Here is a 71,849-nt window from a genome sequence, read left to right as displayed (position 1 = left end):
TCTGTAGACTGACTTGGCTTCTGGGGCATAGAACAGTTTGAAAAACCACCTTCTCAGGGAGTCTTAACTTCTTGGTGGCCGTTTAACCCTATTCTGGGGATAACACCCATGATGGGCTTCTTCGGCTTTCCTTCAAGTCAAGGGTGAAAATTTAGGAGGCTTAATTCCCCAATCAATCTCTCTCTCATTCCTCATTGCACCCAGTTATAAGAGCCTCTTAACCCAGGCAACCAACAGGGCACCAATCGCCTTGCCTTTCTTGGAAAGGCGTGACTACCAGTGGAGATTATTTTAGTTATGTCGACTTGGTAAAGAAAAGAACCAACGAATCCAACTGGAGTTCCACCTTTGCCTTGTCTTTAACTTGCTTTCTTAAGAGATGGTCTATGGATTGTTTTCATATGTTTGGTCCCTAAAAGAACCCTGCTACTTTCACCTAATTCTTTGCAATCTCTTTGCAAGCAGTGCCCAGTTCCATAAAGCAACCACCTATTGTCTAAATTGTGGTAGGCACCTTCCCTTTGCACTTGCGTGGGAAATTTCAAGGTTTAGTTACTGAAGGTTTAGTTGGCTGAAGTGAAAACATTTTTTGTTGTGACTCAGGCCTAAATCAGTGCGTCTTAGAGAATGCGTTGGAAATATTGGTCAGAGGAGTTCCCTGGTGGGCCAGTGGTTAAAGATCTGGCATTGTCACTGCTGTGGCTCTGGTTACAGTGGTGACATGGGTTCAATCCCCGGCCTGGGAATTTACACATGCCACAGGTGCAGCCGTCCCCTCCCCCCAAATTGGTCAGAATGCATTCATGTGGGTGACAGGGAAGTCTTCCAAATCTCCTTATTTCCTGAACTCCATAGCTTTCTAGTCGCTTGTAGAATATCCCTAAACCACTATGTTTAAGTGTCATGGAGATCTCTCAAAATCCTACCCATTCTGCCATTTCTAATTCTTAATAGATTTATAACTGGTTTCTGCACTATAATTAGAGTATTATACTTCTAAATCAGAAACACTCATCAATTTTCACGTCCTTGTACCAGAATGCCTACATCTAATAGAATTGCTTAGAAACCCCCAGATCTACGCTAATCTCATTAGTCAATTCTTCCTTGGTACCCTATCTAAATATGGCAACAACATGTGCTTCAAATTTTGGCCACTCCAAAGTCATTTCTTACAGAAGAAGGAGAGCATTGCACATGACTAAATGATGAGCATGTGTTAGCAGACAGACACACACATGAACGTACTCTGACTCAAAGTCTGCTGTTGGGACCGCAACCCATCTGGCCCATGAAAGTTATAGATGTACATGTGAGGACTGCCTGTACTAAGTCACAGAATTAATAAAGCTTATGCAAAATGGCAAGCTCGCACTGCTGTCTTTACTCACAGGTATCTCTCTCTTAACGAATGGAGTCATTTGCTGCTCCTCAATTCAAGCTGTGGCTCTCTGTCCCTTGGAAGTTTTCTATCTGAATCACTGGCCTTTGTGATCACCATGCCCTTGCATTCTGCAGCCGGCCTGTGCCCTGTCACGATCTCTCTGAAGGATTGAGGACATCCTAGCAGAAAATATTTACTTTCAAAGAATTTTTTTCATTCTTTTGGACATTTGCTAAATCTGACCACCTCTTGTACAATGTAGACATTTTGATTGTATTCTGCTCTTAAAAAATAGGAAATATGAAAAAGGGAGTGTAACCAGGAGTTAGGAATCAGTATCATTCTTAAGCGAAATTAGGTTAACAAATAGTTATTTGGCAGACTATATGGCCCTGGTCTACAGTTTTACCGGGAAGAAGGGATATTCGTGCTTGGCCTAGGATGATTTAAAAGCTTAATGAAGAGCAGGCTTATACCACAACTGCTCATCCTGGAACCCAGTGAAGTCTGCTTCTTGCTGAAATTCACATTAGTAACATCACTTTGGATGACCAACAACCACCATGGTAACAAAGACCTCTGCTAGAGAACCGTGCCCTGTGACTAGGTGTAGTGGATTGAATTATGGCCTCTAAGCAGATATATCCGCGTCCTAATCCCAGAAGCCTATGAACCTGACCTTATTTGGAAGAAGGATCTTTGTCAATTGAATCAAGCAAGGACCCTGAGATGAGTTCATCCTGGGTGGGTCCTAAATCCAATGACAAGAGTCCTTTTAAGAGAAAGGCAGAGGGAGACTTAAGAGAGAATCCAGCAATCCCACTCCGAGGCAGATGCAGTTGTTCTTGCCATTCCAGAATGGAGCGGGGAGTCGTCGTGAGGACCCCCCTCCGAGAGAGAGAGGCCCACTCCTCAGAAGAGGGGTCTGGGCAGCCAAGAGGAGGTTGAACCCAAGGGCATGAGCAGGGAAGCACTGGGTTTTAGTTCCAGTTAAGTCAGAGAAGGAAGGCGCTCTTTCAGGAATGAACTAGGGCGTCTTCATGGTCAAGACAACAGACAACTGGCTTTACAGTGGAAACAGAATAACAGGCTGTGGGGCAAGCTCTCTGATGACGTAAACGGTGGGTGGGTTTACAGCAAGAAACACAGAACTATTTCTCCCAGCCAGAGAAAACCATAATTTGAAAAGATACATGCACCCTAATGTTCACTGCAGGACAATTTACAATATCCAAGATTTGGAGACAACGCAAATGTCCATTGACAGAGGAATAGATAAAGATGACACAGTACATATATACAATGGAAGACTACTCAGCCATGAAAAAGAATGAAATGATGCCATTTGCAGCAATACGGATGGACCTAAAGATGATCATACTAAGGGAAATAAAACAGACAGTGAAAGACAAACAAATGATATCACTCATGAGTGAAATTAAAAAAAAAGGATACAAATGAACTTATTTGCAAAACAGAAACAGATTCATGGGCCTTAAAAAACTTCTGGTTATCAAAGGGGACAGGTAAGGGGGGGACAGGGGTTTTGGGACTGGCATATGCACACGGAGGTATATGGAATCACTGGCCAGGGGGCACCTGTTGTATGGCACAGGGAACTCTACTCAGTGTTCTGTGATAATCTATATGGGAGAAGAATCTGAAAGAGAATGAGTATGTGTCTATATATAACTGAATCACTTTGTTATACAGTAGAAATTACAAAAAGCATAAGAGAGAATACACAGACATAGGGCAAAAGGCCATGTGAAGACAGGGCCAAAGTTTGGAATGATGCCCCAGAAACCAAAGGAATATCTGAAGCCACCAGAAGCTGCCAGAGACAGGAAGCATTCAATTCTTGAGTCTTCGGAGGGAGCCCAGCCCTGTTGACCCCTTGACATTGGACATGACATCTGGCCTCCAGAATCATGGGAAAATACATTTCTTATAAGTCACCAAGTTTCTGGTAAGTTGTTACAGCAACTCTAGGAAGTAGAATGTACCACGACTGGCTATCCCTCTGAACCAACAGATAAAATAGGTCATTGAGTGTCCATAAATATTACCTTTCATTGTGGGAGGGAAAAAGCAAAGCCTGGGTATAGGACTGAGACGGACAAGTGGAGAGTTTTGTTGAACGATAGAGAATGGATGGTATGATAGGCTGTTCCGTTTCAAAATAGCAATGACATGTGGATGCCTGGAGAGAAAAGCTAAAGAAAGAGAACTGCCTTGGAAGGAAATTTAACATAATAAGTCAGACATAAGCAATCATTGGGTCAGAATAATTTTTAATAGATGGGTTGTAATAAAAAACAAAGTGCTGTAAAGAGAAAATTCTTATAAAACCTCCAGATGCAAGACTGAAGGACGTATGTCCTCAATAGGGTTTCCTTAGCTGTCGATTGCTTGGTCCCTTTTACACCTGCTCACAGACGGCATGCCTGGTGGTCTGCCAACGTCAGCACTGGACTCCAAACTCACCGTGTATTCTACTGCTTGTATGGGTCCTGTTAATTTGGGGAAATACTGATTTTAAGTTCCAGTTGTTTTATTTGGGGTTGCGTCCTGTTATTTCTCATTAGCTGTGAAACAGGTCAGGTATTCTCTCGACTGCACTAGCCTGTGAGAACTCACCACTCCAGGTCTAAGAGCATCAGTTTCCCTTTGAATTGGCTGTGCGCTCTCCAGGCTCAACCTGGGGCATCACTCTCCAGGGATGAGCTGTGTTTCCATCCTGCAGCTGTTTTCAAGACGATGCTCTGGTCTCTCACGAGGAGGTCATGGCCGGTCACCTCTTGACACCTGGAGCTTGGACTCCTTCAAAATGGTGTTGTTTCTTTTCCGTGTGGCTTTGTTTTGTGTTTGAGCCCAGACCCTGCCTCGGTTCCTCAGGGTGAGAGTGAAGACTGGGCTCCAGCCTCTCAGAAACGACCGGAATTTGAGGAAAGTTGAAAGGAAGAAAGGCTTGATCAACGTCTTATGACTATGACCGGGGGCTCCTGGGCCAGTAAAGGGACATCACTGGCTCTCTTGCAGATTTCCATCGTCTTGAATAGGCTAGGTCCCTCCCCGCAGGGAATTTCTCCTGAACTCTGGTCTCAAAACCCAGGCTCTAGGAAGTCCCTGGTGGCTCAGCAGGTGAAGGGACTTGGCATTGTCACTGCTGTGGCTTGGGTCACTGCAGTGACTTGGGTTTGATCCCTGGCCCTGGAACTTATGCATGCCACAGGTATGGTCGGGGTGGCGGGGGGGAAGGCAAAAAAAAACCCAACAAGCCAGGCTCCCCTGCAAAAAAAAAAGAATGAAGAATGATACCTCAATCAAGCTCTCTTAGTCTTTTCTGCCCCAGCCTCTTGAGAAACAGAATAGGAAAAAAATGTTAAAGGAAAAACAAGGTTGCGTTCAAGTGAATCTCATGCTGTGGCAACCTCTCCCTCTTACCAGGTCATCAAGCCAGAAATTCTGGAACCTTCTCTGAATTCCTCCTTTCTCCCAGAGCCTGCATCCAATGCCTCCATGAATCTTGTTAGTTCTGCTTTCAGTCTATCTTCAGAACCGGAGCTCTTCTCACAACCTCCACTGTGATCCTTGGCCCCAAGCACCCATTATCTTCTGCCCAGATTAAGGAAGGAGGCTCTTGCCATTGTTTTGATGCCTGCTTTCCCGTCCCTAACAGCACAGCCTCCACTCCATCGTTTAAAGGGACTCTGTTGCCGTTTGGGTCCTGCTCTTTCACCACGCTGCTCAGAACCCTCCAAGCCTTCCCGGGGACCTGTGTTAGAGCCTGCACCCTGGAGCCCACATTTTCAAGCCCCATCCAGTTCTGACTGACAGCTGTCTTAGGGGCCCAAAGAAAGGTGACCTCACAGAGCTTCCCCGCTCCCCTCCTCCTCTCCTGCCTCCATCCTCACTGCAGACTGAGTATCCTGAAGAGGAAATCTCTGACCAAATAGCCCCAGATCATTTCTCCAGCCATCAGCTCTAGGATTAAGTGTGCAGGACCCATGCGTACCTCTAAGCCTGAGGGATGGCCAGGAGGTGGGGTCCAGGGTGTGCCTTCGGACTTTCATTTATCCTCTTGCCCTGGCCCCAGAACTGTTAGAAGCTGGCCTGTGCATCTCAAGTGACTCAGAGAAAAGTCAAAGTCTTCGGAAATCCTCCAAGGTTATAGGACACCTGCCTCCCCCCTTACCTCTCCAAGTTCATCTGATCCAGGCCCTTGAGTGTTAGCTGGGACCCACAGAGGGGCTTGTACCTCTGGGCCTTTGTACTGGTGGTTGCCTTTGTCTGGAATTCTCCTCCCTCTGTCTCTTTGCTTGAATTATTTTTCTTCATAGCAACAGCTCACCTTACACTATTCCACGTTATATCCGACCATAGTATTTCATACAGATACATATACAGATTACGCTAATGCATAATTTTCAAAAAGGTAAAATCCAAACTCTCATGCAAATATAAAATGACAACAAGTCAAAGATCTTATTTAATTCATTAGCTAGGGAAGCAATCAGTAAGATTTTTAAAACTGATTCACTGAGAATTCTTCTTGCAGAGATTAATGTTCTTTACGTATCAAAATTCATTTGCCTTGGCATGCACAGAAAGAATTGCCATTGCTATGGGTAGGAAACTTAGAGTTGCACTGGTTTCCACAACTTGAATTCTATGCCTATAGAATTGTAAAATAGTCTAGTCAATCAAAGACACGCAAGATGCATACTTTATAGATTCAAATCCCTGGAGGGTCTCGGAGACAAGATCCTCCACTGAAAGGACACCCAGCTATCTACCTATGCCCCTTTTCAAGTCTTGAGCGTGTTCAATCCTGCCAGTAACTATACTCATAGTCTATACTGATATAACTCATATGCTCCGTCTTCATATATGATGATCTTCCTTCCATGGTGGAGAGTCATTTCCCTGAGGGCAAAGATTTTTAGCTTTTCTTTCAAGGCTGTTATCTCTTGGTGTCTAGAATAGTGGTGAATACGTAATAAGCATTCCATGAATGAGTAAATCCTGAGCTCCACCGCAATATGCAATAACGATATAGGTGTAGAGGAGTCTAAATCTACGTAGAGAAAAATAATAGTTATCCCATAAGCATTACATTCTAAAGGAAGCTCATTCACAGGAAATTGGCTCTCAGTTTCTAGAATCAAGTAGAATGCTTAAGGCAATCTTCAGCCTTCTTTGAGAGTCCTTCAATTGATCCCCAAAACAAGGAGTAGAGTCTTACATTACATTTGCTTAATAAATATACACTAGTGTTGCTTTAAAAGATCTGTGTACCCTGGAGTTCCCATCGTGGCTCAGTGGTTAACGAATCCAACTAGGAACCATGAGGTTGTAGGTTTGATCCCTGCCCTTGCTCAGTGGGTTAAGGATCCGGCGTTGCCGTGAGCTGTGGTGTAGATTGCAGACGCGGCTCGGATCCCACGCTGCTGTGGCTCTGGCGTAGGCTGGTGGCTACAGCTCCGATTGGACCCCTAGCCTGGGAACCTCCATATGCCACAGGAGCAGCCCCAGAAAAGGCAAAAAGACATTAAAAAAAAAAATCCGTGTACCCTAGAGGTAAATTGAAATTTTCACCCATTGGAAGCAAGAATTGATGGCTTTTTTTTTTTTCTTTTTTCCACATCTTTAAAAATCTTGGATTCTAGAAGGTTGGGGTGCCTTCTAGATATATGCTTGTTATAAACCTCAGTGGATATTTTGGGACATGAAACATTTTCCATAAAGGTACTTTTTATTTTGATTTTCAGCTATCCCTGTCTTACTATGTTGTTGGCTATTCCAGAGATAGGACACGTCCTTTTCCTCTCTAACAGAATATGAAAAAAAGTAACCATTATAGCCCATGACACATTTTGTTTCTTACCAGAAGGCCTCTTGAGTTCAGCTCCATGGATTTCAGGTCAGATTGTCAGTGGATCTATTTTGCCCATTCTTGAATCTTCTCTAGGATAAACTAGCAGTCTTCACAAATTTTGTTAATAAGGATTTTTTTTAGAAGAAAGCAACAAACTAGATGAACCCTCTTTCCAAAAGCTCGTCAATGCTCTAGAAACCTCAAAAATGAGGTTAAAGACACTCTTGCAGGCAGTGGTCACCACCAATCCTTCCGTCGGCCAAATGGCTCATCTAGTTAAAATCCCACTTCGTAAGGAAGAAGGCCATGCTTTGTAAAATTCCACCACAATAAGATTTGGCATATTGAGTTCAGCCCAAGAAAGATATCCTGGAGGAAATATGTGGGAGGAAAGAAAGTGAACATGTTTATTGAGTGTTTATTACAACTTACAGTGTGCTCGCAATTCTCCAACACCGCTCTGTTTAACGTCCTCAGCGTCCTAGGAAGCAGTTATCTCCTCTTCAACCTCATCAGCATCTTGTAGATAAGGAAACTGAGTCCCCGTGAGGTCAATGTCAGGACCAAGGTCACAGAGTCAGGGAGGGACAAAGGCAGAATTCAGAACCAGGTATCACAGGCTCCTCCGGTCCTTCCCCACCCACCTCCCTCCTCTGCCAGGCAAGCTACAGCCCCAGTTCTTTAACCCTCTCCTGCTTTAATCTGTGCTTTTGTCAATTAATAATGAGGCATAAAGTAGAGCAGGGAAGAGAATGACAGAAAGAACAGCTTTTAATCCCATTCATCGTCAATATCCTCCTTTTTCAAGGATTTTACAAGGATTCACTGTGGATGTGGACAGATTGTACCCAGTGAATGTCAAATGAGGGCTACAAGGGTTAATTTCTTAATCCCTCTTGTTCAACTGAAAAGGAATTTGCCAGTACAGTTTGTGATCCTATGGAATTTAGCCACTATCTCTACGGTCTAAAGAAGGTTCTCGGCTTAGCTCTAAACAAAATACAGCAGAGTTTTAGGCAGAGCTTTTCTGTATAGGTAAGATTTTGCTTCAGTCACAGGGGAAGGATCATAATTCTGTTACCTAGAAGCACCAGGCAGTTGAAAGGATGCAGTGAAGTGGGAGAAGAGAAAATGTTTTCAACTGCCTGATAATGAATTTCTTGAATGAAAGCACCGTAAGAAGTGACAGAACACACAAACCAGGGTTTTGAATTTGTCCTTCTCATCAATAGACTCGCTTTGTCAGGAAGTCCCCTATTGTTTATGCTGCAACGACAGTAGTCAAAATTGTGCAGAGGAGTTCCCGTGTGGTGCAGCGGGTTAAGGATCCTGAATGTCACTGCAGAGGCTTGGGTCGCTGATGTGGTGTGGGTGTGATCCACGGCCCGGGGAACTCGATCACGTTGTTGCTTCAGCCAAAAAGCAAAGTGTGCCGAGAGCTTCCTTAATTAATTCTCACAAAACCACAGAACCCAATATCATTCTAATTTTTTTTAAGTTTTTGAGAAGCTTTACGTATTTTATTTTATTTTATCATACAACATTTTTTTTCATTGCAGCTGATTTACAGTGTTCTGTCAATTTTCTATACAGCATATGGTGATCCAGTTACTAATTCGTGTGTGTGTGTGTGTGTGTGTGTGTGTGTGTGAAAGAGAGAGAGCGAGAGAGAGAGAACTAAAACCCAGAAATTTCACATAAATTTATCAAGGTCATTTACATGAGACTCAATCTTGTATTACCTAACTCAGAACTGTGTACTTATTTTCCTGGAGATTATGCTGGCTTATTCCATACATCTATGCATAGAAATCCTCATTTAAGTGATAGGGTGGGGTTCTGGCTGTGGCACAGTGGAAACGAATCTGACTAGTATCCATGCGGATGCAGGTTCAATCCCCAGCCTCGCTCAGTGGGTGAGGGATCCAGCATTGCCATAACCTGTGGTGCAGGCTGATAGCTGGAGCTATGATTCCACACCCTAGCTTGGGAACATCCATATGCCACAGGTGTGGCCCTAAAAAGCAAAAATAAATCAATAAATAGTAGTGTTGGGCAGAGCCCAGACTCCAGGACCCCCCTTCACCACAGTCACGCCTCAAAGGTGGAGTGTTTGAAGGTCCTGGAAAAGAAACTCCTTTCTTTTGGAAGAAACAGCACTATAGCTCCCTAAACATCTTAGCTGCTTTGGCTCATCTTTAGGCTCTTGACTGGTTTGCCTCATTAGCTTGTTGCTTCCTACTGACTCAAAGCGGAAAGAAAAAAAAAAAAAAAAAGAAGTGGGACATTTAGGTTTTAGTTTTAGTTTTTTTTCTAACTCAGTAAGGAGTTAGAAAGGCCAGAATGTCCAATAAGCTCTGAACCTCACCCAAGCCCTTCTGTTAACCCAAGAGCCTACATTCACTCCAGAAGCTTATCATTTCATGATTGTGACGGATGAATTTCTAGGAAGCTCAGTGGAGGAAGAAGACTGCATTGGACACTTCGCTGAGAATCACTTAGCACAGACTTTGAAGAAAGTTTGAGAATTTGGTTTGGATAAAATCAGCCTCAAGGACCACTTTCCTTTATTTTAACAAATGAATCACATGACTTGACGAGGCACAAATGTCTCTAGTCATAATGGGTATGATAAAGTGCGATAAGACGAAAGAAAAGATACTTTGAGGTGAGAGGGAGAAAACAAAGTAAAAACAAAGGGAAATGAAGGAAAAACAGTGGGGCCATTTGGGGGGCCCGTTTTGTCCATAATGGCTGTGTGTGTAGAACCGTATTTTAAAGTAAACCTGCACAGTTACCCAGGTCTAAATTTAGGTCCTTTATTATTTGTTCTGTCTGTCTTTACCATGATTTAAGCTTCATATTTCATGGTGTGGAAGGAGTATGTGGCAGGCTAATGGTCTGAATACCTACGTCTCATTTTATAAATATTTATTGCCCGCTGATGTGTTCCTATCTTTGAAGTCACATGCGAGGCTCACTGGGAGCCTGCAGTTCCCGCCTCTCCTTGTGGTTAATAATTACCCCGCACTCTTGTTTACACGAGGATCGCTTCGACACGGAGTTCATTTTTTTCATCCACACCTTCTCACATCACTCATCTTTGCTTTGTTATATTCTCGTCCCTCCTTCACCTCACATTTCATGCAGCAAAGGCCAGAAGTAATAAACCAAACAACACGCTCTGTGCCGCCGTGGTGCAGGCTGAGCGGATCATTCGTAACCTGCCTGGGGTTGCCGCGGGGGACATACCAGGTCCAGGGCAGAGAAATAAACAAAACTCAGAAGAGAAACTCCGAATAAAAGAAGGGAGCGTGGAGGACCTTGAACCTCCAACCAAAAGATCTGAACGCGATTTGGACGGGCAATAGAGTCATCGAAGGTCTGGAAACAGGAGAACTAAGTTAAGAAAGAGTGCTTCAGGAGAATTCCGCAGGCACTTTACCTGAAGGATTGCCAAAGACTGGAGGAGAGACCAGCTATTATAACTGCAATAATCTAGGTGATATATTACAATATAATACAGTACTATAGAAGGGATGAAGACCTAGACCTAAACACAGTTCCTCTGCAACTTAGGCATTGGATGATGACAGAGGAAATAAATAGGAAGGTGCCTGTGGAAGAGGTGTCAGCACTACAGAATTGATACAATTTGAAAATTTGGACATGGGGCAAACTCGAGTAGAAAATGTGAAAATTTTAACTGTAGATAATAGGAAAAGGAGGGACACATGAACTAAAATTCAATAAGGAAGAGAAGCATGATTAGAAAAAAGACGATATGAATTGTCCATTTTTGCACGTTATAAATTTTAAGTGTTACTGGAGCCTGAATAAAGAGATATCCACAGAAGTAATGAGTGAGCAAGGCCAGCGTGAACTAAGTATCTGGATGACTAAGACACGGCAGGTGAGGAAAAGAAAGGCATGGAGGAATGGTTTCTCTTTTCTGGCTTGGATAGCCATGTGGTGATAGTGATAAGGATGGAGCTATTTTGAAGGAGGGATATTGAGCAACAGGGGAAGGAGCCCATATATTCATGCTGAATTTAGGTTTGTCATGGGATCTCCAAGTGAAACCGTTCAGAAAGGTGAATTCACCTGCTAGAGCTCAGAGGATGGGTCTAGTGGAGCAATCTAGATTTAGGAGTACTAAGAAGAATTTAAAACACTGTTCAGGAGAGCAGAGTTCCATATCTGAACATATCTTTCCTTCTTCCTACCATTAAGTAGAGCTAAAACCCTGTAACTATAATAGAAAAAAAATAAAAATCATAAAATAAAAAACCCTGTATCTTTTTAATAAAACAAACCTAGAAAGATTTTTAGAGGTAGAAAGAAGGCAGACCTATCAGGACCTTAGGATGAGAGGAACAATATGGTGGGCAGTTCCCAGGGTTTTCTTGTTCTCATATATCTCATGATGTCTCATATATCTCACATAGCTCAGACTTGGAGCTAAAGAATCTGGCAACCTGGAAACAGCATCAGACACAGACAAAAGAACCAACACACCTTGCTGTTTCCAACCAAAGAACCAGGGAAGGGGCAGCCTAGCAAGTCAGAAAGCTTTTAGACAATGACTTCTCTATTCCATCCAGTAAAGCACCACAGAAAAAAACTATAGCCCTACTCCAACCCATGCCAGCTACAGCCAAGTGGGGAGCCTAAGATTTTGGCTTAATGAGACCTAAAAATTTACCTTAAAACCTTTGACAGGATGGGATTAGAGAGGCCCAAGTAGGGAGCTAGGACTTTCATCCCAACCAATTAACAACGAGCTCCATTCAGCCCAGTTGTATCGGTGGACACCACCTGGGGATCTTGGACATCCAACCTCCCCTGGAAGTAATGAGGCAACCCTTCTCCTCCCTGCTGCAGTGTGGTGTCACAGGAAGCCTAGTAGGAAGTGAGGACTGTCCCTGTCACCCAGGAGAAGGCCACTCTACCGTGGCATTCATTGGAGATGATATGCCAAGTTGGAGTTGTCAGTCTACTCAGCAATAACAAGGAATTTCCACCTTGGATATCAGCCTGGGTGGAGAATCTGGATTCACACATCCTCCCTGGCAGTGACAGGGTAGCCTTCTTCTCCTTCAGAATGAGTGTCAGTGGGAGCCAGCAAAAGCTTAAGGTTTAATATCCAGAGACTTAAAATACAATCTAAAGAGTCCACATTTCAACTGAAAACCACTCGTCAAACAACTAAGGACCAGAAAAATTTCAAACTAAATTTAAAAAGACAATCAATTAATGCCAACAACAAGTTGGTAGAGATAACAGAATTATCTGAAATTGATTTTAAAAACGCTATGTCAAATAAGCATCTGACAAAATTTGATGCTTATAATGATAAAAAGTCTCTGAAAATATAGGAATAGAGCAGCCTTCCTTAACTTGATGAAGCATATCTAAAAAAAAAAAAATACCATATAGTTAACACTATAATTTTAATGGTGATTGAATACTTTCCCCTAAGATTAGTAACAAGAATGTCTGCTTTTCTTTGACTCTAATTCATCATATAGCTGGAAGTTCTAGCCAGTGCAATAAGGCAAGAAAAGGAAATAACAAGCACATATAACATGAAAGAAAAAAAAATGCCCCATTTGCAGATGACATAACTCTATTTGTATAAAATTCTAAGGAATCTAGCAAAAAATTCTTAGACTAAAATGTATGTTCATCAAGGTCACAGGATATAAAATAAATATTTAAAAATCAAGTAGGTTTCTAGGTAGTAGCAATGTATATGTGGACAATGAAGTTAAAAGTGTAAAACCATTTACAGTTACTCAAAAAATGAAATGCTTGGTTATAAATCTAACGAAACCTGCACAGGACTTGTATGTTGAAAGAAATCAAAGAAAATCTAAATAAACGGAGAGACGTTTGTGTTCATGTATTGGCAGACTCTTCATAGGAAAGATGCCAATTGTCCACAGATAGATTTACAAGCCTAATGCTATACTTAAAAAATCCAGGCAAGATTTTTTTTGTAGACATAAATAAGATTTTTTGTAGATATAAATAAGAGTATTCTAAAACTTATATGAGAGACAAAGGAACTAGAATTTCTAAAAGAGTTTTAAAGAGGATAAAGTGGGAAGACTCAGACAACTCAATTTTAAGACTTACTATATAGCTACAGTAACCAAGGCTGTGAGGTATTTGCAGAAAGAAAGACACATAGATCAATGGAACATAACAGAGAACCCAGAAATAGTCCTATGAAAATATGCCCAACTGATTTTGTAATTCAATGGAGCATAGCCTTTTCAACAAATGGTGCTGGGACTCAATCACAGGTACTGTTCAACCTAAGTATGACACCTTACATGATTAATTCAAAATGGATAGGGGAATTAAATGTAAATGCAAATTTAGAAGAAATTTTCCAAAAAAAAAAAAAAATGTAAGAGAAAATCTTCAGGAGCTAGGGCTAATGTTTAGACTTGATACTTAACTTTGTCATCCATAAAAGGAAAATTTGATATCTTGGGGTCGATCTAAATTAAAAGCTTTTGTTCCCTGCAAGACAGTGTTAAGAGGATGAAAAGACAAGTTGCAGATTTGGAGAAAATACTTGCAAATCATGTATCTGGCAAAGGACCCTCAAACGCAATATGAAAAAGCTAATGATAATCCAATTAGACATGGGCAAAAGACAAGTCATCAAAATGGGTATGTACTTGACAAATAAGCACATTTAAAGATATTCAACATCCTTAGCCATCAAGAAAACGCAAATTAAAACAAGGAGATAGCACTACAAATCTATCAGAATGGCAAAAATGAAAAGTAATGACAATACCAAATGCTAGGGTGGACGGAGGGAACCTGGATCTCCAATATGTTTCTCGTTGTGTATAAAATGGTGCAGTTTGGCAATTTCTTAAAAGCTAAACATGCAGTTACCATACGACTTAGCAATTGTTCTCTTGAGCATTTATTCCAGGGCCATGAAGACTTATCTTTCCACAAAATGAACATTCATTCCAACTTTATTCATAATAGCCAAAATCTAGCAACCATTCAAATGTGTTTCAGGAGGTGAATAATTAAACAAATCATGGTACATCCATGCAATCAACTAGTCCTCAGCAATAAAAAAGAATGAATGATTGGAGTTCCCATTGTGGTTCAGCAGTAAGGAGCCCAGTTAGTAACCATGAGGGTGTAGGTTCCATCCGTGGCCTCGCTCGGTGGGTTAAGGATCTTGTGTTGCTGTGAGCTGTGGTGTAGGCTAGCAGTTGCAGCTCCAATTCAGCCCCTAGCCTGGGAACTTCTCTGTGCCACACGTGTAGCCATCAAAAGAAAAAAAGAAAAAAAAAAAAAAAGAAGGAACTCTTGATATAGACAACAACCTGCATGTAACTTCTGAGAGTAATGCTAAATGAAAAAAAAGCAATTTCAAAAGGTTACGTCCTGTGTGATTCCATTCATATAACACTTCAAATAACAAGACTACAGAAATAGGGAACGGGCTGATGGTTGGCCAAGCTGAAGGAGGGCTAGGATTGGAAGGGAAGTGGGTGGACTCTAGAAGAACAGCAGGAGGGGTCTTTTTGCAAGAGAAGTGTTCTGCGTCTTGACTGGATGCCTGTCCACACCCTGATCATATTGATGCACACAGTTGTGCATCCCCTTGGGAGAATCTGGGTAAAGCATACGTGAGATTTCTGTACTATTTCTACAACAGCATGTAAATCTATAAGTATCTCAAATATAAATCTTTCATTTAAAAAGTACTCTGCAGGTCCAGTAAAACACTGGGTTACCTGCATAGAGCCTACAGAGTGATGATTTATAAGTCTGGTAAGGCGTATAAAAGAGAAATCAGGAGTTCCCACTGAGGCACAGCAGGTTAAGGACTTGACGTTGCTACAGCTGTAGCATAGGTGGCAGCTGCCACTCAGATTCAGTTCCTGGCCCAGGAACTTCCATATGCCCTGGGAGCAGCCAAAAAGAATCAAGACAAAACAAAAAGCAAACTCAGGACTAGTTGGTGTTCCTAGTTAATATTTTTATAAGAGTAAAATGTTCACACCATTAAAAAATCAGGCTGAGCATATGTATATAACACAAATATCACTTCTCTGTTTAACCCCCTCCCCACCAATATTTACAGTCCCACTGTCCAAAGAAGCGCTTTTCAATGTGTCAACTTTCTTTGGGGCATAGTTACTCCAAAGTAACCAATAGACATGTGCATGATTTGTGGTTAACTTTCGACCTTGTCTTTCTGCTCTGGGGGAGGATTTCGCACTCTTATTCCCGTAACCCAGCAGCTGCTCCCCCCAGCCACGCACGTGCCCATAGCTCCACTGTTTCATCCTTCCAGTAGATCATAAAAGCCTTCTTGCCTGACGTGGAGTTGGTCAGTTAACAGAAGAAGTTGGTTAAGGAGGGTAATTACACAAAAGGATATGTACTTTTAACATTTGGTTTTAACTTCAAGTACGTCATTGTACATTCATTCCCCAAGCTTTTGGTACACAGCCAAGGTCTTTTCCTTGTGAGTGGACCTGCTGAGTGGACGTTGCCATCACTTTCTCGCAGAGACTGCCTTTCTAACCCATATTCTACACTTTGCAGTTTGAGAGGCTTAAGGTCACACAAGACCTTAAAAGTCCCTGCAAAATCTGACGAAATCTTTTCTCATTTTGTCATTTTTCTTCCCTCTTTCGCAGTTGTCTCTCCCATGGCTAAGTCAGCCACAAAACGTTTTTGGTGATTTTCTTTTAACCGTATAAAAACAGTTCATTTGATTGTTAGCCTGTTTTTCTTGGCTTTTGCTTTTCTCGGATTTCAAGTTTTTACGTAATACAGTCACAACTACAACTGACATAAACAGGTTTGGGAACAAACACCACTGAGCCTTAGTAAGCTTACAACTCAACCAGAGAGAGGAAAATGGCACAGGTCTTACACAGCAAGACCCACTAGCTATATATTCAATGTTGTGAGGGTATCAGATAATGTATTTAATGCAGGAAATGGGACCATCCATCCATGCCAGAGTCGGTTAAGTGGGATCCATGATGAGAGGTGTTATTTCTCCTTCCAGCCAGGTCAAGTTGGGAAGGGACGGTCATCCGACACAAGAACTTCCATGGTCGGCACTGCAGTAACCAACCGAGGAGACAAAGTGTTCAGAAGAGCAGCCATAAAATGCAAAGAGAAGCAGGGACCAGTTAGCTGAAGAGCAAACCCATCTGCCCACCTGAATAGTAGCTGTCAGGGGTTTCTCTGGATAATAACCCCTATATGATCATACGGAAAAAAAGAGAGGCTAAATTCTGATCAGTGTGTCCGTTTCACGACGTGGAAAGTGGGAACTTCGCATAAAGACTGCCATCGAGAACACGGAAATAAAAGTTTGGCGCTTGCGGTGTTTAAGATTCTACCATTCTTTATAAGCAACCCCACATACCCAGCAGCGATGCAATTTGGGGAACTGACACTTTCTCAGAAAGTTGTTTCGGCTTTGTCTTAATCAGAGTCTCCTGTCTTGTGATTGGGCTGGGCCCACGTGAACCAGAAAGTCACCAAGAATGACAAACTCACTTAGTGCAATTAACGTGAAGTTTCTTCAGTGCCTTTAAAACAAAGCCATGGGAAGCATTCTATGGTGAATGTAAATGAAGATGAATAATGCCCAGGTTTTTGCTAAGGGCTTTAGACCGTGAGCCTGATGACAAAGTCAAAATCCTGATGAGGGAAGTGATTAGAGAATTATGACGAAACAGAACTGTGCTGACGCCCTGCCCGAGACCTTGGTTCCAAGTTACACGAGCAACAAATGTCTTTATTATTTAAACTTCTTTGGTCAAATGTCTACTTCTTAGGTCCAAACATACACTAATTTCTTTTGCAATATTTAAAAGATTCTTCCTCGATTATGAAAAACATTTTTTATTGGTGGTCCTTCTGTTTCTATAAATTCAACGAAATTGTGTTACTTTAATTTATACATTGAACAAATAGAATTTGTTACCTCAAGAGGTAGACTGAGCTGAAATAAGAGTATTAAAGAGAGGGAGTTCCTTGTGGTTGAGTGGATTAAGGATCCAGTGTTGTCACTGCCGTGGCTCTGGTTACAGCTGTGGCGCAGGTTCAATCCCTGGCCTGGGGAATTTCCATGTGCCATAGGCTCAGCCACACACACAAACACACACATGCAGAAAAAAAAGAGAGAGAGAGAGAGAGACACTTTTGGTCCAAAATAATAACCCTTTATGATTGACGTCTTGGAGAGCAAGCAACAACATCAACTCCCAAAATATTCTGGGGGGCGGGAGGCAGTGTCAGAATGAAAGTTCTAGAATGCCCAGGCTGAGGGTCTGGCTAACGGAGGTGCTTCTGATCATTCTTGGAGGGTGGAGCCATAAAAAATATAACGAGGTGTTTCTAGCGGGGGTCGATGGCAAACTTACCACGCCAGATGCCGAACTCCGGCATTTGTTTAGATGTCTTTCTACTTGAAAATATCTACCTGGTATTATTTTTATCCTGAGTGTAGAGGAGAAAGGCATGTTCTTGCATTTAAATGACTTGCCCAGTGTCACAGTGCCCCTAAAGAGCTGACCTAAAACGTCTGTTACCTAATCTCGAAGCTATTCTCTCCACTACTACGCTGTGCATTTAATTGAATTAATTTCTTTAACGCACGGGCTAAAAAAAGAAAGCAAACAGCTTGGAAGCCAAGTAGTACAGGGTGCGCCTATAACTATAATGATTCGAAACATCTCCCGACACCTTCCTCTACTGACAGTTAACTCAGCTTCACTGTTCTAACAGCATATGTAGCCTCTCAATGGGCCAGAGGGGCCCCTGTGCCCTTTGAAAGAGGAGAGTTTTCTGCCGCGGGTCTCTGGAAATCAGCAGCCTACAGTCAATGCATTTCCAGTGACTTTACATTGGAGTGAGCTGGTGAATGCATAGCACACCAGTCCTAAGAGATTTTAGATGGACTCCACTATTTTATAGAGGAATGATTTCCCAAGTTTATAAAAGGACTATCGAAAATCCAACTTGATAGAAAAAAATTAAAAAAAAAAATCCAGCTTGACGAAGGCTGGGTTTCGTGGTCACCACCACTCTTTAAAAACTACATTTGGAAGGAATGTGCTTTTTCATCCACTCATCAGTGGCTTCACCTGCAGAGATGGAAATTCCCGGGGATCAACCTGAGTCTCAGCAGTAACCGGAGCCAGAGCAGTGACAACACTGGACCCTTAACTGGCTGAGCCACCAGGGAGCTCCTAACGGGGTTAATGAAACCCAAAGACGTAAATGGGACCAAACATTGGCAGAGGTCTGGGGTGACAGAGGCAGACTAAAGCTTGGATTTCCAGACTCCTGGCCCAGCGTTCTTTTCTCCTCACTGTGATGCCGATGCCTCTGCTCTGCAGGCTGTCAGCTGAAAACGTGGTTTTATCAGCTGTACATACACAATCCATCTGCAGAAGTAGAACAAGGCAGTTGTGTGGTATCAGCAGAACCACGGGGTGAGAACAACCATGCTTTTGGTGGAGAAGCAATAGACCATATGGCTGAGGGTGCGGGGTGGGGGGGGTGCAAGGTGTCCCTGAGTTGAACCCCACCTCCATCACATGCCAGGTGATGGGTGCTTTATTCTGTGCCCCAGTTTTCTCACCTGTGAAGTGGTGACTATGACCCATCTTTGAAAAGGAAGCCCCGCCTCCCAGAGGTCTCCCAAGGAATCAAGCATCCAGAACAATGTCCAGCACACAACACCTTTATTGGAATTTGGCAAGTAATTATGTGGTTTACTCGTACCCATTGTAAGTGGGTCCTCTCAGCCACCCGTATCCAGGAAGGATGTTTTCAAGTCTGCCTCTTGCTTTTTCCGAGTTCTTCTTTCCAGTACTTCATAGATATTATTTCCTACACCTCATTTCTTATTCAAAATCTCTCTCAGAGAGTTCCCGTTGTGGTTCAGTGGGTTAAGAACCCAATACAATGTCTGTGAAGAGGCAGGTTTGATCCCCGGCCTCACTTCTTGGGTTACAGATCCAGCTTTGCCACAAGCTGCAGTGAAGGTTGCAGATGCTGCTCAGTCTGGCGTTGCTGTGTCTGTGATGTAGGCCAGTAGCTGAAGCTCCAGTTAGACCCCTAGCCTGGGAACTTCCACATGCAGCAGGTGCAGACCTAAGAAGGAAGAAAAAATATCTCCCTCAGATTGTCAAAAATTAAGTTGCTTTTAAGGATGTTCATTGACAAGGCACATCTTTTTGTGATTTGTTTGAATTTGGGTTCAGAAAATATTTCCTGAGGACCCACCACACTTTTCCGTGTTGCCATATGGAAGGTCAACCGAGTTGCTTCAACCCCGTGGCCTCCACCCTTACCCATCAGTAAAAGCAGAGATGGTGGCATTAAATAAAATAGGCTGAACTTCATAAGCTCTTGCCCCATCTTCTCAAAGGGGAGCTAAGTCCAGTCCATAGGCCATGCCTCAATTTTATCCAGTTACACCTGGGAAATCTCAGGTGTTTCACACGTGCCCCTAAACTGCCCCGTTAGCTTCCGTGCCTGCCACACCTCTCGCAGGCTCTTCCACACCGCCGGGGAGGCTCCGTTGCAAGGCCACTGCTTCCGGAGGCCACCCCGATGATGCCAAGATCTGGGGAAGGTCCTGCCTCTCACAACTCTCGAAGCTGTCAGCCCATCGTTCACGCGGCACCCAAGGGGGCACTTTCAATGCCTCCTCGGGGAGAAAGGCCCTCTTTCCCCTAGAGCACCCCGATTTGTTACTTGCCCCCTTCTCACAGAGTCGTTGATGTCAAGGCTTCTTCCGTTTCCACCTGCAGCCTCCTCTCTCCCCTAGTCTAGACCCTGTCCCACAAGTCTCGACAGGTGAAGGGTGTACAGGTTTCTATCCGCCCCCCCCTTTCTCCGGGCACCGACTTCTCCTTTAGCAAAGTGGCGAAAGAAACCTCAGCAGTCTGATGATTCCTAGAGGCCGGCACGCGCGTGTACCACATCGCTCTTGTCAAGGCTCAGTCACAGCCGACCTCGACTTCACCACCCCGGGGCTTCATCTCCTTTCCCCCTCATTTTTTTTTTTTTTTTTTTTTAGGGCCTCACCCAGGGCACATGGAGATTCCCAGGCCAGGGGTGGAATCGAAGCTGTCGCTGCTGGCCTACCCCACAGCCACAGCAACGTGGGATCTGAGCTGCGTCTGCAACCTACACCACAGCTCACGGCAATGCCAGATCCTTAACCCACTGAGCGAGGCCAGGGATGGAACCTGCAACCTCATGGATACTAGTTGTGCCACGATGGGAACTCCTCCCCCTCAGTTTTGATCATGGGAAAGGGCTTTGTTTGTTTGTTTGTTTTTTCCTCAGTGATTCTTTTCTATAGAATGTACTTGCAGTGCTTAATCTGTGTTCTCCCAATTCTGGGTCCACTCCTTTGAATATCAGTTTTCCAAAATGGGAGGATCTAATCAGACTCCTAATGGGGCCCTGGGTTACTATAAAATGGGCCAAGATCACGTCTCCTGTCTCGTGAAGTGGTTAAAGCCCAAAGAGAAAAGCTTTATGATACTTGGTTGTGGGAATGAGCTGGAGGGCCCCAGGTCCTGGGTAAGAACAGGCTCTCTTAGAAAAAGACAGGCAGGTTATTTTGATTCTCCATAGCCTGTTGACCCTGAGCTTCCCGGGACATTGACAGGACCATCTAGCATTGGCTTTCAAGGAATCCCAGGGTCATCCTTCCTAGAAGGCAGCCTTGGTTTTGGAGAAAACTCTTCTGAGGCCTCTGACCAGACTGCTTTCGTATAGTGGCTAAACGAAAGGTTAAATGAACCCAATTAGCTAGAGTTTCCAATGTAATTGTGTCTTAGTTTCGCAGGTCCAAAATGAAGGACAAACATTTGCTTGCTCCATGTTTGTTTTGTGTGTGTGCGTCTTTTGCCTTTTTTCTTTTTAGGGCCGCATCTGCGGCATATGGAGGTTCCCAGGCTAGGGGTCGCTGCCGGCCTACGCCACAGCCACAGCAACGTGGGATCCGAGCCACATCTGTGTCCTACACCATAGCTCATGGCAACGCCGGATCCTCAACCTACTGAGTGAGGCCAGGGATCAAACACTTGTCCTCTTGAAGACTAGTCAGCCTGTTAACCACTGAGCCACGACGGGAGCTCCTTGCTTCATGTTTTTCATCTGAGGCTGTTAGCAGTGACTTCAGGCAACGTGGGTCAGTCCATGACCTCATGGAGACTGGTGAAAATTCACCATTTTGAGAACATACGTGTTCATTGATTTCAGGAGCGTGAGCCCCCACAGTCAGTTGGCATAATAACAGCTACCGAATGTATTACTGGGAGAGCAGTTCAAGCCATTTCATCTCGTTGGCAATTGATCGTATTTAGGACATTACTCAGATGGAAAATTGGTTTTATCTTTTAAAATGTCCTATTTAATGGCAATTTTACTAAGAGTCTCTGAGGGATTTAAAGAAAAAAACATTGACCATGAAACACAAACATTTGTCGTGGAGATCAATGGTGAGAAAGCTCCCTGGTTCCATTTAGAAGGGTTTGATGCTTGTCTTCAAAGTGCTTGCAAGTTCTAGCACAATAAACACTTTGAAGCCGAATGCTTTGTCATCCCCCTGCCTCAGGCTTGCCGCTTCTGGCATCGATTAGCCGGGTTGGTCTCTTTCTTTCTTCCCTTTTCACAATGGAAGCGTTTCCCCATAACGACGGTCTTTTTCCCATCTGAGCACCAAGCTCTCAGACCGCTTAGGCCGTGATAGCGACCTGTGTAGGACAACGTCCTTAATGCAAGGTGTCCCCCACGGGATCCCTGCGGCCTCGGGACAGTGTTTGTCTTGGGACCCCAGGTGCCCCTGGGACAATGAGGCAGGCACCACCACCACTGCGACAGTCAGCATGACAGCAGCAAGCCACCTCTGGCCCCGGGTGGCTTTTCCGAGGCTCTTTTCTGGCAGTGACCGGACCTCCTCTCAACACTTCGTCTGACTGCTTCCCAAGCAGAAGGCCGTTTTTTAAAAAGGAAGCTGCCTCGCCCTTTTTATCCAATCGGTTGCCCTAACATTTCCCCACACCACTGTCAGGTTTTAGATGCCAAATTCTCCGCAAGAGACGTACTTCCCTGGTATCCCTCTAGGGAAGGGGAGGCGCGTGGGACTCCCAGGATGACCGGCTCTTCTCGAAAGTGGACGTGGTCAAATGGGGCGATTGTCTGAGAAGTCTTGAAACATGTGTCTGATTCTTTGCTTGTGGGTAACACTATGTCCTCTTTATTTTGTCTTACTGGAGGCACCGATGGCCTGACAGTGACACCCTGGAAAGGAGTAATGGGGAACGTCTATGGAGCCTGCTTTTTTATGAACCAGGGAAGAAAAAGACATTTGGATCAATGCAGAAGCACCGAGATTCTTTCAAAGGAGCTGACGTTTGATTCGGCGCAGGAAGGAATTTTTGCGCCACTCTTTCCCTTGTTTGGATGACTCTTCAGACAACTTTTTTCTGAGAAAGTGTTGAAGCTCCATATGAAACGGATTTCGATGTTTCCTTTAAATAATGACACATTTTCTCTCGCTCTCTTTCTCCATGCTCCATATACATGTATGTATGCCTCACGTGTGTCGGATGTGTACTATATATTACATATATATAAATATCTGTATATAACACAACTACAACTGACTTTTTTGTTTTGCCTTACTTGTGATAACAGCCATGTCAGTTAAATAACAAGGTTACTCATTTGTCATTCAGTGGCGGTGGGGTTTTACTTATAGCTGCTAATATGCATTCGTTATTAAACTTGGCAGGAAATGAAGGCTAACGCATGTGCTCCCATGCCCCCCCCAACATGCACAAATATCCCTGAGCCCATAAAGTAAAATATTCCAGGCAAAGGGTTTCCTTTAGCAAAATATAATTAGCGAAAATTTAATAAATATAAAGCAACACTATTACAATTCTCATTTTCTAATTTAAAAAAATTGAAGCGTCCCTACCTAGGACCAATTAGAAGGGTTTCGTATCAATTTACACAAACTGGGCCTTTCACTTGGAGATATGTAAACAGATGTTTAGAAAGTATCTATGTTGGAGTTCCCGTCATGGCACAGTGGTTAATGAATCCGACTAGGAACCATGAGGTTGCGGGTTCGATCCCTGCCCTTGCTCAGTGGGTTAACGATCCGGTGTTGCCGTGAGCTGTGGTGTAGGTTGCAGATGCGGCTCGGATCCCACGTTGCTGTGGCTCTGGTGTAGGCCGGTGGCTGCAGCTCCGATTCGACCCCTCGCCTGGGAACCTCCATGTGCCGTGGGAGCGGCCCAAGAAATGGCAAAAAAAAAAAAAAAAAAAAAAAAAAAAATCTATGTTAAAAAGGTAGAAGTGTGTTCCACACTCAACCCCCACCTTCACCACATTTTTTCCCCCTTGGAACATAAGGAAACTAGCCAAAATAAATAAATAAATAAATAAATAAATAAATAAATAAATAAATAAATAAACGGAAATATGGAACAGCAAAAAAAAAAAAAAAATTTACCCGGAGACTTGAGTGCAGACCTAGGTTGGGATCCATTAATTAATGTTACCCAACCACACTTCAGATTCATCCGGAAAAGCAGGGTTGTGATTGGGAACGGCAGATAAGATGACACCTGGGGACATGTTTGTCACCCTCACAGTTCCAGAAGCTGGTTCCCCCAAACAACCTCTAGGATGGGCACAGACACTAAAAAACACCTATGGGGGGGCCACACAATCAGTTCCTTCCTGACTATACTCGTGTGACCCGCCTGGACTTGCCTTCCCTGTGTGTGCAGTTCTCAAGCCCTGGTTGCCCCACTCGATGCCAGTTTTTTTTTTTTTAATCCAGAAAGAAAAGGAGGAAGGAAGAAAAGATGGCAGGAAAGAGAGAAGGCAGGAGGGAGAGATGGAGGGACGGTCTCTGTATTTCATGTGGTTTGCCACCACGCTAATTTTCCCATTGAGAAGTGGGCAATTAACAAAATGAATAAACTAGAAATACGGCTGGTCCGAGTACCTGCAGCTCGTTACCAACCTCTGCCACAGGAATATAGATGCTTTTTCCGTATAAGCTCTCTCAATGCCAGCTTTTGCCTTCTCTCTTCCCTGCAATCTGTGTCACACTCCTCCAGATAATTACAATAGAAAAGAAACGACTACCCCGCCAGGTGGGTATGGGTGCAAGGTGGATCTTGGAAGAACCAATAAGACAAAAATAAATAAATAAAAATAATAAATCCCAAACAGGTCTTTTTATTTAACATAAGGCCAAAGAAGCTATCAGGCGTTGCTGAATACTGTCCACTAACTGTACAAAATATTGACTGCATGCCTCGCAAACACCAAAATATCCGCTGGAATGCCATAGAAATAAATAACTTCTGCTATAAACACATGAAAACATATCAAACTGTTATCTCTTTAAACATATTGTAAATAAAAAAATTACCAGTACTTCTACACAATAAATATTAAGAAACCATTGACATAGTTGAAATGCACTCATATAAATTAACAACTTTAATTACATTAGCCAAACAGACATTGGTTAAAGAACTCCATGTAGTATATGCCAAAAAAAAAAAAAAACCCCAACGAAATAAAAATCAAAATCAAACAAACAAACAAACAAACAACATCAACCACAGAACATAAAAAGTTTTCAAACAAAACAGGCTTCAGATTATCTTGGCTTTCATAATTATATTTTTCTTTTAAAGAAAAATATCAACCCATTGTCAATGCACTGTTTTTCAAAGCATTTAAATAGAGGGTAAAACCCATTGGAAATTAATACAGAAGAAATGATTCACGTTATGCATAAAAAATAAATAATAATATAGCTGAGACATGTGGTTTGCTTCTGCTCTTGAAGATGTGAACAGCTTCTAAGCATTTATTTTCTCTGACCCATACAACAGCTTCTCAGGGATAAAGGGTTTAATTTAAACATACACGGTGTCCACCCCCAAGCCTCCTGCCCACATCTACAAGTTCCATTTATTGTGTAGGTTTTCAGGGTGACTAAGTTTTTCTCTGCGTTGGAAAGGGAAGTTGCCAAAGGCCCACAGGAAATCATTTTTTTCAAGTGAACATGATACGTTGACTCTAAGCTTAATGCACCTGAGGCAACGGCAGTCTCTCTGTTTTTTCAGAGTCACCTTGACGTCCAACCCCATGAGGGTGGAAAAAGTTCACTTGCTCTAAGAGGAGAATCCAGGCACCCTGCTTGAAATCGGAGTGTGGAATCAATCTTAAATAAGTATGAAATTGGCTGGTCTTCAGGGACAAGAAAATCCTAACTCGGTGGTCTGGAATTTGCCTTACTTTTTGGAAAAAAAAAGAAAAGAAAAGAAAACAGCAATCCAATCTACAACATATTTATCGTTCTTAAAAAACATCTGGAGACAAATGCTTTAAGATTGGTGTAGGTAGATTTTTCGGAGCCTAGAGATTAGCCCTACAGAAGGACTGGAGAGAGGCAATCAGCTGAAGCCACACTTGTTTTAGGAAGTGAAGACCCAGTCTGGTAGAATTTGAAAGCTTTTTCTTTTGACCTGGTGTGGCTCCATGAAACCTGTGGTTGTTCATAAGGCTGCATAACTTCCAAGATTATTAAGGATAATAGAAACTTATAACTTGTATAAACTTAGTAACACACTGTGGTTAAAGATTGGGGAGGCGTCATTTAATTTAAATGAAATCATCCCATTAAAATATTGTCATAGGGAATTCCTTTTCGCTCTGCTCCTAACTGCTGTGGTCGCTCATCAAATCCCATTTTGCCCTCCATACACCCAGGGCTTTAAGGCTTTAATAGACGGGGACGTGCTTCAGATGAACGTGAGCCACAGATGGGGACCAGCTCTGTTTTTCAATCTCTTCTCACTACGTCCGTCACTCTGGCCATCACTGCCATCACGCAGGGAACTAGGACTTGGCTTCCCGTGCTATTTTCATAGGTTCCACCATTAGTCCCAGTGCCAAACAAGAGGCCGTTCAAAAGGTCCTTGATGTCTCTTATAAAAATGTGTAAAGTCGAACATGGCCACATACTTCCCGCCTCAAAACTTTCCTCATCACACCCATCTTCCCCCTCTGCGTGATTTCCTGGTCAATGGATGAGGAAGTAAGTACCAATTTTGTATGCTCTTCCTCTCAGACCTAATTAGCATCCTCTCTCCTGCTCTACCTGAGAGATGGGCTGCATAACAAAGGATGGACCTCTAGGCTGGAGTTAAATCTATCTGCCAAGTCATGACATTAAATCTGCCTACATACGGCCTCGTGTTAGCATCCCTGTTCTGGTCTATTTCTCAAGAAGCGATAAACCACCTTTTGTAATATTTGGTTTCTCATTGATATTTTATTTTCCTACTAGTATTTTTTTTTAAATCTATGAATTAACATAGAGCTGAAAGGTTCAATATTTTACAAACTACTAAAGAAGGTAATTTTCTCCATTAGACCTTTTTTTTTTTTTTTTCAGTTTTCACCAACTTCAAACAAGTCAGTACAAATAAGGCTCTGTATTTTAAAAAGCACATACATGAATAACTATGGCCTGTTCTAGACAAGCTAAATACTGCAGAATAAATTAGTAAAAATTTAGCTTTAAGCATGTACTTTGATATTTATAAAACAAAGTGTTTTTTTTTTTCTTTTTGCATTAACATCAATACACACCAACTTATACATCAAGAGTTTTTGGCTGTAAAAGGGATTTTTACTATTCCCCCCATTCCTGCTTCCTCTTCTCTTTCTTACTCCCACCCTCTTAAACACCTTCCCTTGAATTATTCCTCTTTTATCTAGTGACACCAACATGATTCAGCCTAGCTGTACAGGTCATATTTCTCACAACCAGACTTTAGTTATAAAAACAAAACAAAAATGCAACCACCTCTTTTATCTTGGTTTCAAGGTTAATTTTTTTTTTCTGAAAAAGCTTCTGATTTAAGATTGATTCCAACAGATAATAAGAATATTATCCCTCCCTCCCCCCCAAAAAAAAATCAGCCTAGAGCTTTGATGACCATGAGTTTCCTGTTTTGTTTTCCCTGCAGGGAGTACCTTGTAGGATGAGGGTGGAGGACAAGAAAAAAGAGGGAATTGGATCATTCAAAGAGGGTCTTACTGAAGAGTCACTGGAATTTCCAGGCTTCCTCCTGTCCAAATTTCTGAAATGTGCCCACCTAGTTCAGAGTAAAAGCAAAAACTATAGCCTATCCTTCTTAAAAATACTGTGTTTTGCACACAAACATTCATTGCTTTAAGAACATTACAAAATGACAGCCTGAAGTGCTTAAAATGTGTATGGACACGATGCAACACATGTATACATACACACAGACATGCATGTGCCCAAGCACTGGATATATACACAGACAAGCATGGAGCGTCCCATGAATCTGGTTGAACTTGATACCGAACAGTGTACAACTACTGTACATCCAGTATGAAATGTCCTGCTTCATGGATGTAAAAGGAGTCAAAACCCCGAACTTCTCAGGTCTTTTCAGCCTGAACACAATCCACCCCCTCCACCTTGAATCCCGACCCCTGACTCACTGAAGGTGAATGATACCAACCACAGACAGACTGTTTAAAGGCTCACACAAATGTCTTTGGTGTATGTGTCTATTTTTTTAAGGTACAAAATAATAATAATAATTATAATTATAATAATAAAAATAGCTATTTTGTGTGCTGTAGCAGTTCTTTTATAGCTCACATTAAGTGCAGCTCTGAACCCCCCCCGCCCCCACCCAAAGAAAATACTTGTTAAATAAGGATTAGACAGGTCAGACACCATCGTAGTGCAAATAGTAAACGATAAAAAAAAAACAACATTTACAAAATATAGAAATGTTTGGATCCAACAGATGGACAAACATATTCCTTTCAAGTATCTCTCCTTGAAGAAAATAAAAATTAATCAGGTTACTTCCAATACAAAAAAGTCTCTCTTTTTGTTCTCTCTCAGGTAAACAGTTTCAAACCTATTAGGTTGCATAGTTCTAAGATCATAAGCACCTTAACGAAATGTAACTTGGTATTCTTTTTTCCTTGATCTTTCATGCTTCCCGTTCTTGTTCTCAATGTTTTTTTTTTAAATGTTGGTTTTTGTTTTGTTGCGGAAGTGGTGCAGAAAAAGAAGGTGTGACCCCCGCACACTCGTGTTCTCTTACCAGAAGGTTGTGTGGTGTGCAAATGCTTCTGTGTGTGTCTGGTGTATGTCTGTGTGCATGTGTGTGTGGGTGGGTGGGTGTCCATGAGTGTGTGTGTGCGGCGGGGTGCATATGGGGGGGGGGTGTCTGGGCGCAATGTGTGTGTGTGTGTGTGTGTGTGTGTGTGTGTGTGTGTCTTTGTAGGTGTGTGCATGGGCTGATATACACAGAGAGAGGGTCACACAGACATACCTTACGACCTGGGTTACTGGGTGGGAAAGTGCCTATAACTGGCCCTTTCAAACTCATGGCTTTCTAGACGCTATTTGGGTTGTGCCAGCCCACATGGCTGCAGACCAGACAAGCTGACTTCGAGGCTCACACTGACAGGGAACTGAAAAGGAGAGGACAATATTCCCGTTGGAGCAACTGCTGTCCCCACTCCGATGCTGGAGGAAGAAAGGAAGGGTCGTCCCCCCCCGCCCCGCCCCCCACGTTCTGCCTCTCCCTCCCCCCCGAGTCCCGTCTCCTTCACGGTGTCATCGCCGAGCCCTGGCTACGGAATTTTTCCACGTCTTCCTTCATCTGTTTCAGGTTTTGTTTTTAGTTTATGGTTATTTTTGTTCATTTCCATGTTTGCGGTCGCCTAGGTCAGAGGCCGTAAACGTGTCTTCGCGTGGCCGCCGTCGTCCCCGGGCCCCGGGCCCCGGGCCCCGGCCGGCGCTCTAGGAGCACCCGCACTCCTCCACGATCATGTTCTGGATGTCCTTCTTGATGATGTTCTGCCCGTCGTCGTAGTACAGCATGGACATGGGCCTCAGCTTGGTGGGGACGCAGCACGACTTGAGGTTGGCGAAGGGGCTGTGGCCGCGCATGCGGTAGTGGTTGATGACCGTCGAGTGGAACGAGAGCGAGGAGCCCGACGTGCCCGCTATGTGGCTGGGGCACTCGCCCTCGCAGTAGTTGGCGTGGTAGCCGGACGGAGCGATGATCCAGTCGTTCCAGCCGATGTCCTTGAAACTGACAAAGAACTGCTTCTTACAGCAGATGTTGACCTTGCCGTCGCACTCCAGGCCCCGCCGGCGGCGGCGGTGGGGGTGCTCTTCGGACTGGCGGGCCTGCAGCATGAGGAAAGGTCTGTGCGACTGCTCCTTCTCCTCGTCCACGCCCGCCCCCTCTCCGTCCCTCTTCCTCCCCTCCGCCTCCTCCTCCTTCTTCTTCTTCTTGCCCAGCAGCACCAGGCTGGCGCCGGTCTCGTGGCACTGCTCGCAGGCAGTCCGGATGTCCAGGGCGCTCTTGCCCTGGTCCAGCAAGCGCTGGATGCTGCTGGAGACGGGGAAGATGTGCCAGGTGCTCTTCCGGGCATCCACCACCTTCTCCGAAATCAGCACTTCGCTCTTCTCCTCCGGGAAGCCCACGTCCTCCGCCTCCTCCCCTGCGTCCGCGCTGCCTTGCGGGCGCCTCTGCTGTTGAAAGAGACGGATGGAGACTTTGGTCCTGGTCCGGTTGGCCTTGGGGACTTTCAGGAAGAGCCAGATTTCGGCGCGCTCCACCACGGACAGGTCACTGCCCTCTTTGGAGATCTCAAAGCGCAGCGTCTTCCTGGCGGTGCCTGGGGAGGAAACACAGCGGCAGAGAGAGCGGGACACGGTTAGTGCTGCGGGTCGGGCCCCTCCCTCACGGAGGTCCGCGTGGGGGCCCCTGATAAAGAGCAGCTGGAACCCGGCTTCGCAGAGGAAGGTCCCCGATGTTCAGAACGGTTTCTGACTTTTTCACATGATCGAAGAAGCACAGGATGCCGTGACATGTGAAAATGCTCTGACAATTAAACTTCAGCGCCCCCCAAGTTTTACTGGACCACAGCTGGGCCCATTTCCTTACGGGTTGTCTAGGGCTGCGCTGGCATATTCCAACGTGGACTTGAGTAACGCTGACAGCGTCTGTCTGGCCCACAGAGCTTAAGGTCTTTACTCTCTGGCCCTTTCCAGAGGACGTTTGTCTAGAAAGAAGAGCGTGTGGATCTGAGCCTGTTGAGTCAATGCTTAGCCTCAGTTTCCTGGTCTGTACAATGGGAATGACATGATAACATCTGACCCATTATCCCATAGGTTCGGAAGGACCAGACGGGATCACACAGATGAAGACACACCATCAGCTCTAGCGAATTGTGGAAATACTCATATCCCCAACACACATATGCAGACACCACCACTGTGTGTCTGAGTGGTGTGTGCCCCCAGGGCTAGACTCCTGCTCCACGGCCACTCGCTGCTTCCTGCCCTATCTTCCCTTTCCCGGGTCACTGCAGCAGCCTTTTCTTGTGGGTACAAGCTGCCAGGCCAGCATGGTGCCAGGTCCCTCTCCCATTATTTCTCCATTAAGCAGTGAAGGGATGGTTCCGCACAGCGCATCTGTTCCTGTCACGTGTTCTTTCCCATCCTTGACTGAGTTTCTGTGCCCTCAGTATGAAACAGAAACTGCTCCCAAACCCTGGGCTCTGCCTGAACTGCTGTCACTTTCAACTCCAGCTCTCTCCCGCCACTGTCCCATCGTCCCAGCATAAGCATCCTGTCACCTCCAGGCAGAGACCCGTTGTCCTTTCTGCTTAGAAGATCCTTGCTTCCAACACCCCATCCTCCATGGCTGCCATTAATAAGGGTTTGGTTTTTTGATGAGCTGACCCCAATTCCTCTAGCCAGCCCTGAAGATCTGCAACCCCACTCTCCTGCCAGCCTAGTTTAGGATGCCCCAGGTCTGAGGTCACTGCCATGGCCCGGGACTTAGGAGAACGCAGTCCATGACTTGCTTCCTTATTAACAAATGGAGGCATCCGTAGCATCGAGTCAGATTGAGGCCCACCTCCTTCCCCTGCCTCCCCCAGTTTGACCTCCTTCCTTTTTGAATGCAGCTTAATGAGCCTGGTCCAGCAAGGGCTTAATAAGGAGAGGAAACCCTTCCATGGGCGGGACGCTTAGCTGCGGGGACCACTCAGTTCTTGCCTGACCCTACGTTTACCACACCCCCCATTTTCCTTCTCTTGCCTCAAGCACCTGTATTCATGCAACAACGTTTACTGTCAGGAGCAGGGGTCCAGACTAGAATCTTTGACTGAGCAAATGTCTTCCCCTCACTTCCACTTCTGTCCCTGGGAGGTAGATGAAATGCGCCCTCTTTTCACGCCTGCTGCACCTGCAGGTACCCACTTCCCAATGTCCAGAGTTCCTGCCTTCCCTGGTACACATCTGAGAACAAGCTGAAAGTTCGTCTTAGAACTTGCACCTCCCGAGGGTGGGGGAAGGGGGGGGTCTCCCTGCCTGGATTTCTATAGCTAACGGAAATCCAGCCATACTTATCACTCTCAGCCCTGGGATGTTTACAGTACTATCAATTTTAGGCACGGTTTCAAGTTCTCTGCAGCAGAAAGCAGGCTATTCTGTGCATGTGAGCTGTGGATTCTGTTCTTAATTTAACACGCTCTGCATGCTGTGATTGTGATAGTGGCGAATTCACAGAGGCCAGGGCCCAGGAGGGCTGCGTTGGGAAAGGAAAGGTTCTCTGGCATCTGCCTCTAAATTTGGGAGGATCCTGGCCCCGGTGGTGGCGGTGGTGGCGAGGGGCGTTCCTTTGCCTCCGACCTCGCATCTCTGGCAGGAGTGGAAATGAATCATAAAGTTGGATTTATGATTAGATCACCAGAGCGGGGAGCAGTTAAAGGGAGAAACTGTCTTTTTTTAGGCAGCATGATGACTTTTTTTCAAAAATGGGAATCTAATATTTTCCTTTGCTAAACATCGGTGGGTTTGGGGAGGTGGGTTGTTTGTCTTTTACGAAAGCAGAAGAGAAGAGTCCAGGAAGGAGCTCTTAGTCATTTTAATCTAAAAAGACCATCAGCAGTATATCTGAAGGGCTAGGGTCCTAGGAAGGCTGTTGCAAGCTGCCCTGGGCTCTGGGAACCGGCCCGGAGGAGCCTGCAGCCCCCTCCAGCTCCGGCCCTGCCTGCCCCTGGGAGAATTTAACAAGCTCCCCGCTGTTGTCCCTTCTGCCTCTACTGAAAGCCAGCTTCTGAAACCCTAAACCGCACAGGGTGCCACTCTAAAGACAGAGGGATAGTAGCTGCTAAATTAGAGAAGCCAGAGGGCAGAAGGTTCTGTTTTGTTTTTCCAGGAAAGAGTGTGAAACGGGAGAATCTGACTCTTCCCAGAGCTGGGAGTGCTCTCTGGGTTTCAGGTAACTCATTCCCACAGGCTAAGCTTGGCTGCTACCCACACCTGCCGGGCGGGGCCCAGGACGAAGGTGGACGGTCCCCAGGTGAAGAGAGGGCCCTGGTAGCAGGGGGAGCCGCACACATTGGCCACTCCTTGAATGAAACCCAGCAAACTCTACTGAGACTGTGAGGGGGTGGGGAGGGGCTAATTGGCGCATCAGTACAAGGGACAGCCCGTGCACACTGCCTCGGGAGGGTCACCGAGGGCCAGGCCCCTTGCTTCTACCAGCAGCCTACAGGGCAGCCCTCATTTCACAAGAGCTGGTTTCTGATGCCTGATATAGCCCCACCCCTTCTTCACAGGCAGCTGTACTTGGAAGCAAATGATTTAGTGTTCCTGAGGATTGTACAAAGAGAGTACTGATTAGAGGGGGCTCAGCCTGTCAGGTGCTGTTATATGAGGATCAGAGAGTCATCATAAGATGACTTTCATCCTGGCCCTGGCTGATAATTAACTGCCTGGCTTCGCCTGCCTACTGGGGAGAGGCACAGTGCTGATACATGCATCGGCTTAATGATCTGAGCAGAAAGACGCAGTCCCCCGTATACGCATCCACTGCCTGCGCGCTGGATCTCTCCCCCAGATTTTTGACATTTGGATTTTCCCCCGACTAATTGACATGCCTGCCGCCTCCTTCTCCTGGTGTCCATTTCTGGAACTGCTATTTGTATATTGCATGATATTTTATCAGGGAAAAAAAATAAAACTGAGCTCCAATTTCATGAAAATGCCTTTGCCATAATGCTCAGGAGAACGGGGGGAAGAGAGAGAGTCAAGGCTTCCTAATGTCTACCTTATATGCAGGTACATTTTCAAAGTTCTATTGTCTTCTGACTTATTAAGCAGTGCATTTTTTTTTTTCTCTTCCATCTAGCTTTCATGGCAGAAGGGGGTGGGGAGAATGAGACAGCTAGATGCTGAGATGGAATTCATATTTACCAGGGCTGTCGGTTTCAGAAAGCTATGACAGCCTTCAAATTTCCTAGGCATGAAAATATAAGGAGTCCCTTGATTCTATTCGCTTCGTCTGCATTCCACCTGAGACCCCAGCTATAACGCAGGGTTGCTTTCAGGATACTCCCGAACCCGAATCACCATGGATGACAGCAACTGGAAAAATGGAAGGAGGCTGCCTAGGGCTGAGGTGTTCAGGATCAATTTCTCGTCAGTTCCAGGTCTGACTTAATGATCCTCTGCTGTAAAATCCTGGAATGGAAGCCTTCCCACAATGCTTTTGTGAGCAGGTATAGCATCAGCTTATACAGGTGTGCCCTGCCTTCCTACACGGTGACTTACCTAACTAGATCTAGCCGGGGGCTTTGCTAACCTTTCATTCCCTACTCTCTGATAATATTCTTTTCATCCTCTGTGCTATTTTTTCCCTCCGGAGGCTCGTGAGCAAGGCTTGTATCACAGCCTGCTCTGCCTGAGTAATTCACTAAGAAAGTCCCACGCAAACCCATGTGGGTGATAATATTTCATCACTTAAACCTCTCTTGAGCTCGGTGGACACATATCAAAGGGAGAGGCAAAAAAAAGTGCATAAAAATGGGGAGGAGGGATGTGTCCCTGCACCGCTTAGGGAGCACTGCAGAAAGGTTGCTGGGCGGGAGGCACTGAACGGGACCAGACTCTGTGAACCTGGAAGTAAAACCACCTTGAGAGCCCGGTTGTTCTTCGCCTTCCTGCTTTCAGGATTTTTCAGCTGTGTCGTAACTCCTGGAGGCAGGCATGCCAAGGGTTAAGCAGCCAAGTCCCTGGTTGTTCTCCTCCCCCACACCAGGATACAAAATGCTGCTCCTCACCCCCCCCCCACGCTCCCCCCCCCAGCATCTCAGTTTCCTGGGCACCTGAACAAGTCAGAGGAAATAAGCAATACTAACAGGCAGGGTTTCGGTTTTGTTTTGTTCTGTTTCCTCACCGTGGTCCTGCTTTAAAGTACGCAGTCCTCCCCTGTGGGTAATTATTACATCCCTGAGGTGGGTCTCTGGGAGAACCGCGCTGTTCAGAAAGAGTTAAACTCACATGGGGGAGGAGGGGAGCCTCCCTGTAAATCTCACCTATGACTTTAATCTTCTATTCTTCACCGAGGTTGCCCTGTGCCTCGCTGTGGAAGGGTCCCTGGTGGGGGAATATAGAGCCACTTTTGACAGCATGTGTGTTCCCTGAGCATGGATTTCGCATTTGGACTGTTAACCAGGGGTTCCGCAAAAAGTAGCCAGTGAGGCCTTAAAGATTCTGCCTCCTTTAGCCTCCATCCAGAGGTCGGTCTTGCCCCCCAGGGCAGAGCTGCAAGTTGGGTTAGAAATGATCTGGATTGATTTTTTTTTCAGCCTTAATATCTTTCCTGACATTTACTGAATTGTAAAGGATCGGCCACAGTCCTGTGCCTTTCATTTAAAGGGTGATGAAAAAAGGTGAAATATTTTCAAGAGAAAGGCATCTTGGGTTCCTGAAAGACGCAGAGAAAATTCTGAGGTGCAACCCACAGACTTTCAGAGCCTTCTTCCAAAGTTCCTGAGAACTTTTACACTTTGGATTTTGGATCTGGGACTCGGGGGGGGCGGGGGGATAGCGTTCCGAACCACAGGAAGACTAGCTGAGAGATCTTGCTGGAGTATATTTTTAGCAGAAGAGAGGCCAAGACAAAGACGGGGCTTTCACGAAAAGAGCTTGGGCAGGGATGCTTTCAGCCTGTCTTCAGACAACACAAGCTCTCCCCCGACCCTCCCCGCACTCCCACTCCCGCACTCCTCCCTCACAGGCCCAAACCACGAATCGAATCCATCTCTCTCAGCTTTTCTCCACCACTGCTCTCCACGCCCTCCGCTCAGAAACGAACACATCTTCCCAAGCCCTACACTCTGCTGCCTTAAATCCACAGACTTTCTCCTCCCAGTCTGAAGTCACTTGTCATGTGTCACTGGTTGAAAAACCTGTTGATAAGACTGACTGACCTAGGCAACCCAATCAGGGGAGACAGAAGATGGGGTTTTTGGTAAAAGCCCAGGCGGCCGTATTCGGGAGAGATGTGTGAGCAGCTCAGTATTGCTGATGACTCAGGGCCACATTTCTCCCGCTCTGCTTTGTTTGCTTCTGAAATGTATCATTCCAGAGAGCTCCAGAATGTTCACATGTATCAATAACTAGAATTCCCATTTCCCCTCCTTCGGTCTCATTTCACGTGTTACAGGTAAGTCACGTCCTTCCCATCCCATAACAAGCCTAACTTTTCCCAGAGGATGAGAGGAAGGAGCCGGGGAACTGATAATCCCTGAGATTAGGGCGCTACAGCCTGGGGCTTCCAGTAGGTGAAATTGTGTTTCCCTAGAAGATTAACAGATAAGGAGCAAAAGTCTTTGGAAGGCGCCCTCTTGTGGCCAATCACGCCCCACTATTCAGAGGAGAAAGTGTGTAACCCCTAAAGACACCTTCCAGGGAGGGTGAATTCCCAGGCAAGTTCAGGAGACTGCCAGGGGGTGACGGGAGTCCATTCCTCTTTGAGCTGGCCTTCTTGGGGTGGAGGAAAACTCATCCCAGCCAGCTGCTTCCAGCCCCTGTTCGGGAACATTTGTGACCATTTCTAATGCAAATCTTCTGTAACTAGGATCTTCCAGGGGAGGCGGTGTACACGCTGCTTTCAACCACCCTTGGGCTATGTCAGTGTTTTCTGTTTCTCGGTGTTTGATTTGCCTTCCTTTCCTAGCCTTTCTTCAGCAAGTGCTGTCACTGCTAACTTAACGACCAGAATCGGTGTATAAACTTGGCATCACAGAGAGTCAAGGATACATGTTATTGTACTTTGCCGGCTGTTGTCACTAATGCAAAGGAGATAAAACAGGATACAGTGGTCGCGAAAACCACTGACTTTAGCTTTCGTGACAATGACGGGGACAGTTGCCTTAGCTCTGCCCATCCCTTCCTCCTTTCTTTTGAGATTTTCAAGAACACAGTAGACGATTCTGCTGCCAGCCTTGCCAAGAGTGCAGTGACCTCAGTGAGCAATGCTGGGTGACAGATATGATGAGAAAAAGCATTTTTGTTTGTGGGAATATGTTCCAGAGAGCCCGAGGGCCACTCCTTGCCTCTTACTCCATAACCTCTCAGCTTTACCAGGACGAGGCCTTGGGCACCTGAGCACAGTGAGACTGACTCAGTTCAAAGACCTCTGGGCACGTGAGGTGCTGTCATCTTTCAACTGCCGGGTGGCCCTGTCTCGGCCTGTTTGGTCGTGGAGCGTGGAGGCAACAACTGAACGCGAATCCCCAGCTGAGGAAACCTGAGACCGAGGGGGGCCTCTGTAGGCGTGTGACCCTCACGCAGGCCACACTTACTGACTGCATCCTACGCGGTACAGAATCGCTTCTGAAGAAAAGGACAGTGAGTGCTCTCTGCTGCTCTCAAAAATCTTGACTTCTGACTTTGGCCGAGTGTTGCTCAGGTTGACTTAGTCATAGCAGTAGAGCAATGAGACATGTTTGTATTTTCACTACCGTCACCCCGATGTTAAATCTCTTTCTTGGTTTAGCATAGAAGCGCCCACAGACACGGTACTACTCTCTTCCGGGAGAGGAGACCGTCCGTAGGGCAGTCACTCTGGGGAACTCGTACTAAATCGGCCCGAGGCAAAACCTCTGCAATGAGCAAACTGAGCAAGGAGAATCAAATCTTTGCTGAGGATCCAGCAGCTCAGCCCGAGTCTGGGTGTAAAACGCAAACGGGAGGAGTTTCCATTACAGACCCTCAACTTTAGTCAATGTGCGAATCAAATGAATCCACCTTTTCAAAAAGCAGCTCAATTTCTTTCCAACCAAACACCTACCAGAGGAGTTTAAAAAAAAAAGGACAAGACTGAGGGAAAGACTGGCATGAGACGAGGCCATACGTGAGAAAGAATGGGAAAGGTCAGATTCTTCCATGGCAAAATTCTCAATGCCAAGGGAGCGAGTGATTCGCTATCCGAGTCAAAGTCAGATCCGGGGGCCCAGTGCTGGTATCAGGGATAGAATTCAAAGGGGCCAGGGGCATAAGTCTACTTAGTCATATGATGTGGGTAAAGCCAGTTGAGGAAGAGCTGCAATTAAGGCCGTGCTGTGTGGCAACTGGTGTATAAAAACCTGTACAGGGTCCCTTTGTGGCAAGAGTGGGAACAGCCCCCCAACCACTGGAATCCACTTGCTGCTCAGGACCCCGGCAAAGACTGAGCAAATCTGGGTAGCCACTCGAAAGCTCCACCCTGCCTTTCCCCTCCATACGCTTCAAAAGATAAAGTCAAAAGTATCAGGGCCTTTGGGGCTTCATTAAAAAAAAAAAAAAAAAAAAGGTTTAGAGGAAGAAAGTAGTCAGACCTTTCTCGAAAGGAAAGAAGCTTCTGGTGAGACAGCTAGAACCGCCCTTAGGACATCAGGGCTTTGCCGAGGAGGAGAAGCCAGCAAGCCAGCAGGCTATCTGCTCCCTTCAAGAGGATGCCCAGGTCTCGCACGGTTTTCTTGAGCACATAACATCTGAGTCAACAGGTTTTCAGGATTGGAAATTCTGAGTGTTGCCTTAATTGTTTATACTGCTGCGGCAAACTTTTAAACAGCAATGCTGGGAGTCCCGGCACACACTTTACTGGCCATATGCTCTACCAAACAAAACAATGGCATTCCTTTCAAATGGATTTGGCAAGGGATACCATTCTGTAGCCTGGCATTACCATGAAAGTAACATGGAATTAACACATCTGTGTGCCTGGACTTGCCCAGCTTGTAGGCAGGCAAAAGGATCCGGGTCACATAACTGTAAAAATGACCTGGCCCCGGGTCTCCAGCCCTCCCGCTTGACAGGTATTTTTTTCTTCAGCAACAGGTTCGTGTGGTCCTGAGCCAACGATTAGAATCTATTTATTAAAGTTCTTCCTCTTAAGGATTGAGTGAGAGCTCCGTGTAGTATCTGGAGCACTTTGTCAAGGTTGCATTCCTTGGCAGAGAGCTCTTAGTAACTTTACAGAGAACAAAACTCTTTCTTTTCCTTTTTTTTTTTTTTTTTTTTTTTGGTTCCGAGAGCAAAAGTCAGTGTTCCAAAAAGCAACTGCCTGCCGGTTCAATGTCATGTGCCCCCACCCCCACCCCCACCCCCACCCCCACGTCGCTCTCGCTCGTCCCTGCCTAAAACGTGATGCCTGTGCTCCTTCGAAGCCGAGTTGCCAAAGGTAAACACGACTGTCACTAATGCAGATGCCCCGCTTCTGGAAGGTGGCCCCTGATTGGACTTTTAAAGAAAAAGGGCTGCTTGGGCGACAAGGACTTCCTCCGTGCCCTTCCACCCCAATCCCGCGCTCGCCGCCCCCTCCCCCGCCCCCGGGTAGAAACTTCGGATGGGGTCCGGAAGCCTCCCGCCCCCCCCAGCCCCCCGAAACTGCCCGGCTTTCCTCTCGCCGCCCTGCTCTGCTCTCCCGGGCAGGGCAAGGGAGCCTCTCTCCCGCCGGCTTCCTGCTCCGGGATCGGCCGAGCGCTTCCTCGGCGCGACCGGCCGAGCGGAGCAAGTGTACGCCGACCCCCTCCCTGCCGCCGCCGGCCGGGGCTCTGCCTGGGCTCCCGGCTCCGGGAGGTTCCCTCCCGGTCCGCCCCTGGTCGCCCCCCGGCCGGCCCGCTCCCGCGCCCGGCGAACGCACGACCTTCCCGGGCGGGTGCAGCTGGAGGGCGGCAGGTTCCCCCCGCGCGGTCGGAGACCCGTGCCCCCCACCCCCGCCCCCCAGGCCAGCACCCACCTGCTTCCGCGAAGGTGATGATCTCCGAGGTCTGCTCCATGAGTTCATTCATTTCCGCCCTCCTCCCGATGTCGTCCTCCAGCTCCACGTACCCGTTCTCCCCCACTTTGCCCACATGAAGCTTTCTGATCGCGTTCAGAAGCGCCGCCTTGGGTACCGGCTGGGTGACATCGGGTCTCTTCTTCAAGTGCAGCATGTTTAAAATGTGCTTCTTGACGGCTTCCACCATCTCCGGCTGAGAGTTGGGTACATCCTTTGGGAGGGTGGCCAGCGCACAGGACGGGCAGTCCGGGGCTGCGCTGTGCCCCCCGGATCCTGGGGTGGGGGAACTCCTCACTATAATCCAGCAACTCGCCAACAAAAATCCTCTCAGCCAAAGCAAGGGCATCCTGGCAGCCAAAGTTGTGGTGACGGCCCTTTTAAAAGGCTCCGCTCTTCCTCCCCCCTCACGCACGGGGCTTTTTTTTTTTTTTTTTTTTTTTTTTTTTTGCTTTTTTTTTTTTTCTCTCTCTCTTTCCTTTTTGGGGTTTTGGTGTGTGTGTGTGTGTTTTGGTTGGTTTGTTTGTTTGTTTTTGTTTGTTTGTTTCCTGTCTCCTCTTCAGTCAATTCTCTGGAACAAGAACAAAAAGTTTGCTGTGAAGTTTGTTTGCAGGTTCCCTCTCTGGATGCAGTCGGGGCTGTAGGTTTGTGGCTGTCAGGGAGGAGAGTAAGAGAGAGGGAGGGAGGGAGGGAGGGAGGGGGGAGAGACGGGGGGGGGGGAGACAGAGACAGAGAGAGGATGGGAGGGAAGAGAGACGGGGAGGGAGGGGGGGGGGGAGAGGGGGAGAGAGGGAGCGATTGGCCCCGAGTGAGTGAGTGAATGGGAGAGGGAGGGAGCCGCGCTGCGAGTAAAGGCTGAGATTAGGAAGGGGAGGGACCGCCCGCTCTGACGGGCTGCTCGCCTGCTGCTCGCGGCTCCCTCGCACACACCTCTCTGCACACACCACCCGCCGCCCGAGGTCTGCTTCCCCTCCGCGAGGAAACGCTCCTGATTTTGGGCCACTTCTCCTTTCCCTCCCTTGCTTTCTCTGCCCAGTCCCCTTGCTTCACCTTCTTCCTCTTTTTTTTTTTTTTTTTTTGGCGGGGGGGGGGGGAAGCAAAGCCCAGACACAGACGCCCTATCTCAATCAATCCACCGGGAGGACCCGCCGGAACCAGCCTGGCCCAGCGCCCCTCCACCTGCCGAGCCACCGACTCAGGGGTTCGGACACCCCCGGCGGGAAGGTGGGGTTCAGGGTCCCCGGAGGGGGCGGACAGGTGATGGAGGGCTTGGGAAGAGGGGCCAGCCCATCCTCCTGGGCTGAGGGAATCCTGCAGAGCGCCCCCCCCCGCCCCCCTCCCCCGCCCTTCATTCATAGTTCAGTGTTCAGGGCCGTCCACGCTGGCGGGCGATCAGAGATCAGAGAACTTTTGTTTGGGGTCATGTCACAGACTCTACTTTTCCCCAAATGCAAAAATGCAGCCGGGCATTGGAAGATCCACAGGCAGGCGGGCTGGCAGGCAGCGTGGTCCACGCTCCTGTCATGTGCAGCTCTGCACCCTCTCTTAGCCGTGCCCCTTCTGCCCTGCACACACACGCACAGATGACAGCTTACCACCGCTGGCCCTGACTGACTGCACAGATAAAACGCACAAGTCAGTTGGCCTTTCCCACATTATTTTATATAAAGAGTGCGCTCCCGTGACTTGAATAACTGGTCCTAGGGGGAAAGAATCGCTAAAATATATGGGCAAATGACTTTCTCTGTCATGTGGTAGTTTGTTCAGCCTGGCCCCTACCCCCATCCCCATTCCAGACCAGTCTGCTCATGGACTGGCCCCCTGACGGCTTCTTTTTCTCTCCAAGGAACAGCACAAGATGAAATCATCACGGATTTCAGTGTTCACAGCAAAAAGAAAAATGTGAATGTTTAAACAATGCCTCTCTGAGTTTTTTTTAATTCTCTCCCCCCCTTTTTTTTCATTTTCTGTCTTATTGCTTTTATCTTGCAGAAGTATCTTTAAGAGGTCCATCTGTTAAAGCTTTCCCTCCCTCTCGGTTTCTTTCCCACACATAAGCCCTCTCAGTTTCTGTAGATACAGTCGGCTTATATCTGACACCTAGTGTGTTCAGAGCATTACAGTTAAGCAATGCATTTTGGGTGGGAAAAGTTAATAAATACCCTTATTTACAAGCATCCCCTCTGAAGGCAAGGGGATGCGGGTGAGACAAGTGTGATGCTGAGTTAAAATTACAGCTCGCACAGGTAAGGATGCTTCTCTTAATTGGATACCCTGTCCCCCTTTTCTAAAGCAACTGACTGCAGCAATCCCTCTGTTACCAGCCACCTTTGGGATTTTACCTCCAGAAACGTCAATTCCTCTGCTATTATTGTGAAGACTTTGTCAACATTCCCTAAAGAGTCTAATTTAGTTTCTTAGTGGGGGATGGCGAAAGAGAATGGGGAAGGGGGGGGGCATCTGTGTCAATAATTGCTTAATAAAACATCTTTGAAATAGATTACTTAACATAATCTACCTATTTGGCGTCACACAGACAGTGCCCAAAGCTTTTGTAGTCCAATTAAGTTTTACAAGAGACTCTGAAATAGAACTAAAAGTTGAATGGCTCCAAACAAGTTGAGAGCCCTCATCCAGCTTCACCGAGCTAAGTGCAACTGATCACTATTTAGATTCTCCCTGTATTTGAGTTTGTGTGCGTTCCCCGAATCTTCTGTTTGTGAAGGTAACTTAAAAATGAGCCTTCTCCTGGCACAGGTACTCGCAAGGAGGTGCTGACTGGGTTGGAGAAACACATACTCGCTTTGCATGCTCTGCTATTAAAAGCTGTTTTAACTCGCTGGAAGACCTACAAAGGCACAGATCATCAAATATGCATGGAAATGCCAATAAGTTGTAAAAATTCCTGCTCACCCTTCTGGCTAGGCACGTGTAAAGAGCACAGCAGTAAGCATTAAAAAGCATTACCTTTCCGGTCCTCTCTCTTTCACCAGCAGACTCTTGTATCATGTGGCAAGTGCCTTCGGAGTTCCTCTTCATGGCATTGGCACTGAGAATTTTTATACTGTACTACTTATTTGTACAGTCACACATTGGTACCAGTCAAGCAGGGAGGGCTGGGGCTTTGTTTGGGATTGGTTGGAAGCAGAATGACATCAGCAGATGACTGGTTTTTCCAGTGTGAGACATATTTCATAACTCATTATCTAATGGAAAGCCTTTCTCGGCTGCTGTGACACTCCTGGGTGATCACGGAGCCAGGGAAACCTCTGACTGACTAGACGACCCTTTAGAAAAATCCTGCAACCCAACAGCGAGCGCTCACTGAGGGACCAGCTTTCAACTTTGACCACTCGCACATCAAGCACGTCAGTTTCTCCCTCTTGTCAGGCTCAGTTCTGTGTCTTCCCATAAAACTTCTCCATGAAGTTGCCTCTATTGACAAAGTATTTTATTGTTGCTGACAGGGGAAAAAAATTCGCAGGGCTCTCCCTACAGGTTCTGATTTTCCTTTTTGAAATAAGCTATTTCGTGGAGGAAAAAATAGGAAACGATGTATATCTCTGAGGGATGATCTCCGCCCCCAGCCCACTTGCACTATTACTTTACATCTTGAAACTGAATGCCGGCTTCATAAATCATTTATCACTAAGAACTTTGGAAACAGTCATTCTCTGCTGGTGAACCTTCTAAGTGTCTTTCCCAAGTCTTTAGAATCCCAAACTAACTAGTAAAAAAAAAAACAAACAACAAACAAAAATACAAAAAAAAAAAAAACCAAAAAACTCATACATCATTCTTCTTTATCAGAACTTCAAGTCCTATGATTTCTAAATTGTTACAAAGAGAACATGAGATTAATGGAAAGAAGTGAACATTTCCTGAAAGAGGAGTTAAGTTGGTCACGATGTTTTGGGGACGGAGGGGGGAGTGTTAGCAAGTCAGGGGAAAAAAAAAAAAACAGGAGGAAAGATGCCTCAGACATAAAAATGGAAGGCTTGTTTGAAGGAGTCTAGCTGAAGCACAAGCCGGGTACTCATGACAAGTTGAATAAAATGTGCAAAATTGGGAGCTAATGAAAGCCATATGACAAGATACGTTATTGTGGATGCAGGATTTAACATGCATAAAATAAACTTTTCACTGTGCCCACAAGCAAAATATAGAGGCTCTGGCCTCCTGATGGGTAGTTTAGGCCCCTTTCTTTGGGCCACCAGAAGTCTGCAGAAGCGGGCCTGCCTTGGCTAAACACAGAGAAAGTGTGAGGTCAGAGCCATAAATGGGGGTTGGGGCAGGGAGTATTCTAAGAATTGCATATGCAGAAATGAAGTCAAAAATAAAAATCATTAGGTTGTAGAGGAACAGAGGGAATCTGAGAAGGAAAGACAGAAACAGGATCAGTGCTGGTTAAACTCCTACCCTGCCCCTCAGTCTGGAACTGGAAGGACCCAAGCTCTCTGCAAGAAAGGAGCTCCCTTACCCTTTTTAAATGAGCTCTCCGGGAGAGCAGCGGTCTGAGGGGCATCTAAACTCCCCCCTGCCCCCCCCCCAACCCCGGGTGGCGTTCTGGAAACGCCACCGGGTTTATGAGTCTGGGGGCACAAACCCACCCGGAGGAGACCCCGGATGCTGCTACTTACTACCAGATAACCTCAGTGTCTCTAAAGTGGGCTCCACAATAACTCCCCTGCGGGGTCAAAAGCACGTGCTCCGAAAAACAGGAGGCGATATGATTTCCGAGATGCCCAGTGGGCGCCTCTCTCTGAACATCTGTGTCACAGGAAATCTGCAGCACCCCAGAGGAGCCACCCAATCTCTGTGACTCAGATCGCGTTGGCCACGGATGCCATCGAAGTGCCCACCTGCCTGGGTCAGCCCACCAGCTGTGACGTCATTCTCTACCTGAATCCCCAACCTCCGGGCTCAGCCCCGCGGGAGATGCCTCCTCGCTCAGAGGAAGACGAAGGTGGGGGGTGGGAGGGGGTGGGAGGGGGTGGGGGAGGAAGCAGGCAGGTTCAAATAACTTCGCTCCACTCTTTCGGGACCGGGGGTGATTTTTTCCCTGCCGGACTCCGGGGCCCAGGGCTGAGCTGGGCAGCCCGGCTCCCGACCAGCATCTCCTGTTCCTTGCTCGGGTCGGTTTCTCTTTCACTTCCTGCCCCCTCCCCCCGCAGCTCCCCCCCTCCCCGGCCTGCGGGCCCGCTGCTCGGCCTGCTACTGTACCTTGAGCAACACCTGCTGGCAGCTCCCGGGGATCACGCCGGATCGCGGCCGCTGCTCGAGCCCGGCTCGCGGGGCTGGAGTCACGGCCAAGCCGGGCGGAGCGGCCGCCTCTATTTTTACCCCGAGCACCCGCAAGGGCAACTTCTTTTAAGAGCAGCTCTTGATTTTTCCCCCCTTTTGGCAGCTAGAGAATTCAGAGAAGGGGGGGAGGTGGGGGGCGGGGGGGGGGGAGAAGCACTGATCGGGGAGTGCAGCTGGCAATCTCTGAACCCAGCCCTCGGTGGCAGGGCTTCAAAGCGCAGCCAATGCCAGGGACCAGGACGGGGACCTGAGGGCCGGCTCCGGGGCGGACAGAGGCGCGCGGGGAGCGCTACCGCCCCTCCAGCTCTGTCCCTTTTCCGATCGCTGAGCTGGGTCCTGCCGGGTCCTGCCGGCTCCTGCGCTAGCACGGTGGCCCGCTGCCACCGCGTTTTTCACCTAGTGCGGGCGGCCTGATTTACTGGCTACTTCAACAAAGCGCCCGGCTCCTCGCTCGCCGGAGCCTTCTGCAGGGCTCTGTTCTCGCCTGGAAGGAGCGGCCCCTGGAGAACCCAGGGAGGGGGGGAGCAGCTTGTTTCGAGGAGCCGGGAGGGAAAGTGTGGTACCTTATTTTACTGTAATTGCAAAAGGCACGATGTGCCAGAGATGTATATTTAGACGTTGTATGTTTCTACTTTTATGTAAATGGAGCAATTAGGGCCTGTCTTGCTGCTGCGAACTCCAGGGCTTGTGCCTTGCTGGGAAAGCTAGTGTTTTCAATCACAATTAGTGAGCTGGTCAAAAAACAAAGTTCGTTTAAGGATACAGGCCGGATGGCCTGAGCTGGGGGAGAGACCCGTGACCCTGTGCTGCCCTGTGGCCCTCAGCGACACACTTCTTGGGGGCACGGGCCACCTCTAGCCGTGTTTACTCCGTGGCAGCAGCTGTCCCTGCACAAAGTTGGCATAGATCAGGGAGCAAGAATGTTCATTTTTCTTCTCAAGCAAACCGTCTGTCCTTCGGCTTCCATCCATGCTATTAATTGGTCTCTTTGCTCACTACTCCTGGAACAAGGAGACAGGCCCAGAAAAGGGGCTCGTTTGTCATGGCCCTGTTGTTTTAGCTGCTGCTCACGCTTTGCCGTTACTCAGTTAAAAAAAATAATAATAGTAATACACATCAGGAGGCGTGAACACCCCAGGCAGGTGCCTGGGAGGTTGTGATCTGATTCGGCCGAAGTGGCACGAGGCTGGGGGTTCAGAGCACGGACGAGGCTGCTGACGAGTCAGAGTGTTTGAGTTCAAAAAATCTGTTTCCCCCAAAGCATGATTTCTGGTTCATCCCGTCTGGGAAACCGAACATAAAACGTGACTATGGGGAGAAACCAAAAGGAACCCGAGGTGTTCTCAGCAGCTGACATGTTATTCTGGGCTCAAGGCAGGAAAACCTTGTCTCCGTGGGGAGCGGTGACTCCCTCAAGAGGCAGCCCGGAATCCAGAAAACGTGGGCAGAAGCCAGAGAGATATTTGTTGCAGTGAGATTTCGGGAGTCTGATCAAAAATGGTTTGGATTGAATATGGGGCTGGCCAAACCGCCTGTTTGCTGGACAGCTGGAGGCTGCCCATCACCTGGACGCTAGCTTAGGTAGAGTGAATTGGGACAAAGAAGAATGAGCATTGCACATTCCAAACTGAGCTAGGAAGCTGTTTGCTTTTATGTCCAAGGCAATGAATGCATACAGCTAAATAGAAGAGGGAGAGGGAACGTTACAATTCCTCCAAAATTCCTTAGAAAACAAGAGGGTCAGGAAGAGCTAACCCCAGAGCCTTATTCCTAAGCCTCTCATTTTTCTGAGAACCACCGGAATATCCCATAAGGCCTCGGGCTATGTATGAGTGCTCTGTTTTGAGAGTATTTGGAAGTGCCTTATCTGAACCAAGGGAACTCAGATGCTACAGCTAAAATGACTAAGGAAAGAAAAGAAAACAACGCCAGTAAATGAACTGTTAGCTTTCCATTTAGAATAGAGGCTCTCAAGTGCGATGATTTTGCTCCCCAGGAGACCTGGGGCCATGCCCAAAGGCAAAATTTTTTGCTTGGTCTAACTGGGAAGGGAGGTTCTACTGGCCTCTAGTGGGTCGAAGCCAGGGATACTGATAAACACCCTGCAATGCACAGGGCAGCCCTCACAACAGTGAGCTCATCGGGCCCCAGATGTTAATGGCTCTGCAGTGGAGAAATCCTGCTTCAGAGTTCTGCCTTTAAAAGCTTCACCTAATTTCCTTCCCGTCCGTGCTCCAAGGGGCCTTGGCAACCAGGACAGGTATTAATAATCCGAGCGGTTCTGCCTGCTCGTGCATCTTGCGCTTCCTGATTCATGGAGGCCCACGCCACACAGCCGATACCAGCACAGCCAGGCAACGCGGGGTCCTTCCCACCAACGTTCCAGGGCAGCCTCCAAGCATTTCCTACTGGCTCTGGGTTGTAACCCAAAGCAGAATCCTGGTGGCCAGAAGAAGAATGAGATGAGTTGGCCCACAGCCCAGTTGTTAGGAAGCAACAGAGAAAAAGGGAAAAGGGAATGAGGAATGAGTTATTCCTTTTAGCCATTCAGGATCAGATACATCCACGCACTAGCGAGCTCCCTGAAGCAAAATTCACCAAAGTGAGATTACTGTGCCTTTGCTCCCAGAACAAACAAATGTGATGTGGCTGATTTTATTTGTTTAATACCTTGGGGGAATGACACACAATCGATATCCAAAGAGAATAAACAGAGTGTTTTGCTAAATCCTAATGCTTGTTCCAAACATACTTCCTTTTTTAAAGGAAGTGGTATGACTGTTCAAGGAAGGCCAGGCCCCCTCAGGTGCTGCTCTCCCTGGGGGGGTTCCGGGGAGGGGGGGAGGTACGGGGAAACATCCCACCTCACAGAAAATCATCATTATGGTCAACAAATGCTGGTGAAATCCATAGAAGGGAGTCAGTCTGGATTAAAGCAGCTCACATGTTGGTCTAAGCTGTAGAATAGCAGAGATGCTATCCTCTGCCTGAGAAGGCCAACTTCCCAGGCTTGCTATCACTTGGTCCCTGCGTGACCTGGATCATCCAGAGAAGAGAGGGTTAGTCAGAGATTTGTTCTAAGAGAGCCAAGAGGGGAACATGCTGGACACTCAGATGCCGTCTCATCTTAGCTCCGACCCCTGAATCACAGTCTCCCCAGGTAAATGGTCATGGACCACAGGCCTCCATCAACTTCCCAATGATTCATAAAAACCTGAATTTCTTCCTCAGAGGAAATCACTTCGTACTGGTGAAAACCTCCGACTAGAGAGAGAAATAAGCATCTGGAACCTGCATAGAAAACTAGGTATTGAAAGAGAAAGAAATCAGTACCACGGATGCACATGGCGTCAACTGGCCCTCAAAGACCTTCCTGATCAACGCATGTTTCCAAAGAGTTTATCCGACCTCAGGTCTAATCCATGCAGGAAACCTCTGCTCCAGGTTAATCGTCCCATTGCTGCCCAAAGATGATGACAGCGACTCACCCACCTTCCAGACTGTTGTCATCCTTTTCTTCTCACCTGGATCCCTGGGGTTATGCGTCCCATGCTGATGGCTTGAGGGCAGGTGGGCTCAGCACGCAGATGCCATTGGACGGAGAGGGGCGGAAACCTTGATCCTAATCCAGGGTCGCTTGTCCACAGAGGTGCCCCCACGGCCAGTTCCCAAAGGTGTAGCCTCGGAAGGGAAGACACAGAAAAGCCTGGGGACAGTCCAGTGTGGGTTTTTTTTTTTTTTTTTATCAGTGAATTGCAGCCTCCCTCGTGGACTGAGAGAAAGAGTCCAAAGGTTCTGCTCTCCTGTCGGAGCAGCTCCAAGGCCCATCCCGGCCCGGCCGCCGCAAGCGCGCTGTTCTGGGCACGGTGTACTTTCACGGACCCTGACAGCGGGCTCTGGCACTGCCTCAGCTTGCTTAGTAAATATGTCCAGGTGCCCAGCTCTAATTTTAGGAAGGTCAAGTTTGCAAAGGTGCAAGAGCAGACAGGACTTCTGTTCATCTTTATCAGCTTGGAAAACTATAATTTTGCACAGTATTTGGAGAGTTCCACTGGGATCTCTGGAACCTTCAACGGGCCTTTGACTTTCCAGAATGAACTTATGGCCACAGTGCCTTTTCTAAATACTCATTGAGTTCTTTAAAGATAAACTCAGGAGTTCCCATTGTGGCTCAGCAGAAACGAACCCGAGTGGCATCCGTAAGGTTGTGGGTTTGATCCCTGGCCTCGCTCAGTGGGTTAAGGATCCAGCGTTGCCGTGAGCTGTGGTGTAGGTCACAGATGTGGCTGGGATCTGTGTTGCTGTGGCTGTGAGGTAGGCCAGCAGCTGTAGCTGCTCCGATTGGACCCTTAGCCTGGGAACCTCCATATGCAGTGGGTGCAGCCCTAAACAGCAAAAAAAAAAAAAAAAAAAAAAAAAAGAGCTAGAATGATGATGAAGGAAGAACCATTGTGTTAGAAGGAAAAGAGCTTCACATCACCTCTTTCCCAATTGGCCAGGGTTTAATTTGCGATCATTTCATGAACAGGGGCCTAGAGCCCATCGGGTGCCTTTGGCCAACTCCAGCATCATGTAAGCAGAGAAGAAAATAATTAAAATGGTACTCCCTGTAGAAAAGCCTTCACCCAATAAGTTCCCCAAATTTCAAGGAGCTTTTGTTTCATTAGATGCTGTTAGCTTCATGTTAGTCACAGGGAAAAAAAAATGCCCACATCCACATTCACGACTAAATGCAGTCAGTTTGCTCAGCTGCTGCTGAAGTCACTGCTGCCCACTAGCAGTGAGTTACTGTAATAATCCCCCTTTTATTAATCACAGGCTGGAGGAAGCAGAAAGTGGGTGACATCATTAGGCAAAGGGCTGCCTAACTCATGCTCCAATTTACTCAGCTTCATCATGATCTCTCTCAAGTGTCATATAAAAGCAATTACCATTCCCCCTCTGAGCCATCGTCCCCCACCTTCAGTCCCAACTCCCAGGGCAAAGCTTAGTACTCAGATGGAGGCATGTAAAGGCCAAGTCTCACCAAGGGTCCTTGCCCCGAGGAGGAGAGTCCTGCTCAAAACAGCATTTCCTGGTCTTGAGATGGAGGCCGTCTCTAAAATGATAGCACCCCAGTGATGACTCTGGGTTTTCGCCGGCCTCTGATTGGGCGAGACAGCTGATTCGGAAGACGATGGGACTGATTCTGGTGGATGGGGCTCCCCGTGGTGTCATGGTAACCACAGGCACAGCTCTGTACCCCAGGGACCCCAAAAGTGGAAGATGCCATTGGAAGATGGGCGTTTTCCATCTTCCAACGGAAGCTGGTGATAAAGTGTGTGGGCCCTGCAGCCAGACAGACTGGGTTCAAGTCCAGCATTCCCCACTTTCTTTTTCTTTTTTGGCCACGCCTGTGGCATGCGGGAGTTCCCAGGCCAGGGATCTAAATTGCCCCACAGCAGTGGCAACTGCTGGATCCTTAACCCGCTGAGCCACCAGGGAACTCCCTCCTCACTTTCAAGCTGCAGGATGCTGGGTGAATTATCTATAGGTAGGTAGCTCAGCTCCCAGTGAACACTGACAATACCTGCTCCTTCAGGGCATCGTTGTGAGGAATCAAGGAGTTAATACCTGCGAAGCAGAGAGAATGTGCCTGGCACAGAGTCATTGGTACTTAGCAGCGTTATTTCTCCTCTCTGTAAAGAGATTTGCTGACTATACTGAGCTTTCTGAAGCCTGCTCTACAGAGCACTGGCGAGATGGACCAACCTGCTAGGGGAAGGCTTTAGGGCAGACTGGTCCTGAGCAGCTCCAACTGTACATTTTGGCCCTGTCACTGGCTGGATCGTTACCAGTCAGTCTGCCTTTCTGTGGCCGTTTCCCTACCTCCTTGTCAGATGAGGAGGCATGTGGGTAAAGTCAAAAGGAAACATGAGTTTGAAGGTGCTTGAGAACTCAGACTCAGATACAGATGTTTTTGGGAAAACATTTTGGGAGTTCCCCGGTGGCTCAGTGGGTAAAGGACCTGGCATTGTCACTACTGTGCCAAGAGTTTGATCCCTGGCCCGGGAACTCATGTGCTACAGGCATGGCCAAAGAATAAAAAGTTTTTAAAAATTAATAAAACACTTTAAACAGACAAAATGGTCAGGGCAGTGGAGCCCCCTTTTTCTGTCTGTGTGAAAAAATATGTGTGGTTCAGAAAAAAACCCATGTTTTTTTATCAGGGTTGAGCTTTACTTCATCCTCTTAGGCTCAGGCCCTGGCAGAAGCCATTTTATAGATGTCTCCACTGCCCCCGCCCCTCTTATTTGCAGTCCCATTCGGAGGGTGTTTCAAGGAGTCAAAGAAGCTGACTTAGGTGTATGTTACAGAGAAAACGATAGACCAAAAGAAAAGGCTGGGGCTCTGTAATATTTAGATAGTGATGAAACTGGCTGATGAGCAGAGTGCACTGATTACACAGGGAAGCTGATTACTCAGGTTCACCTTTGCTCAGTGTTGATTTATAAGCACTCTACTAGGTGAGAGGCTTGGCTCCCCCCAAATGATCAGCTGGCGCAAGAAGGAGCTGCCAGACCATGCTTTATAGTAAGTAAAAGAGTCGTGCAATAGATAGCAACTTCAGGATCTCCAAATTGGAAGCTTCCTTTAGACAGCGAAGGATGCCAGGCTATCTGCTGCCCCCTAACTGATACCATGAAGAACAGCAGGTACTTTTTTAAGAAGCAATGGGGGGTTCAGGTACACAGTCAGCTGCTAGGTTGCAGGTGTGAATGTGCCCACCTCCATGAACCGATGTGTGGCCAGGAGGGCACAGCCCTGGAATAGTCATGTTTTGCCTCAGTCTTCTCCTAGTGGGAGGGACTCCTGATTTCTAGCAGCTGCCTGGGTGGAACGAGGGCAGAGGAGCGACAGGCACAGGTCTTCAGTCCTGGGGGTTATTAAGGGTAACAAACCAGAAGAAATTCTCACGGGGGCGTTGGCATCGACGCCTCCTTCTCCTATACGCATTTCTTTCCGGGAGATTCGGAAAAGGACTGGGAGCACCTGGGAAAGTGAGACGCCAAGGGTTAGAATCCTACTGCCTCGTAGAGCACCCCAGACATCCCAGGTGACTGAGCTGCTTTGCGCGTGGGAAGAGGCGGAGGCGCCCTCTTCTGGTACTTTTGTACAGAAAGCCCTTGAAGGGAGCAACAAAGGACGTTCTGGATAGCAAAACAGGTGCTTTTTAAATAGCATCGGTCTGGATTTTCAAAGTAACAGACCCCTTGTAGAAAATATGGAAAATAGAGATGGATATTTTAAAATGTAAATCACATGTAATCATCCCTCCCAGAAATAACCATTATTAAAAATGGTGGTATATATCCATACATTTCTATATATCTATACCTGTATAGGTATGATTACCTGCCATCGTGTGTGTATGTCCGTGTATGTATATATACATATATACACACGATTACATGAGTACGTACATGAGTACGTGTAAGACAAAATTACAATCATATTCTAAATATAATTTTGTATATTGCTATATTTTCATTTATTATTATTATTATTATTTGGCTGCACGTGTCGATGGTCCCAATCCAGGGACTGAACCCGTGCCACAGCAGCAACCTCAGCTGCTGCCGCGACAACGCCGAATCCTTGTCCCGCTGCACCCAAAGAGAACTCCTCATTCATTAATAAAGGGTGAGTATTTGCCAGGGCCTAATTTGTCCTTGAAAACCCTAATGATTGGGGAGTAATCCAGCATATAGGTGTGCCTTTAATTTTAAACCCGTCTACTATTGTTGGACGTTGAAGTTTATAAAATTTTCAAGTATAAGTAGTGTTCCAGCTGTATGTTTATGTTTTAAGTGCCAACCTGGTTTATTTCCCTAAGGTACAGTCCTAGAGGATGTTATTGGATCCAAGAGTAAAAAGGCCGTATGTCAGATGTTGATGTCTATTGCCAGATTGCCCTCCTGAAAGCTTTCACCGCTTTGCGTTACAACCAGCCGTGTAAAAGCACGGCTCTTGCCCCACGGTCTAGCCCGGAGGTTATCGTAGTCTTTCCTCTGGTACATAGTTTGTTTTAACTTGTACTTTTTAAAATTACCAGTTACAATAAAACATTGTCATTGTCCATGCGCACAACTTACTTTTGAGTAGCTGTTCATTCACTTAGTCTGTGGTATATATTTTATGTATAAGAATTCATATAGGAGTTCCCACTGTGGTGCAGTGGGGTAAGAATGTGGCATTGTTTCTGAGGTGATGCGGGTTCGATCCCCAGCCAGAGCAATGGGTTAAAGATCTGACGTTGCCGCAGTTGCAGCATAAGTCACAGCTGTGGCTCAGATTGGTTCCCTGGCCAGGGAACTTTCCATATGCTGCAGGCATGGCCAAAAAAGAAAAGGAAAAAAAAAAAAAAACTCATATAGTTTTATATTTTAGAAGCAATTTAATTGCATTACATTTATATGTGGCTTTATTTTGGATTGGGAATTTGGGGATAACATATGCAAACTATTGCCTTTGGGATGGATAAGCAATGCTGTATAGCACTGGGAACTATATCTAGTCACTTATGATGGAGCATGATAATGTGAGAAAAAAGAATGTATACATGTAAGTGCAATTGAGTCACCTTGCTGTATAGTAGAAAACTGACAGAACACTGTAAACCAGCTCTAATGGAAAAAATAAAAATCGTTATAAAAATATATTTTATTATTAATAACTCTTTATATAAAGCACCCAAACGCATTGTTTGCTACATATTATTTTAATTTTTCCCCTTTTGTTCTTGCTATTTAATTTTGTTTATAGTGTTTCTGACCAAAAGAGAATTTACATTTTTATGTAAATTAATATAGAAACCTTTTATTTGATGGGGAAGCTTCTTCTCTAGCAGGAAATCGAATAGATATTTAGCTACATTTTTCTCTAAATATTTTTTTTGCGTTTTATTCTTTAATCCAAAATATCTGGAATATATTTTGGCAGCCATAATAAGGAAGAGCTATAACTTAAATTTTTCCTCCAAAGCTTTCATCAGTGTCATTGATCGTTTTCCCTGTTTGGAATGCCTTTTTTAATCACTTATTGAATGTGTACAGATATAAACATTATACTTCATTCCCTTGATCTTGTTATCTGTTGCCAAGCTTTCTAGTCCTTTTCATTCAAGTCTTTTCCCAATCTTAATGTTGTTTTTTTTTTTTTCTTTAAAAAATTTTATGATGGAGTTCCCTTCATGGCACAATGGAAGCGAATCTTACTAGCATCCATGAGGACACAAGTTCGATCCCTGGCCTCGCTCAGTGGGTTAAGTATCCGGCGTTGCCACGAGCTGTGGTGTAGGTGGCAGACACAGCTTGGATCTGGCATTGCTGTGGCTCTGGCATAGGCCAGCCCCTGTAGTTCTGATTTGACCCCTGGCCTGGGAACCTCCATGTGCCATGGGTGTGACCCTAAAAAGACAAAAGCCCCCCCCAAAAAAATTATGCTGTATGTCATATTCCCAGAACCTATTTATCTTATAACTGGAAGTCTATAATTTTGACCGTCTTCACCCATTTTATCCATCCTCTACCCCCTGCCTCTAGCAACCACCAGTCTGCTCTCTGCATCTATGAGGGTTTTGTTAGTTTCTTCGATTTTTTTTTTTTTTTAGGTAAGTGAGGTCATACAATATTGTCTTTGTCTAATTTATTTCACTTAGCACATTGTCCTCAAGGTTCATCCACATTATTGTAAATGGCAAGATTTCTTTTTTATGGCTGAATAACATTCCATTGGGCATGTGTGTATGTACATATATATCTGTGTGTGTATATATGCCACATTTTCTTTAACCATTTGTCTGTCAGTTGATACTTAGGTTGTTTCCATGTCTTGGATACTGTAAATAATGCTGCAATGAGCATGGGATACAGCATCTTTTTGAGATTGCGATTTTGTTTCCTTTGAATATATATCCAGAAGTGGAGATGCTGGTAACTCTATTCTTAATTTTTTGAGGAACCTCCATACTGTTTTCCACAGTAGCTGCACCAATTTACATTCCTACCAATAGCTCACGAGGGTTCCCTTTTCTCCATATCCTCATCAACACTTGTTATCTCTTGTTTTTTTTTTTTTTTTTTTTTTTTTTTTAGTATAGCCACTCTAACAGGTACAAGGTAATATTTGATTGTGGTTTTGTTTTGCATCTAGTGATGATTAGTGATGTTGAGCATTTTTTCATATACCTGTTGGCCATTTATATGTATTCTTTGGAGAAATGTCTTTTCAGTTCTTCTGCCCATTTTTTAAATCAGATTTTTATTGTTATTGGGTTTTATGGGTTTTTTTTTTTACATATTTTGGATATTAACCCCTTGTCAGACATATGTTTTGCAAATATTTTATCCTATGTTTTGCTGGCTTTTTCATTTTGTTGATTGTTTCCTTTGCTGTGTAGAAGCTTTTTAGTTTGATATAGTCCTGTTCATTCATTTTTGCTTTTATTGCTTTATAAAAAGTGTCAAATCCAAGAAATCATTGCTAAGAATAATGTCAAGGAGCTTACAACCCCCCCCCATGTTTTTGTCTAGGAGTTTTAAGTCTTATGTTCAAGTCTTTAATCCGTTTATTTTTGTGTATGACATAAGATAGGCGTCTGGTTTTATTCCTTTGGACTTGACTGTCCAGTTTTCCCAACACTATTTATTTAAGAGACTGCCCTTTGCCCATTGTATATTTTTGGCTCCTTTATTGTAAATTAATTGACCATATATGATTGGGTTTATTTCTGGGTTCTCTATTCTGCTGCATTGATCTGTGTGTTTGGTTTGATGCCAGTACCATACTTTTTTGATTCCTCTAGCTTTGTAATATACCCTGATATCCAGAAGTGGACGCTTCCAGCTTTGTCCTTTTTTCTTAAGATTGCTTTGGCTCTTTGGTGACTCTCGTGGTTCCATACAGAATAGTAGATGAATTCTCACTTTTTCTCCTTTCTGTTTCCCTGAACCCTATTTAAATCTTGGCCTTAGACTTTTAGTTAGAGTGCTGGATGCTTGTGGTCTCTGCGGCTATGGGCGGGAGCCGTCATGGGACCCTGAGGCCAGGGCCCATCCTGTCAGGTTGGAAGAACATCCCTTCCTGTTGGAGATTACTCTTTCTCGAAAGTTGTGAAGAAGAGCAGAGACAGGAGGACTGAAAGAAAGCATTCCCTGGTCTTAAGATGTATGAGATTTAAGAATGTTTCTCTTTGGAGACAAAAGAGAAATTAAAAAGAATGATAACTTAGAGATATGAGAGAAGAGAAAGAAATTCATTTCTTGCAAGTGAAAAATGATGGGTTGATTTTGAAAGAGATCCGTATTCAGACACTTCTTGCCACCCCCATCACTGTCACTTTGGCCAATCCACCTTCCCAATTGACCAAAATTTGCCAGTACACCTAAATTATTGCAATACATTACACTTCTTTAGTTTGCAAATCAATACAAATCAATGGGAAATAAAACCTCTGTTGTGATATTTTGCCCTTCCCCCTGGGTCTTAGCCAAAGGAAAGAGCCTCACAGGTCCCCAGTGGTTAGTGTTGGGACTTGGTGTCTGAGCCGTAAGGTGCCAGAAAGATTGAGACTTTGCCACTCTCTTTGGGCACCATCCAGCTTCCTATTTGCCTCAACTGGTTCTGCAGTGTGGATGCCAGCCTCTACCCACTGCTCCTTCTCTGTCCTTGGACATACCCTCTCTTCCTTTCCTATTCTGGATGCTCCTTGTTGTCTCTTCTGACTGTAGGGAGGGTCTCCCCAGCAGAAGTACCCAGAGCAAAGATGCACAAAAGACCTGGCTTTTTACCTTTCACGTGGGGAAGAGAGAATGCTAGGGAGAACCCACCCTATATTCCAAACTATAAACCAACCAACCCTATAAACCTAACTATATTTATGCTTATGGAATGAGACAAACCCCAACTATATCAATTCATACACTGTATGAGAGTTCACCCTGAAAGCAGAACACAAATATTCGTAAATTAAGATACAATTGATAAAAGGAAAAAATCATGAAGAATACCTAGAAATCAGCTTAGAAGGCAAGTCCTCCTCCACTCCCCATTCTGTAGATAAAAGAAAAGACACTCACAGAAACAAAGTGACGGGCCCAAGTTTACACAACTATTCAGTGGCAGAGTAGACAACAAACCCAAGTCTATTAGGTCCATAATCCCTGCACCAAATCACTATGACACACTGGTTAAAACTTTAATACATGTGTATGTATATGTGCATAGCTCCTACATTTGTTGAGTGTGTATTATGTGCCAGGCACTTTGCTAAATACTATACAGACATTATCTCTTAGCCCTGCAATGCCTGCTGACATAGACCTTATTCATCTATTTTCACGCATGAAGCAGAGGAAGATCTTGATCAATTCATTTCTTATTCATTCTTCAGCTGCGTCCAGCTTATTCCCAGAACACCAGAGTGTTCCCTGGTGGTGCAGTGGGTTAAGATCTGATGTTGTCACTGCTGTGGTTTGGGTCTCTGCTATGGCATGGGTTTGGTCTCTGGCCCTGGAACTTCTGCATGCCATAGGTGCAGCCAAAAAATTTTTTTTTTCCTGGCAAATACTACCTGCCAATAATTCTCTACATAGAAAATTCCAGGGCATGCATTTCCATCCTTGGCCACCGTCTCCCAAGACCTCTCTTGTCTCATCCCAGGATCCCTATTTACTGAATCTTCCTTCTTAGTCTCTCTCAGGCTCCCTTCTTCTTGGCCTTTGACCCTTCTCTGTCTACACTCAGACACTTGGAGTGATTGAATCCACTCTGGTTTTAACTGAGTGATTCCTAAATCTTTCTCTGCACCTGGAACCCACAAAGCCAACCATCTATAGAGCACATCCTTTAGAGGTGCTTTAAGCATCTTTAAATCAACCTGTTAAAATTGAACACGTCATCTTTGGCCCCAATCCCAGCTTCTTTTGCTTTTCTGATCTTGGGTGTGGCCATCCAATCACCCCAAATTTACCCCGTGACTATTTTCTCTTCCCCACAGCTGAATGTAATCCATAACCACGTCATAATCACTTACCTTCTAAATACTTCTCTGGTGTACCATCCCAGTTCCATTAATAAAGTGGTAGGATAATAACAGCTACATGTGGAATGGATGACTGAAAAGGACCTACAGTAGAGCCCAGGGAAATCTACTTGATGTTCTTTTTCTTTTTTTTTTTTCCCCCAGTGTACAGCAAGGGGGTTACTTGATGTTCTGGGACAGCCTGGCTGGGAAAATCATTTGAAGAGGGAGTGGAGATATGTATACGTATGGCTGGACCACTTTGCTGTTCACCTGAAACTAATACAACATTGTAAATCAACTATTCTCCCATAAAATTCAAGTTAAATGAAATATAAGAACGAGTTTGAGTGCATGAAAATATTTTTTAAAGGGGTGGGATAATAAAACAAGACGTTGTGGGCTGGGACCTTAGCTCAGGTTCCAACGCAATGAAAACCCTCAACGAACGTCAGCTGTTATTTTCTATTCATACATAAACAATAACAACCACTACCACCACAAGAGAAGCAAACTGTGCCACCACAACCCAAGACTGTTCATTGATCAGATGCTGGATCTTGTGGTGAATGCTCCTACTGTTTCCATCTTTCTTTTTTCTTTCATATTTTCCATACCTTTGCTCTGGGTTCTTCGAGATGTCTTCAACGTTATCTTTCCGGCCTTCCTTTACTTTTAACTTAGATTTGTATTTGTGAAAGCTCTGTCATTGGCCCTGTTCCTTCTATGTCTTTGTGTTTAATTTCTTCTAAAACAGTCCTAAGGACACCTTTTAAAAGGACCCCGAGGAAAGACACCTTCTGTTCTGGGCCCAGAGTCCCTCGTTTTCTCCATCAGCAGCTTTTCTGTTTGCTCCTCTTCCATTCCTTTGGTTCTCCTCATGCCTGGGGCTCCTAGGGTGGGCTCCTCCTCCTCAAGAGCCACTCTCTCAGTTACTGCAGCAGGCACGTTAATTACCAGACTGGCGTGGGCATCTCGGCTGTAGTCCGGGCAGGTCTGACTCCCCAGAAACCCTCTCCTGTAACTCTTGATGGGAGAAAACATGAGCGTGTGGTTTCGTTGGCTGAGGTCTCAGTGTCCTGAGCCCTAGAGCCTAGAGCAGTGCCTGGCATAGACTAAGGACCTAAAAAGTAAAACCCGTCACTGTTGGAGGACTTTCTCTGTTGTCGTTGACAAGACTGTTAGTGGAATCTTTTTGTGTGTGTGTGTGTGTGCGTCTTCTTAGGGCCATACCCGAGGCGTATGGAGGTTCCCAGGCTAGGGGTCCAATCGGAGCTATAGCTGCCCACCTACACCACTGCTACAGCAACGCAGCATCCAAGCCGAGTCTGAGACCTACACCACAACTCATGACAATGCCAGATCCTTCACCCACTGAGCAAGGCCAGGGATCAAACCCACAACCTCATGGTTCCTAGTCGGATTTGTTTCCACTGCGCCACGACGGGAACTCCCCCATTTTTTTCTTAAGTGGCCTGTTTCTTCTACTCAAAATGAGGCAGGTGGAGTTCCTGTCGTGGTTCAGTGGTTAATGAACCTGACCAGTGTCCGTGAGCACACTGTTTTCATCTCTGGCCTCCCTCAGTGGGTTAAGGATCCGGCGTTGCCATGAGCTGTGGTGTAGGTCCAAGACATGGCTTGGATCCCACGTGCTGTGGCTGTGGTGGAGGCCGGCAGCTCCAGCTCCAATTCAACACCTAGACTGGGAACCTCCATATGCCATGGGTGTGGCCCTAAAAAGAAAAACAAAACAATAACAACCAAAAAATGAGGCTGTAGACATCACGACTTAGTTGCTATTCCCAACCCCATTTTTCTCCATCACATATGCCCAAGAGGGAAGATGTACTGGATTAGTTTCAAAACATGGTAACACGTCAAACCACACACTGAAATCCGAGTTACTGATTCTTAGAGTTGCCATTACTGATCACATTAGGAATGCATGTTCCCAGGTTCAAGGCCATTGCCTCGGAGCCTCAGACCCGGTCTTCGTGAGTCATGAGTTCCACCGCAGCCCAGAGCCGCCCGAAAGGCAGCTCTTCCCCACACTTTTCCACAGGAACTGGGGGTGCCTCCGCGTCTGGAAAGCTACCTCGTACCCTGTCCGCACTCAATAAACGCTGCTTAATAACGACAACGGGGATATGTGTTCCCTCTCACTTTTCTCCTGAACGCCTCTATTTAGGGAGCCACAAATGTTCCCCCAAGTCATTTGCTCCATTGCTCCACTGGCTGCACAGTCCAAAGACATTTTTCCTACCGTCTCCCTCAGATGTTTCCATTTTCTTTTCGAGTCTCTTGTCTTGTGCGTGGCCCCCAACTGTGTTGGTGGTTAGGCAGTCATGCTGGGAGGACTTCGCTTCCAATGTCTGTTTCCAGGTAACCACGTCCAAGAATATGTTCCCGGATCCTAAGGTATAAGCTGAATTTGGTTTGCATCCATTCACTATGAGAAAAAAATTTTTTTCCACTTATTATTTTTTCCCCTCAGTTTTGGGAACTGTGCTGAGACAGAAGGCTGGGAATCCAGAGGGTTGGATCCAGAGACTTCCCGACTCTGTGGTTGCACGGTGGCTAACTTCGCTGCTGGTAACAAAGGGGTCTGCAGGAGAATGAGCTGACTTTCCAGAGACACCCTTCTGCCCAGGGAAGGCTCGTCAGGTGCCCCGTGCACGTGAACCCATGTAGAGGCGCATGAGTGTGCATGTGCTTATGTGTCAGTAGAAGCAGCATCCAGGCAGCTCATGTTTTCGGGGGTGGGGGGACAGTAAAAGGCCCATAGAGTAGGATCTCTTTTCCAGAAGTTTCTGTGCTTACTTCTCCAGCATGTGTGTTCTTCCTCTTACAGCCGAACGGGATCAGCCTTGTGAGATGTCTGAGTCAAAAACCATTTATCTTGGACATGACCTGGAAAGCCTTTCCTTTCCAAAGGAACTACCACAGCGGCAGATAAAACAGGCTGAAACAAACTCACTCTCTTAGGTTTGGGGAATTTTCTCTGTAACTTCTCAACAGGGCAGTATCCCTGACATTAAAATTCATTAAGCGCCTACGGATACACTTTAACCCGTGAGGTAGGGGCAGGGAACAGAGCTTCAAATAAAGCGGGAGAGCTCCCCCTTCACATCGTAAGAGCTGATTATTGACTACAGTTAAGGCACGTGCCTTGAACAGGTTATGCTTGTTCACAGAGTCAGTGTTTTCCTAGACAGGAAGGCCAGACCTTCCTAAAAAAAATTTACCTGAAGTCCTAAACCCAAAAGATAGGTAGTATTTTCACTATAGCCATTTTTTATGAGAAACGATTTAATCCAATTAATAATCAAAGAAAGGCAAAATACAACTGAAGGAAATTTGTCCAGAGAATTTTAATTATTTTATTTTATTTATTTTTTTGCTGAAGTGTGGTCAGTCTACAGTGATGTTATGTAAGTGACTGGGGTACAACGTAGTAATTGACAATTTTTTTTTTTTGTCTTTTTGCCTTTTCTGAGCTGCTCCCACGGCATATGGAGGTTCCTGGCCTAGGGGTCCAATCGGAGCTGTAGCCACCAGCCTACACACCAGAGCCACAGCAACGAGGGATCCGAGCCGCGTCTGCAACCTACACCACAGCTCACGGCTGCAACGCAGGATCCTTAACCCACTGAGCAAGGCCAGGAATTGAGCCCGCAACCTCATGGTTCCTAGTCGGATTTGTTAAGCACTGAGCCAAGACGGGAGCTCCAGTAATTGACAATTTTTAAAGGTTATGCTCCATTTATAGTTATTATGAGATACCAGCTACATCTCCTGTGTTGTACGATACGTCCTTGAAGGTCTGGAGATCCCAGCAATAAATAAATAAAAAACGCACCGAATATGATCAAAGCCTAGGATTTTTCCAAAGCATGTGCAACGTAGAGGATCTAATGGGAATTTTACCCCAAATCCTTTCCTTCCCATCACCCCTGCCAGGAAGCCAGTGGGGTAAAGACACCACCCTCGTGCCATGAACAAGTCAGTTCCTCCAGGTCACGCAGCTATTCAGGTAAAAGATCAGCAAATAGCAAGCCTTCAAATTCCAAGTCCAGGAATCTTCCTAGAACAGCCTTCAGAGAAGTTGGTTGGGGAGCAGAGAGAACAAGGGGAAGTGACATAACCTCAGATGTACAACTCTGAGAGTGGACCTCAGTTTTATGAATAAAGGCAGTTCCTTTAACAGGGTCTAATGGTTGGACCTGTGCTTAGGAGTCAACTCCAAGGTCAAATCCTAGCTCTGTCATTGACGAGGTCTAACCGTGAGAACATAATTCAAGTTTGTTAAAACTCAGCCTCTCCATCTGCAATAAATGGCTCCTTCCAAGGCAGCAGGATACCTGACACTGTGTAAGTTCCCAATAAATAAATCTGTCTCAGAGAGCAGACTTGTTGCCAAGGGGGAGGTGGGAGGGAGTGGGAGGGACTGGGAATTTGAGGTTAGTAGATGCAAACTATAGCAACCACAATGGATAAGCAACGGGGTCCTACAGCATAGCACGAGGAGCTATATCCAGTCTCTTGGGATAGAACGGGATGGAAGATAATATGAGAAGAAGAATGTATACATTTGTATGACTGGGTCACTTTGCTGTACAGCAGAAATTGGCACAACGGGAGTTCCTGTTGTGGCTCAGTGGGTTAAGAACCCAACCAGTATCCATGAGGATGCAGGTTCAATCCCTGGCCTCCCTCAGTGGGTTAAGGATCGGCCATTGCCGTGAGCTGCGGTGTAGGTTGCAGACATGGCTTGGATCTGGCATGGCTGTGGCTGTGGTGTAGGCAGGCAGCTGCAGCCTGGGAAATTCCATATGCCGCAGATGAGGCCCTAAAAAGATGAAAGAAAGAAAGAAAAGACAGAAAGACAGAAAGAAAGAAGAAAAGAGGAACAACATTGTAAATCGATTATACTTTAATACAAATGAATAAATAGATCTGTCTCTCCTTCATCTCAAGAAAGAACGTGAAGCAAATTTGTTTGTGAGCTTCCCGATGACAACAACATGTCCTTTAGTGGAGGAAGTGCTGAAAAGACACTGCAGGTGTCCAACCAGCTGTGGGGCCTCCGTCCCAAGAGACGACGGCAATGACTCTGCGGGGAGGCGGTCACCCTTGAGGGGCGCCTGCCCCGGACCCCAGCAGATGAGGGAAACCCCTTTCCACCGCAGGCAAGGGAACCCACTCCAGTCTCTTTCAGAGGAAGCAAGGCAAACGACAAGGAAGAGCGACTGGGTAAGGGAATGAAAGACGGCTTGAGCAGCCTGCTTGTCATTCTTCCCCAAACGTCTGTTTCCTCTCACCCTCGATGCCCTGATTTATCGGTTAACCACCGCGATTTTACTCTCTGACTGATGGAGACGTTAACGGCAAGTGTTGGGGTCACCCATGGGGCACGTTGACACCAATAGTTAAATTCCTGCTTCTGATTTGCTCTCATTCTTCTTCCTCTGCTCCATTTTTTCCATCTGCGTTACTTTGCGATGATGTATGTATCTTTACAAGATTCCTGAACTTCTTTTATGAGAGGATGGATATAGGTAAAGAAAAAATAGGAAGGGAAATAAGGAAAATAGACTAAAAATCGGGTTTCACATTCATACTCATCAGCCTACAGACTGTTTCGAAATTCGATCTGTGAACCTCTAGACTTTGCCTCTTTTGGGGGGCTGTCATGGCATGCCACACAAAGTTTTGTTTAAATAAAAAACTTTGCTTTAGAACTTAAAAAGCTTCCCGGAGTGCCCGTCGTGGCTCAGTGGTTCACAAATCCGACTAGGAATCATGAGGTTGTGGGTTTGATCCCTGGCCTCGCTCAGCGCATTAAGGATCTGGCATTGCTGTGGCTGTGGTGTAGGCCGGCGGCTACAACTCTGATTAGACCCCTAGCCTGGAAACCTCCATATGCCATGGGTGCAGCCCTGAGGAGAAAAAAAAAAAAAAAAAAAAGCTTCCCTGTGTGAGATTGTTATTGTATCAAGGGGTGGTAGCCATTGTTGGCTGGTTTACTCCAAGTCCGTTTCTAACCTCATTCTTCCTCACCACCTCCTATATTGTCATAAAAATCATATGCACACTCCCCCCGCTTTCTTGGTAGCTAGCAATGTCCATGTGACTTGATTCTGGCCAATAAAACCTGTCCTTTCCTGATAAAAGGACAGATGATGCCAGCAGTTTTCTTTATCTCAGGCCTTGAACACAAGATGAGATGGTTTGAGCCAGAGCAGCCATCTTTTGACATTGAGGCAATAAATCATCATTATGAGAACGGCATACAAAAAGATAAAACGTAGTGCTTGCACAGTCTGGAGACAAATTAACTGAAAAATATGAGTCTCTGTTTGATTCAGTCACTATTAGTCAAGTTTTCTACTACTTGAAGCCACAAACCAACCTTCTCAACTGGGATTGTGTCCTTTGAAAACTCATCTGACTCTTAAATATTTGGCATATATAAGCAAATACAGCTTAATTGCCCTATATGATGTCAATCTGTAGATTAGATTTGTGATCTGAACTCAAACATACACATGGTGTCTTCAGGCTATACCTTCGTGGTATTCCACGGAACATATACACCTAAACCTAGAGCAAAAATAGGGCAGCAGACACAAAAAATTCCACATCAGGTCATTATTCCTAAAAATGTAGTTTAACTGTCTGGGGAGTAATTATCCCCAAATCTAGAAAGAGTCTTGAGTAGGATGAGGTTAAAATATGAGAAACAAAGAGCAGACAGAACCTCAGATTACTCTGAGCATATATGGCTTTGGATCCCAAAGAAACGACTCTAAAATTAAAAACAAAAAATTGCAATGCGTCCTTACTTTCCCCACTGCCATTCTCAGAACCGCGGTAACTAAATGGCGCACACGCTCTGGGAGATGGTTGTTGTCCAGACTGCCCCTGGGGAAGCCAGGCTGCCTGACCTGCAAGAGCAGCAGTCGCTGGGTCCCTTTCACTTTCCCTGTGTCCTTGATGTGCTGCCGCGGCTTCTCTTGCTCTCGCCATCCTGGCTATGAAGTCCTGGGTCCACCTCCCGGCTGACACCCACCTCTGCTTCTCCACCGACTGAACATCCTGTTTGACCTTCGGGGGAGCTCCGCTCTTTCAATTTACGAGCACAATTGCTTTTGGAGCATGACTGTCTCCTAGAACCCCACACCACAGCTCCCCCTCCATTGGAATGAATTGGATGAAGAGAAACTCCAGCCCCACCCCATTGGAAAAACCCCATTTCCCCTCCAGGCCCAGTAACAGGAAGGTTCCAGACAATATAATAAAACCGGAGGTTAAAAAAAAAGAAAAGTCTTCCAAATCATTTATACTATCAGTTTGTGGGGTTTTGAGAATGGCAATGATGAAAAGAAAGAGTGGGAGCTATTGGCATTTGTTCTGGTCAAAAATGATGCCTGGTTTCATCAGTGTTACCATCCACATGAGGTAGATGGACCGTCACGGTCAGTCGTGGGCCAAACCACCTGAACTGAAGATGCTCCCTGAAATGGAGAGAGTGGGAAACACGGGGTAAGGGACTCTTCTGGAAGGAGGAAATTATCCAGCCCCACAGGCAGTCAGAAAAAAATTCTATGAGGTTTACAATCCGACCTTGAGGAATTCTAGAAGCAATACGGCACGCTTCTCCCCTCCCCCACCATCACCTGGGGTAAGATTTGTGCATTAATGGGGGGGCAGCTTTCGTAGATTTGTGCATTAACGGGGGGGGGGGGGCAGCTTTCGTCCATCATCTGTACAGGGACTGCCATGCTTTTTCAGGTATTAGGTACACAGGCCAGGATTCAGTTAACTTCAGTAGGTTTAGGAGATCTTGCTTGAGAAATGCAATACGTGCTTCTAAGTGCTTTGAACAAACGACAGCTACGTCCAGAGAGGAGGGTTTTCGAAGCATAGAGGAGAGAGGGCCGTGTCTGCCTAATGGAATTGTGTGACTTGGATTGGAAGCTCTGTCGCCTGGGGTATCTACCGTGCTTTCAGGTTTTTCTGAAACCTACAAGTGAGTTTTGTGTGAACTTCTACATGCAGATAGAGCTTGAGAGGAATCCAGAGACACTGCCCGTCACTTATGCGAGACACAGCGCCATTGCCTTTATCTCCCTGAACCCTAATTAAAATTTTTTATCAAAGTGTAGTTGATTGGCAGTGTTGTGCCAATTTCTGCTGTACAGCACAGTGACCCAGTCAAACGTATACACATTCATTCTTTTCTCATACTATCTTCCATCCTGGTCTATCCCCAGGGACTGGATGTAGATCCTGTGCTGTGCAGTAAGACCTCGTTGCTTATCCATTCTAAATGGAATGGTTTGCATCTGCCAACCTCAAACTCCCCATCCATCATAATCCCTCCCCCCTCCCCCTTGGCAACCACAAGGCAGTTCTCTCTGTCTTGCGAGTCTGTTTCTGTTTTGCAGATAGGTTCATTTGTGCCATATTTGAGATTCCACATAGTGATACCATATGGCATTTGTCTTTCTCTTTCTGACTTGCTTCACTCAGTATGATAATCTCTAGCGACATCCTTGGTGCTGCAAATGACATTATTTGATTCTTTTTTATCGCTGAATAGTATTCCATTGTGCAGCTGTACCCCTCTCCTTAATCCAGTCATCTCTTCGTGCCCACCTTCTATTCCAAGGTAGGCTGAGACTTCCTTCTGCCACAGGGGGGGCCAGTGCTTATTGATTCCGGCTGCCTGTGCTCATTCCATCTCATAGACTGTTGATATGCCAGTGGATGGACTCAGTGCACAATTCAGGCCAGTGAGTAAAATCTGGAGCTTTGGGAAAATTTTCTTCACCCTTAAGAAAACGGACATACAAAAAAATATCCATTTTCCTGTCTCTGAATGTCACTCTCTGAGGATGTGATACTGGGTACAGTGAACTTGTGACCTTGAATAAGAAAAAGCCAAACTTATCGCAGGACAGCTGATGCCACTGAGCTCCCGAGTGAACTTCTCTGGGAACACCCAGGGCTCAGACTTCCTGTGAGTTAAGATCATAGGTGACTTTAGTTGTTGTCACTTTCAGCTAGGTCTTCTGTCACTTGCAGCTGCATATGTCCTAAGTGATTAAAAAGAAGAAGAAGAAGAAGAAATCATCTTGAGAGGCACAGAGTCTTGAGACTGTTGGGTTGTTGGAGAAAGAGTAACTGGACTCACAGAGAAGGCGTAGCTCACCTCGGTCAGAGAAGCCAGTTTGCTGTCGGGACTTTGTTTTCTCCACTCTATCATACACTGTCGCACGCGGAGGTGCTGGTTAGTCTAGTCCACTGGCATTTAATTTCATTCAAATGATCTTCTTGTTATGATTTTGATGCCTCTTAAAATGAAATATTTAGCTTGCCTAGCCAGGTAATGGGAACTCTCTAGCCAGAGGGTTAGAAACCAGGCTCACCCCTGTAATTTACTGCCCACGACTATAGATCGAGCCAATGCCAGAAAATTGAGAAAAGGAATAAACGACACGAGAACTGCCACCGGATCTGTCAACAATATATGGTGAGGCTGGACATGCCCAGCGGTTACAACCAAGCCATAAATACAGAGTCTATATTTTACCCCATGATTGGACCGTTGTTTGATTTTCATGATTGATGTTTGCGCACCCTCCGAGTCTTAAATTCTAAATCTGCCATCTTGTACTGTCCTGGCATTAGGGAAAAGGGAAAAGGCTTCTTAAGAGATTGTTTTGCATAGCTTCCCAGACCTTGGCTCCATCGCATTTGCATCCTGAGCATAAGGGGATTAACTTGTTTGTAATACAATGAAGCAGCCCAGCCCAAGGTACTCCGGAGGAGACAGGACCCAGGACAGGGGGATCTGGTGAGGGTGGAGGCAGAGAAGAGGAGGTGTTTAGATAGGAAAGCGTCAGAGTCTAGCAACAAGTGCTTTAAAAAAATCCGTTATAAATAATTCATCAACTCATAACCCGTTCTTTACAATGCCAGGTCCACCATCTCTGCCAAAAAGACTCTGTTTTTGGAGAGAACCCTCCCTTCTCTTTAGCAGCCTGAGCTCTGCCTGAGAAGCTGATTTATGCTGAGAGATCACTACCGATAGCAGGATGCTGAGAGGGATCCTCCTTTACCTCCTGCAAATCACCCTCGCTCCCACATAAGCTGTAGAGCCAAACCGACAGATCCTCTGTGTTTGGAGAAGCCGCTGTGTTTGGATCATGGCAGCCCCTTTGTGGCAAAGATGAGAGCTGGAGAATCATCTGACCCCAGGGCCTAACTCCTTCAGGAGACTCTGCTGACGTGCTGACAGCTCTCTTACCACTGTTCACATCTTCCACTGTGATTCTGCCAAATTGGCAACCAGAGCCACACACAGTTCATCTTCTGCTTGGAAGGAAGTCCCTCTCAAGAACTAACAACACTTGCGTTTTCACAACTCTCTAAAGCACAAGGTCTTCTAGAAACTTCCCTAAGAACCTCCGTGGGCTGTGGACAGTGGCTGCCAGCTGCGTCTTCCGGGCGTCCAGGCCGTGTGGTACAGAATTGTCAACAGGAAGTTTCTCAAGTCTTCAAGTCTCTTCTTTCGAATCAGGTCTTTCTCAGATGTCTTCTATGGAAGAGGATTTGTTCCGGAGCCCACCAGCTTATCTTCAGATTCTTTAAAAACCTTTCTCGAAGAAGTCGTATGGGAACGAAAACGGAACTGAGGGCCGGGTGTCCGCAGCAGATGTGCATGTAGAAAGCCTGGCTTCTTTCTCAGACAAGAGCGTTCCCTTTCTCTGTTCAGTGTGTGCTGAGCGGAAAGGAAAGGGAATGAGTCTGGGGAGGCAGGTCCTCATTTAGTCTCATAAAATCTCACTTCATTTTCATGAGGTTTACATGCCTGACTGCTAATTAAGTCTTATTAAATCAGAATTTCTCTTTTTTCATTTAAATATGAGCTTTAATTATATAAAACAACCATTGCTGTAGAAATGATGGTAGGCATTTCTTTGAGCTTTGAGTGCCCTCTACTGGAACAAGGAAAAAGTAAAAAATCAATAGCACACAGGTCTAGGTAGAGTTTTGTCCTAACTACTGAAATGGTGTTGCTACTGGGAAAATAATAACACCTGCAAGAACTCAACCTATATATTGTTCACAATGACCTGATAGTTATTAATTTTTTTTTCTAAAAATGACTTATTTAATGGAGCTAGGGGTGCCTACCTTGCGGGTCGTACCTTTACAAAACCTCCTGAAAGCTACCGACAAGAAGCATCTTGCTAGCTGGCGGGCCTGCTCTTTTACTTCCAGTGGCTCCATGTCTCCATGTTCTTCGTTTTTGGCTTACAGCTCTGGCCCCTGAGACAGAGTTAGTCCCTGGATCAGTTTTCCCCTTTAACCTTTTCCTTCCAAAATCTCACGTGATTTCAATTTCATTGGGTTGCCCCATTTCCTACCCTCTGACCTCCTAAATGCCCACTGTGGACCAACCACCAGGTTTCTTCTTTCCGCTGCCACCCAAAGCCTTCACGCCCACACTCCTCACTGTCAACACACCAAGCCTGGACTCCCTCCCTGTTCTCTACTGAATCAGGCTCTCCAGCCACCCCCCATTTCAATTTATTTCCTAACTTGTTTGGACTTCATGGTTTATTATTTCAACCATGCTGTCCTCAACCCACTCATTTCCTCCAACCCTTTGATTGTCTGCTGTATGAGCCTTGCAAATAATCTATTCTACAAAAGCCTGATGATTCATTTGAACTGACTCTGATTTCTAAGGTTCAGAAGCTCTGCTGAAGAGAATCTTATTGCTTTAGTCATAAACCGATGATAAACTCCTTTGGCTAATCTCAGGTGAGACCCCAGGTACGCTCAACCGTGCTCTTTCTTACCTGCAGTTTGCTTATTTTTCTAATCCCTTAAGGAGTATTCAAACCTTGACTCCTTCCCTTATGCTTAACACTCAATTTGCTTCTTCTTTTTTTTTTTTTTTTGTCTTTTTTTTTAGGGCTGCACCTATGGCATATGGAAGTTCCCAGGCTAGGGTCAAGCTGGAGCTGTAGCTGCTAGTCTACATCACAGCCACAACAATGAGGGATCCAAGCCATGTCTGCGACCTACACCACAGCTCACAGCAATGCCTGATACTTAACCCACTGATAGAGGCCAGGGATTGAACCTGGGTCCTCATGGATTACTAGTCAGTTTCGCTGTCGCTGAGCCATGACAGGAACTCCTCAACTTGCTTCTTAATTTTCAGAAAGAAAGTGAGGCGACTGGACCTTAAATTCCTGTATCCTGTTCTTCCTGATTTGTCTGTCTCAGCTCTCCTTCTGCCATGGGAGATCAGCATCTTCTTTATCTGCTTTGGATTTTACGCCTGAATTCTTTTCTCCTTTCCTTTTTTTTTTTTTTTTTTTTTTTTTTTTTTTTTTTACTGTTGCTCAATTTTTCTCTCTCTCCAAGGTACTTCTTCCTTAGACTTAGACTATAAACATTCCAGATTCTCCACTGTTCTACTTCCTCCCACTCAAAGGCAGGCCCCTCTCCCAACCTAGACTCTCCCACCACCGATCATGCCATCTTTCCCCGGCTCCACCGTGAAGCTTTTTGAAAATGTAAAGTGTATTCCTCGCTTCGACTTTCCGTTACCACTCTCTCCTCCCTCCAACCCACTTCGGTTTTATTTTTCTATCATCAGTCAGGACCTGCTCTCTCAAAGGTAACCAAAGCCTTCTGTAACATCAGATTCCCAGCATTATCTACTTTATTCTCAGCCATCGTTAGCTGAGGCGCCAGAGCCCAGCGCCAGAGCCCAAGACTGACTGCCCTCCAACCCACTGCCCAGCCAGCAGGAAGAAGGAAAGGACACAGAAAGATACATCCCTTTCCTTGAAGGATATTCACTGGAAGTTATGCAGGCTGTTGCAACTTGACTTTAATTCAATGGCTTGAGTGCAATCACATCTAGACCTAGCTGCAAGGGCATATTCTACTTGGCCAAATAACTAAATTTGGAGGTTCTATGGTTAAGGAAGAAGGACAAAACTAATATCTGGACATTTAAAAGTCTTTGTACTAAATGCTAACCAGGGCACGAAGAGCCTAATGAGAATGGGGTTTATAAATACAATGAAATACGTATATTTCTAAAATAACTCAGAATTTTGATCTGATATTTGGTGCAATCTCTGTTGTTTGAATTTCTTGAAGTTTTGTATCCTCATATATGCTTCATGTTTTCTAAATGTTTTATGAATGTATGAAACGAGGACATACTTTTGAAAGTTAGAGGTAGATACATACTAATTTACCCTATGGATATTATATACATTTCAAATGCTCAAGTTTTTTGAAAAATTATTTTTCTTTAACAGGCACCGCATTAATGACAACATTTTCCTACACGTTTTCCAATATCTGTGAACAATTTTTTGCAATATCAAAGTGATTTTTTTTCAGACCACAAAAATTTGACAACTATATCATTAAGGTCTTTATCTTCTATTCTGCAATAATTTTCATGTTGCGATTTTTTTTACTTCCATTTTGTTTATAGTAGAGTATTAAGCTACATACTTAGACCTACACTTCTCTAATTTTCAGTAACTTTGGAGTCTGACAATATTCATGGTAAGGAATTTGGTGTATTTTACTTCAATTTCTCTTCCCTCTTCCATTTGTTTGTTTGTTTGTTTGTTTGTTTGTTTGTTTAGGGCCATACCCACTGCATATGGAGGTTCCCAGGCTAGGGGTTGAATCAGAGCTGTAGCACCTGGCCTACACCACAGCCACAGCAATGTGGGATTGGAGCCGTATCTGCGACCTACACCACTGCTCATGGCAACACGGGATCCTTAACCCACTGAGTGAGGCCAGGGATTGAACCCGTGTCCTCATGGATACTAGCTGGGTTGGCTACCGCTGAGCCACAACGAGAACTTCTGTTCTACT

The 71,849-nt window shown here is 45.8% G+C and overlaps 1 protein-coding gene across 3 annotated transcripts; it reads right to left on the bottom strand.

Annotated features, from left to right (window-relative positions):
• Positions 1-24,552: 24,552 nt before the first annotated feature.
• Positions 24,553-42,615, bottom strand: INHBA (inhibin subunit beta A). 3 transcript variants are annotated; one of them, XM_085004817.1, is made up of 3 exons: positions 42,512-42,615; positions 39,506-40,196; positions 24,553-30,101 (listed from the first exon to the last, which is right to left on the bottom strand). In XM_085004817.1, exons 2-3 carry the CDS (start codon positions 39,891-39,893, stop codon positions 29,215-29,217), a joined length of 1,275 nt encoding a protein of 424 aa, XP_084860943.1. In that variant the 5' UTR covers positions 39,894-40,196; positions 42,512-42,615; the 3' UTR covers positions 24,553-29,214.
• Positions 42,616-71,849: the final 29,234 nt, after the last annotated feature.

This window comes from Sus scrofa, chromosome 18 (genome assembly GCF_054392235.1).
Source record: "Sus scrofa isolate SSC_HxYL_T2T_F1_AM1 chromosome 18, Sscrofa_HxYL_maternal_Yorkshire_Landrace_v2.0, whole genome shotgun sequence".
Classification (NCBI taxonomy): Eukaryota; Metazoa; Chordata; class Mammalia; order Artiodactyla; family Suidae; genus Sus; species Sus scrofa.
The sequence above is the reverse complement of the archived record's forward strand: the minus strand, read 5'-3'. Positions and strand labels throughout refer to the sequence as shown.

Coding starts and splice junctions, on each gene's coding strand:
- INHBA (XM_085004817.1), bottom strand. CDS start 39,893: ATGCCCTTGCTTTGGCTGAGAGGATTTTTGTTGGCGAGTTGCTGGATT. Junction 30,102..39,505: donor CATCACCTTCGCGGAAGCAG/GTGGGTGCTGGC, acceptor TTTCCTCCCCAG/GCACCGCCAGGAAGACGCTG.